The following is a 72,089-nucleotide window of genomic DNA, read 5'->3' on the forward strand; positions in this document are numbered from 1 at the left end:
GATTGATGTATGGTCTGTTCATGGCTTGCTGCAAGGAGATTTTATCCTGATTTGGATAGGTAGCAGCTAGACCTTCTCCAATAGCTCATGTTCTTTGGATGATGGATGTCTAAATGGCCTGTTTCTGTTTGAGATCCATGACATAATGCCAACTGGTTTTTTAGGTTTGGTTCTGGTTGCTGCAACCTTCATGTGCATTGCTTGTCATGGTGAGTTCAAGCCTAAATCATGTGTCTTATTTTGTCCAATTGGTTAATGTATGTGCAACATTTAATTGTGTGACCATGACACTTGGTATGGTGGATTCAGGACCTGTTTAGCAAGGTAGAGTTATGGTTGGAAATGCAACAAAGTCTAAGTCATGGCATGGTGGGCATGAAGTTGAAAGTGAGCCAAATTACTTAGAAATGAAGAAACAAGGCCAAACACATCAAAAATGACTCTTGGATGATGAATCAAGGCAAAAATGGGCTATATTAGGTCTTAGGTGGTCAAAAATGGATATGTTGACTTTGGTCAAAGTTGACTAAAAGTCAAATGTTGACCAAAAAGTCAATTGTTGCTCAAAGTCAACCCTTAGTGAAAGTTGTAAAAATGTGTATTTTTTCATGTAATGGCTAATGTGATGGATTATAATGGCTTAAAATGGATTGAAATTAGTTTTAAATGGATTGAAAATGGTTTTCTCTTTGTACCTGTATGCTTGATTTTGAAATGAAATGAACATGACATGACATGTAACATGGAATGATCACATTACATGGCACAATAACATAGCTACGAATTGATGAAATAAGACTAAGGCTTGAACATGAATCAATAGTCTTGACCACCATTTGGATTGTGATACAATAGGCTTTAGTGGTTTGAGTAGACAAGGCCATGAATGCACCAATAATAAGACATGGGTTGAATTCAATACCAATGACCAAATGAAAACAAACCAAGAGTGGCCCAAGTAATTGAGGTGATCATATGCAATGGCATGGATAGAGCTAATCATGGAATCTATGGAACCATAGGCTTGAGCCAAGACAAAAGGTTATGAGGGATAAGGATCAAGGTGAGCACCAATCATTCAATGGGTATAAGGTGGATGCAATTAGGGTTTTGGATGTCACCAGATGGAAATTCAAGCCACAAAGTCCATCAGGATCATTTCCTCCTTGATTAGAGTTATGGTGAGGCCTACTTCCCCAATCAAGCCTTTTGAATCCAACCAGATGCCTCATCAATAAGTCTTCCAATGTATGAGCCCTTGTCAGGGTTTTGATAGCCTAGACAACGCCCAAAGAAGCTTCAAGAGACCCTCTCATCATATCATCAAGGATTAGGGTTTTAGAGACCCCTGAAGATTGGTTAGATAGCACCTTGTTGAATCTATACCACCATCATCAAGAAATTAGGGCTTTACATCCCCTATACTTTGATGAAAGTCGAAGTCATACCTTTGAAATGATTCAACATACAAACCCTGGCTCCACAAGCCAAGAGTTTTGAATCTATGGTGATCCATTAATGGAATGAATGAGGCATATGAATGAATTTCTAATGTATGTAACTGGTCTCCAAGTAAAGTGGTTGGATGGAAATATGAAAAAGTGGAGGGCAAATTTTGGGATACAACAACCTTTAACATCATTTTTTTTTTATTCTATTTTATTTTCTAATTTTATTTTAATACTTGTGAAACTCCAAAAATTCCCCAAAAATTCATGAATATATCTTAGGATGTTATTTAATTTTATATATTTTTTATTTTATTTTTATAACTGTTTTGATATTTTATTTTAATTTTATCTTAAAATGTGTTTGGGTTGACCTAGTTTATGAATTATGGTTTGATTCTTGATGCTTCCCTTTGATTTTTAATCCCAATTTTTGTACACACTTAGGAACATGTATGTAAAACATTTTGGTATTAATTTTATGATTTAATAATTCATTTTGGGTCATGTTTGAACTTGTTCTTGATGCTTAACTTGTATGATCAATAATGGTTTATGATACTTGATATTTGATGCCATTTTGAACTTGTTCTTGAGCTAATCTTTTGGGCATTTTTAGGAACATATACTCTTAGGGTTTGAGTGTATATTTTAGTTCCTTTGGTATTAAATTGATGCATGTCTATTTTGTTTTTTTATGAGCCTCGATTGCTTGCTTACTTGTTAAGATACTTGTGGACAATTGTTGATTGTTTGAGTTACTCCTTGACCAATCTCTTAGGCCCATGTCAGGACACTTGTAACTGGCTAACTTCATGATGCTTTTTTAATTTTTAACCTATTTTTTGGAGCCTTCTAAACACTTCTCTTGTCTAATACAATGCATGCTTAATTTATGGGTTTTTGCTCACATTGTTTGATTGTTTAGAGGATGCATTTGTGCAAGCATTTAGGGTTTGTTGTTCTCTCTTGTTCTTGATTGAGATACCATGAGGTAGATCCCCTTTACTCTATTTTATAGGTCATTCCATGTTCTTTTGATTGTATCCATATTTGAGTGTCACTTCTAATATTTGCTTGCCCATTTTGTGATCTTTCCTTAAGCATACCTTGTGATATTGCTTCCTAATGCTTGAGTGATCTACATGATTAATGACACATGCCATTTGCTTATGAATTTTGGGCTTTGATACCTCATTCCATGTTCCATTCTCATTTTTGTTTAACATGATGTTTTGTCCCATTTGGAGGCATGTTTAGGTTTCACCATGTCCATCTTTTGCTCCCATCTTTGAGTATGGTTTGATATGTTACCTTGGTGATGATTACAGGTCTCTCATGTGTGATTATGCCATGTTTAAGCTATTGACCTCTCTTTTCTAATTGCCTAATTCTAGTCATCCATATTTGTTAGTAATAGTTGGCTTCTTTTATTGACTTGGATGAATGATTATTTCCTTTGATGCTTATGCTCTTGAACTCAATTATTGTTTGAATATTTGTATTCCATAGATACATGTTTAAGCTTATTATCTTATTCATCTTTGTATCTTATTTATTCACCATGTCCCTTCTTTTTTGTCTTTGCTTGTTAGCACCTAGATTAGAGGGCTAGTTTCCAATTAGGGTTGTTTGTGACCTTACCTTTGTGCAAGTTTGTGACATCTTTTTCCCAAGCGTGATTGATTGATGATGATGAGTTTATTATGCCTTAGTTGCTGACTTGTTTGTCTTCTTATCTCTTTCACTTTAATTAACTTTCTTATACCATGTTAAGTTAAGCACTCCACACTTATAGCCCTAGCTTGCTTAAGTGCTTACTTTCTTTTGGGCCTTCTAGTGTCAAAACATCTTGTGCATGACCCTCTGGGTTTTTGTTTAACATGTCTAAGTGCTTGCTTTGATGATAATTTGTTGCCCCGTGAATGTTTGATAACATGCTCATTTGGTTGGTTAATCTTTATTTGTGTGCTTTACTTCCTTACTTGTTCAACTAGGATAGTTTTTAGGTTGGAAGATGTTCTTATATTGTATGCTTTAACTCTTCCTCTTTGTGGTTTGATGTGTGATTGTTCAACTATCATCTTTCTTTCTACCTTGTTGCTTGCTTAGGTGTTCACCTAATTGCATTTTCTTTCTTCTTTGATGCTTGCTTGTTTAAGTAAGTATTGCTTTAGGTATCTTGTTTAAGTGCCTATGTGTGAGTAAGTGTTCACTTCTCATTTGATGTGTGATTGTTTAATTGCCATTTCTTCTATTATTTGCCTTGATGACATGAATACTACTTGTTTAAGTACTTTTTGTGTTACCTTTGGTCATGGGTTGTTACTTACATTGATGTTTACCTAATTACATGTTTATGTTATGTTTGCTTGCTTTCATTACATTGTTTAAGTATTTGATTGCTTGCTTGCTTTCTTCTTTTTCTTTCTACTTTCCTTGTGAGATTGCACGTACCCAATAGGATTCTTTAGTTCTTTATTGGTCAAGATTGAACTAAAGTAGACCCTAGTATTGGTATCCATGTATGGCAACATTAGGTAGAAGCTCCCTTGATCCTAACTTTAGGTCCACATTGCATGACAACAAGTAGGATTGAGATTCCCCCTTTTGTTAGTCTTTTCCTTTTTTACATACATTCTAAAACTAAAACTTTTTCTTAATCAAATTTCAAAAACACTCTAACACTATTGAAAACCTTTCATAATTAAGAGAGAAGTATACAGATACCCCCACCTTCTGAGGGACCATCTGATGTATTCTTTCAACAAAAATACTCAACAAATAAAAACTCATTTTGCCAGTTGGATTTTCTTATGAAAATTTTCAATACGGGTTGAACCCATAAAAAAACACCAACAAATCAAAGTTTTTTATAAGAACTACGGTGCACTGATTATTTTTTATGCGTAGGCATATGGTTGCAAAACCTAAGCGAGCGCAATAATAAAAATCTTTTCTTTTTATCTGTTAATAATTCATTCTCATGCATTCCCTTCACAACCTAGATTTAGACTTGACACATCCTTTGATTAGAACAACAAAATTGGATCCTGTAGAGTACTACAAATGTGAGGGGTGTCAATACCTTTCCCTTGCGTAACTGTCTCCCTTACCCATCTCTTGGTTGCGATACCATTAGGTTCATCCTTTTGTAGGTTTACTCAGTGTTTCCTTTCCCCTTCTTGGGATAAATAACATTGGTGGCGACTCTGTTTTGTGTGCGCGTTTCTCCGAGATGTGACAACAATTTAACAAAGTCAGTTTTTTCTGTTAGATGCAGTTATGGATTGAAACAGACAGTTAGGTTAATTGTGATGTTAGTGAGTTGAATTTGAAGTTAGTTAGCTTAAATCAGTTTAGAAGTTAGTTTGTTATGAGATGTTATGGGATGATTCGGTTAATGTCATGGAACAAAAATTAATTAGTTATGGTGAATTGAACTGAATTGGAAAATTGCAATTATGTTAAACTATTATGGTTGTTTAAAATTTTGTTGTTAACATGCTAATGTAGATTAATTGAGGTATTGATTGTTAGTAATTTGTTTATAAATGTTAGTCACGAGATTGTTAGTTAGTTAGATAAATGTTATGAAAGTTAGATAATTGGAGGATTGGTCGAGGATTTGACGCTAGTAAATGTCTATTTGAGAATGGTTAATGAGTTGTACCAGTTGGAGATTTTTTGCAAGTTAACCTTTGTAACTGACTTGTGGGTTAATTGTGATGTGGTTTATGGCTTGTAAATGACTTAGGGGTAGTTAGATGTTAGAGATTATAGGGACTGGTTTTTTGTGGGCTGGTGTATGGTTAAGTGTTGAATCATGATGAATTAGGTTGTGTGGATTTTTTAGAGCAGGGTGTTTACACAATTGCATAACATTGACCATTTTAGATTTATGAACTATCAATTTACTGCTATGTTTTTATTGTATGTGCAATGATTGGATATGATAGTATATGTTGCTAGGCCTTGGATTGTATTGTGAGTTGCCAAACTATCATGTATGTGTAATGAACTGTCATGATTTGGTTTATAGGTTGGCATGTAGGTTAAAGAGTGTTATAACATAATATACTTGGACATATGTATGCTGATGGTGTTGGTATGGTAGTATGAATTGTCATGATAGTAATGATTTATGTACATGTACATTGGTGCTGATGTGTTCTTGACAGTTATGATGCATATTATTGATGTGTGAATAACTTAGGTGAAGTTGTATTGGTATGCATTATTTGAATGGCCTGGCTTGTGAATAACATTATGTGAATGAATAATAATGTTGTCTAGGTTTTGTAGGGCTGATGCAAGCTTGGTATGATGAAGAATAAAATCTTGAGGCTTGGCATGGCTTAACATGGTTTGGCATGGCATTACATCATAATGGAATCTTGGTATGGAATTGAACATGAAGATGATGAAGACTTGGGGTCCCAAATGGAATATCATGAGGATGAAGAGAAAAAGTAACATTAGGGTTTTGTTTGACTTTGGTCAACAGTTTGAATAAAAGTCAATAGTTGATCAAAAGTCAAACTTAGGTCAAACTTATAATTTTTTATGTAATTTTCAAATGTGACCTCTTCTAATGTAATCTTGGATTTTGAATATGAATTTGGGCTTTAAATGTAACTTGTAGCTTAAGAAGTGCCATTTCCCTCCATTTTCACAAATTTGAATATTTGAATTTTGAATCCTTTTAACTTGAATTGTAATGCCTTAATCAAGAGAGCAATAGCCTTTCATGGTTGACTTTGTTGACCAAAAGTTAAACTTGTACAAATGGCTTCCAACTTCATAATCAAAGTGCCTTGACCAAAATTAGAGATTCCAAAGACTTATGCCAAGAAAAGTGAACATCCAAAGTTAGTTATGCCCAAAAATTCAAATGGAGCACAATGATCCCACAAGCTTCTTTCACCTGTGCACACTGTTGGTGTAAGCCCTAGAGGTCAATACTTTTGGTACTTGTATCGAATTATTTATTAATAATAAAAGGTTTTTTTCTTTATTACGTTTGTTTAGTAAAGTCCCTGGAATAGATAGTCCGTTTAATGTATTGAGTGTGACTTAATCATGAGAACACATTAAACATAAGGACACTATTCTTAAAGTATCAGTAGTCGAGCTTTAGTGTGAAGTGGGATAACATTAAAGCATTAAGACTATTATGTTTGTAGACTGATGATCACATCTCATGGATCATGGATAAAGAGTTATCAAGTCTTAAACATAGGTATGAATATTAAGAGTAATATTTATACCGGATTGACCCGCTATGAGAATACTATATAGAAAGTTATGAAAAGTGTCATAAGTTATTCTCATGGTGATAATGGTGTATACCACTCTTCGACCTGAAACCACTATGGACCCTAGATGTAGAGTCGAGTGCTTTATTGCTGATCAAACGTTGTCCGTAACTGGATAACCATAAAGACAGTTGATGGGTACTCCACGAAGCATGCTGAGGGACATGAGTGACCTAGATGGAATTTTCCCATCTTGCATAACAGGATAAATGTCTATGGGCCCAATATTGAACTGGACAAGGATGACACGGTTTATGCCTTGTGTTCAATATAGACATAAGGGCAAAAGGGTAATTATACACATAAGTATCATCACAGAAGGAATTGTCAGATCACATGACATTTTCGTGTCTTGGGTAGCAGTGATGTGTTGCTAGATACCGCTCACTGTTTATTATGTTAAATGCGTGATTTAATATAATTGCCAATGTCACGAAAACCTACAGAGTCACACACAAAGGACGGATTGATGAGAGATAGAGTAACTAAGGAATACCGTAAGGTACGGTGCCCTTAAGTGAATTATAGAACATCGTAAGGTACGGTGTACTTGAGTAGAATACGAAATATGGTAAGGTACCATGGGCTTAAGTGAATTTGGGCATATTATAAGATATGGGCCAAAATACACTTAAGTGGGCCTTTTAGCTTGAAGCCCACACAATTGGTTCTATAAATAGAACCCTTGTGCAGAAGCATAAATTGCGGTTGCATTCTTTTCGTTTTCACTCTCTCTCTCTCTCACTCAAAGCCTTCATTCGTACCAGCTAGCACTGAGATTGAAGGAACCCGTTCGTGTGGACTGAGTAGAGACGTTGTCATCGTTCAACGTTCGTGATCGCTCTGTGGATCTGCATCAAAGGTTTTGATTGTCACAAGAGATCTGCACCAAAGGTTTCAGTCGTCACAAGAGGTAAATATTCTATCACTGATCATGATCATTCGTAAGGATCTCTAAAGGAGAAAATTTTAATTTCCGCTGCGTTTTGGACCGCAATTCTCCTTCAGCACACGCCATGGAAACCCTAATCCACGAAGATTAATGACATCATTGGCATAATTCAATAAATAATAGGAGCCCTTTGAACCAATGATGTTACTTACAAGTGCAATGAATAATCTTATAATGAATGATTAAGACAAGAGTATGCGAATGAATCATTAAGCACGAGCCAGGTGAAAAAAGAAAAAGAGTGAGGCAAATTTAGGGGTATGACACTGTAGCGGGGTATTCGTTACCATTAGAGATATTGACTAAATCCAAGGTAAATCATACAAGTCGAGTCGCCACCGCACTTCTATTTATCCAAAGGAATGGTTAGGAAGCGAACAAAAACCTAAAAGTTTTATCGAATCAAAAACTAGTAAAAATGTCAGAGATTTGGGTAAGGGGGTTGGTTATGCAATGGGAAGGTATTAGGCACCCAAAGCATCCTAGGTACTCCTAGGGAGCCCTTTTCACATTTGTTGCAAAGGCTGTTGTTTTTTTTTTGAAAATTTATTTGTGCAAACATGATTGAAGGGATGAGAAAAGCGTGTATGTTTATCTAATGTACTACTTACTAAAAGAAGGGTCAAAAGAAAATGACTCGCACGGACGTCGCATCCACTGCATACGTATCTCATCTGAATCTGAGAATCAGAGTCTTCGTAGCTCGGCTACCTATGGGTTAAAGAGGAGTGTGCTCGCTAAGACATCGCGTCTTATGCCTACGTATCTCATATGGGATGAAAATCAGAGCAAAACGTAGTTCGACCACCTATGAGGTAAGGGTTGTGTTTTGGGGTGAACGACGTTACTACGCAATCTATCGGATGCTCGACCTTTGGAGACTTACTCGCCTGTAGTAGAAGGAGATAACGTGTTCTTAGGAGAAGAAAAATCAATGAGTTTGGGGTGTTTAGGGATGCTCATGCAAAAAGGCAGTCCTAGATGAAGGAACCGCGTTACCTTAAATGACATGCCACGAGAGGCTATACGAAACCTAAGAAATCGGTAACATGTGGGAAAAGTAAAGGGATCGAGAGATCTACCGTACGGATAAAGATCCGAAGTAACGACAATTAAAGAGATAAGAAACCCAGAGATCTCTCAAGCTAACACCATCAAAGAAAGTGAGTCAGTACAGGTAATCGGAATAAACCTCCAGGTGGTATCCCACAAATAAAGTGGAACACCAGGCAAGCCATCTCTGCAAGAGTCATATGAGCCCTCACAAAACAAAACTCAACAAACAGGTTAGAGAAACAAGATAGGGTAATCAAGAGTTGCCCCCAAATCAAAATGTAACCACATGAATCATGCCATTAAAATTCACAAAAGCTCACAAAAAGCAACCAAGGGTAGGAGGCCTAAACCTCTTGTCAAACACATGCATCAAAAGGGTATCAAATTCACCCATAACACCTCATACATTCAGAGCATTCAAATTGAAAGCATAAAGTAATGGGAATAAGGCAAACTTGATTGGAAAGACCGATGAAATTGAATTGCCCGGTTGGGTTTGCAAAGCAATCTGAGGGTTTATATGAGAGAGAATTGGTTATTTGCCGATGAGTTCCCTTCAGTCTCTGGAGGTTGCTCTGAACTCTGTTAGCTCTTCTCTCACTATCTTTTTCCTGCCAGGGTCATAGGAATAGAATTTCTTTTGTTTCACTGAAACTCTGAATTTATAACCTGATTTTTGTGGACCTGTGGGCTCAAATGAGAGAGACCCAAGTCCAAAAATTTTCTGTTATATTTTATTTATTTATTATTTTTATTATTTTTCATTTTTTTTTAAACACGTGGGCTTCGCCTAGTGAGCATGACAGTTCAAGAAGTTCCTCTGAGCGTAGGTGATTCTGGTGGCTTTTCTTGGGACTCGCTAAGCGACCCATTCTGCTCGCCTAGCGAGCATGACAGCTCATGAACAAACTTTTGCTCCTTCAAGATTAACGTTTTGACTGACGAATAGAGCCCATTTGAACCTGTTGGAAGTATCTCAAGCCATTCCCTTGTGTTGACTGATCATCTAAATAGAACCCACAAAGTGTCTTGGATGATACTCAAGCTTCAAACAAAAGATGTTAGTGACACATTTTTGTGCTTTTGGTTAGTAAACAAAAGTAAGAGAAACAATGATGTATAATTCAAGCATGCTTGGTGATCTCAAACCAATCACAAGGAGTCCCACCCAAAGGCAAAGGGAACCAAGATGCTAAAGATCCTTGAGGCAATGCAAATGCAATGTTATGATGCCATGAGGGATCTTAGGGTCAAAATTGGGGTCTTACAGACACCCTTATAGATATATTCCATCGGTTTTGTGGAAAACTAAGGTAACAAATTGTTAGCTTGACGCTACCAGGAACTATACTCACGGTTTTTACCATGTTCAAGATGAAAGTTTCGTCATAAAAAGTGTTATTTGTAGTATTGTCAAGACATTAAAGCCAATATCTTAAGCAACACCTAATATCAAACGCCATTCAATGCAATCACTGATGATCTTAGTCAAGCAATATATCTGATAATGATGTTTATCAAGAAGTCTTATCATACCTCATCAGATAGAAGTGAAGTCAAGTCACAGATAAAGTTCTGAATTATTGGTGAATCTAGTAAGAGATCTTAAAGCTTCAGAGTTCGTGAAAGAGAGAAAGTGTAAAAGTTTGCCTAATCCGTGTATGAGTGATCTTAGTCATGTAAAATATATTAGGGTCGTTCCTAAACTACTAAGATAATGCACACACTCACCTAAAAATATTTTTAACCTTTCTATTTGATAAAACTCCTTAAAACCCTTAGAGGAACCATCAAGGTGCTTATGGAATTGATAAAGGGTGTTCTTGAATATTTATGAGGCTTATATACACTGCCTAATTGATTAAGGCCCTTAGCCAATCGATTAGAGCAATGTTTAAAACTTTCTAATTTATTATTACACTCTTAATCGATTAGGACACTAGTCGTTCTAGAGTTTCCTTTTTGAAAATTAGGATTACCATTTTTACAAAGCATATAATCGGTTAGGTAATATACATAATCGATTATGCATATTAAAAAATCCATAAATAATTTTTACTTTTAAGACAACTTTCTCTCTTATAAATAAATGGTTCTCCTCTTCTTTAAATCACAAAATTCTTTATCTTTTCTTAAATTTTTGTTACATATATTAAAGAACTCAAATGAGTATAATGAATGTAGATGAGATTCCTCGAAACAAAATTTAGTATAAAAGAAGTAGTAAAAAAAATTAAAGGGTCGATTTTAAAAAAAACATCAATTAATAAATTTGCTAAAAACCATATATATATATATATATATATATATATATATATATATATATATATATATATATATATATATATATATATATATATATATATATATATATATATATATATATATATATATATATATATATATCATTTCTCAAAAATTCAGGATTTTTTACCTAATTAACCCACATTTTCGAAGAAATTCCCAAAATAACCCAGTTTTCAAAAAATTTCCCAATATACCCCACTTTTAGAGGGAGGCGCCAATTGGATTGGCGCCCCCTCTTAAAAATTGCAAGGAGGCGCCAATTGGATTGGCTAGGGCACCTGCCCTAGCCAATCCAATTGGCGCCTATGTGTAATTTTTAAGAGGGGGCGCCAATCCAATTGGCGCCTCCCTTAAAAAAGCCTCAAATGAAAAAACCTCCAACATGAAAGTTATGAGCAGTTGAAGTTGGACTTCTGAGTTTTTCAACTGCTATCTGACCTATAATGTTTTGTATTATTGCATGTGTTTCTTTTAGGAATATGTAATTTTGTCCAACATAACATTTGAAGTAGACATCTTAAATTTTCCAATGCACTTGGTCCCACCTCAAAATAATTAAAAATGAGTGAGTTAGGTCCCTGCGAACTTGACCCAAAATTAGGGTTTCTGTCAAAATGAGCTATAATGTTTTGAAATTAATGATGAGCTTCCAAGTTTCAAATGGATTTTTGATGAACATGAAAGTTGTTCATATGGCGACTGTTGTTAAAACTTGAATGGAGGCGCCAATTGGATTGGCTAGGGCAGGTGCCCTAGCCTAGGGTAGGTGCCCTAGCCAATCCAATTGGCGCCTATGTGTATGTTTTAAAAGGAGGCGCCAACTCAATTGCCGAGTCCCTCATAAAATGCCTTTTTTGTCTTATAAATAGATGCGTAGTGTGACCTATTGTTCCATAATTCATATAATCATTTGGCTATCATGTTTGGTGTTCATCGCCGATACGGTAAGGTGATTTATGCGAGAGACAAACCTCAATTGCTGATGCTGCTTTGGAACATCACCACGTTAGATCAACTGAAGAGGGAGCTGGTTCGATGGTTAGACGGGAAAATACCAGAAGGGGAAAAAATCAGAAGTATTGAGAGACTTGACAGTATCTTTGGTTGGGTGCGAATGAAGACTGATAAGGATGCTAGGGAAATGATGTTCGGTCGAGACGATATTAATTTGATTGTTGTAATCAGTTAGAATTATTTATGTTTTCAGATGTTTTGTACTGATGTTGGTTATGAAACTCGTTGTAACAAGAACTTAATGATATATAATGATTGATTGTTACAGAAATACAATGTTACAAAAAGCATAAGATCTAGATACAATGTTACAAATAGCTTAAGATCTAGATATCATGTTACAATAAGCTTAAGATCTAGATGATGCTCCTTGATTGGGACAGTTGTTTTTGTTGTGTCCTGGTTGACGACAGATACTACATAATCTTATCATTTTATCTGTGGAATCCATCTCTGTTCTTATACGTGTGCTGTTTGGCCTTCCTTTCTTCTTTCTACGCATCTCTTCATTGTGCCAAACAATATCTCCTTCATATGGAGGCCAGTAATCCTCCATTGGTAGTACTGAAAAGCTTTGACTATATACATTCATGATGGTGTTGGCCTTGTACACATCAGATAAATGGGTGTAAGCGTCTTGACGAGTATAAGCGCATGCTGCAATGACATGGGAGCAAGGTATGCGGAAGGCCTGAAATTTTCCACAATCGCACCAACTTCTGTGTAGTTTAACCGCGTAGGCTAAATTTGGTCTCCCCTCACTGTTGCCCATTGTTTCCTGGACGTTGAAATTTTGTCTATGACGGTCAAACACTGTTACAGCGTGTGTCGTAGCCTTGATGCTCTCCTCTTTCATGACCTTCATGCAACATTCACTGAATACTTGTCCGGACATTAACACTGCACTCCATCTTTCACCTCTGCTTGCGAACATAGAAGCCAACCTATAATAGGTTGATCTTACCAAGGCGGTTATCGGCAGGTTTCGAATTCCTTTGAAAACCCCGTTCATGCATTCCACAATGTTTGTTGTCATGTGGCCCCATCGACAACCACCGTCAAATGCTCTTGTCCACTGCTCTACTGGGATGTTATTTATCCATCTCCCCGCGTCTTCATTAGACAGTCGAATCTCATCACGATAATATTGAAAAGACGGTTAAGTTAAAGCATACCCAGCATTCACCACCTTCTTGCGAAGATTCTTATCTTTTATAGCACGCATGAAGTTTTGTGCAATGTGTCTGATACAGTAGACATGTGTAGAAGGAGGATCATGCCATCCGTTGTCATGGTTGTTGTAGGCACTTTCGATGGCAACATGTCTATAAGAAATCAGACATAGATTGGCTTGTGGAGCGACATGCGTTCTGAGATGTCGAAGAAAGAAACCCCATCCAGCAGCCGTTTCACCTTCAACAAGAGCAAAGGCAATGGGAAATACATTGTTGTTACCGTCTTGTGCAACTGCCATGAGCAACGTACCCTTGTCTTTTCCGTATAACCAAGTGCCATCAATTTGAAAGAGAGGTTTGCAGAAAGTGAAACCTTTGATGCACAGGTCAAATGCCCAAAAGAGACGGTGAAATATTCTATTACCTTTAGCACAAGTTCCGTCTGGCATCATTGCTGGCACTGTCTCCAGAATTGCCACAGTTCCTGGGACATAAGTTTTTAGTGCCCATAAAAACCGTGGTAATTCCTTGAATGAGTCCTCCCAGTTGCCGAAAACCTGCTCAACAGCCTTTGTCCTCGCAATCCATGCTTTCTTGTAAGATGGAGTATAATTATATGTTGTTCGGATATGGGATATAATTATACTCACCTTCACTGATGGGTCTTTATTTACCAATGGCAGAATGTCTCGACATATCAAAGCTGTGCTCAGTTTACGGTGATCTTGTTGAACGGTTGTTGCGACGCAACTGTGTGGTGGGTCTATTGAAGCGATCTCCCAAGAGTCATTTTTCTTCTTGTAAGATGCAACCAAACGAAACTTACAAAGCATGTTACGACATTCGATAACATACCTTCTAGAATCAGCGCGTTTCACCGTAAAGTCAGCAAAGTTGTTCATGTGGTATTTTTTGATTGCCAAGACACATTCCTCTTTGGTACGAAACATGTCTCCCACCTTTAATTCGCCTACTGGTCTCGGATACGGATTATAGAAGACACTGTCGGACATTTCATCGTCGTGAAGATCCATATTTGTCATATGTTAAGGAGGAATATAGGCATGAGTAGGAGGTATTGGTGGTGGTTGAGCCTCATCTTCATCGTCGTTATTCAGGATGTGATCAACCTGTATCTCAGTCTCCTCTTCTTCTTCATCAACAACGTCGACCTCTACTTCTGCTTCTGGGTTGAGTTCATCTGACCATTGTGCATCATCTGCAGCATCTCCACCAGCTGGATCCTGATCTGTTAGTTGAGACTGTTGAGACGGTATACATGGTTGTAGAGTAATGTACAACTCGATACAATCCATGCCTGAATGTTCATGACTAAGAAACATGCTTTCAACATCTTCATCGTCTCGTATCTTTAGGGGGAAAAACTTGCATTGACCATTCTCAAAAAATATAGGATTCTGATATGTCATCTTTGACACAATACCTGATGCTATAAAGGATTGTATTCTTTTTTTGAAATGCAAAAAGGTTGCATTTCTCTTCATCGTGAATCTAATGGTATCAGTGTTTCTAAAACAAAAACCATGAAGCTCAGACTCAAAAGTTTCACCGTTGCAGTGAACGTTGATACTGTATAATGATGAAGATGACATTTTGGAGATGAAAGCTATTTTGCAAGTGCAGATGAATGTGAGTGAAGATGAAAAGTAATTTGCAGATGATAAGTATTAATGTGAGTGAAGATGAATGTGAGTGAAGATGAAAAGTATTTTGGAGATGAAAAGTATTTTGCAAGTGCAGATGAATGTGATAGTAAGACACTTAAATAGATGGTATCAGTGTCTCACATTGAAGCTAGTCTGAGATACCGTGTCAAACATGCAAGTAATTTCAGAGATGAGGTGTCTGTCATGCAATACAGTGTGAGTTGATGTGTCAAGCATGCTAGCTAGTCAAGAGTTGATGTGTCTGTCATGCAAGACAGTGTGAGTTGATGTGTCAAGCATGCTAGCTAGTCAAGAGTTGATGTGTCTGTCATGAAAGACAGAAGTGAGTATTCAGCATGCAAGATACTAGAGAGCCACGTGTCTGAGATGATGTGTCAATCCTGCAAGACAGTGTGAGTTGATGTGTCAACCAGGCAAGCTATCAAGAAGGTAGTCATCAGCATGCAGGAGACAAGACAGACACGTGTCGGACACCTAAGATGGTCAAAGATGATGTGTCAATCATGCAAGCCATCCATAAGTGATTTGTTCAGCATGCAGGAGACAACAATGCCACGTGTCAGACATGCAGAAGGTGGCGCCAATTGGTTTGGCGCCTACCTTTAAGGCTTGTACATGGTCGCCAATTTGAATGGCGCCCCCATGTAGTCAGTCCTCGAAACCAAGCATTCAGAACTAGCCTTGCATGCATGTACCCTATGGTGTCGCCAATTTGAATGGCGCCCCCACTTTAATATTGCACATGGTCGCCAAATGAGGTGGAGACACCATGCAAACACAATTTTTCATGCACTCCTCCATTTGCCTATAAATTGATCCACTCCTTCAACAATTCTTCCACACCAACATTCTCACTACTTCATCTACATTTCTCACTACTTCATCTACATTACTTCTTTTACAATTTCATCTTCAACAAAATCTTCCATTTTCATCTACACCAACTCCCCAACAATATGTCTTTACTCACAATGGGCGAAGCACACAGAGGAACAGTTGCAAACATCGCGACATACGTAAGTTTTTTCTTATACTTCTTTTTTATGTTTCATCTCCACCAACCCCATTTTATTTTGAAATACTGACTTAGTCAAGTGTTACATTATTTCTATTATAGGAGGTCTCAAGGTTTCAAACTCGAGTCCACGAATTTGTCCCAATGGACCCGATGATTCAACCTTATGTTGAACTCGCCGGTTTTGGTCACCTTAGCAAAATTATGTCTTGGTCTATAGATAACAAGTTCATTCTAGCCTTATGCGAAAGATGGAGGCCAGAGACACACACATTTTGGTTTCCAACCGGTGAGTGTACCGTGACGTTAGAAGACGTCTACATGCTTTTAGGACTACGAATTGAAGGCAAAACTGTTAATGGTAAGACCAACTATGCAAATTCAATTTGCATGGAGCTTTTAAACACTGATTTGTTAGATGATAATGCTAGGGGACAAGGTATACTACTTTCACGCCTAAAGTCATATTATAATAGTTTTTATTTAGATGAGCATTCTACCGAAGATTCTCGAATCATCAAAACTAGGTGTTACATTATGTTGTTACTAGGATCCTTTTTATTTCCCGAAGGTAGTGGTTCTAGCATGCATATTATGTACTTACCTTTACTTAGACATATAGATAGAATAGGTAGTTATAGTTGGGGATCCGCATGTCTAGCCTATCTCTATAGTTCTTTGTGCAAAAACTCCCACAAAGATACTTCTACATTTTCTGGATGTGCTGTTTTGCTACAAGCATGGGGATGGTCAAGACTACCGTCTCTAGCACCGGTCAATAACAACCCCTTCACTTTTCCATATGCAAAAAAGTAAGTTGTTTAAATTGCTATATCTTTACTTCCTTCCTTACAGTTTATTACCCATAACTAATTTATTTTAACTTTTTGGTGTAGATGGTCGGCACGCGGTATGAATTACAGCAGATGTCCGAGACACTGTATTACTCAATATCGCAACCTGTTGGATCACCTTCGACCGGCAGACGTAAGCAAAATAATTTCATTATTTCTTCATATTATGTTGACTTTTTCTACATTCATTTAAATCCTATCGTCTTTAACATTTCAGTTCATTTGGCGTCCATACCTTAATATGGATCATGAGCATCAGATCAACCCTGAAGACGCAGTCGTATGGACAACATGCACACCGATAATACGGTTCACAACAGTGGAGCTGCACAACACCGATCGTGTGAAACTGCAGTTTGGTATGGTCCAGAATATCCCAGATCCCCCAGCTAGCCTAGGAGAATGGCATATGCGTAAAGTGAACGACCAATGGAACTACAACCCTTGGCAAACCTTCGCAAGATCAGAGTGTCGCAAGTGGAAGCACCGTCATGACCATGTCTTAACTGACGCAGTCATGCCAAATGAGGTAAAACCAAGTCGTACTTATATGGCTTGGTATAGATCAGTTGGATTTCAATTCATCGCCGATGATATGTACCTCTACGACCCACGCCAGACAAGTTACACACAAGAAGGATCAACATCTAACCCCCAACAACATTCTCAGCCCGGTTACTCACAACCACCTATCCGACAAACTTTCCGTTCCACAAACACACAAACATACAACCAAAACATGCCATTCACACAACCCCAAAACCAAGAACATCCCCCATACCACCACCAACAAATGGACCATCAACCTTCAACCGAACATCGCTTCGCACCCACACCATCACCCTACCAAAGTCGCCTTACCCAAAACACTAACCGCCCCATCACCTACCGTAGCCAAGAACCCCAAACATCACAATACTAAAACATCCCACAACCATATCTCTTCCAAACACCCCCAACAACCTTTCCAACCTTTCCTAGACCCATCATTGTCACCCATGTCCCCCTTCAACCGTCCCGGTCGCCCATCCATGAGTTAACCACACCCCAACTTCTCTGGCATGGGTCATGAGCTCAGCTACGCCGGTACACCATCATTGAATACTGAAGACTATGCTGAGTTGGCTGAATACCTCAACGGATCTTCTCCTGTAAGAGGTAATGACGCTCCTGGACCATCAGATGAACAAACACCGGTGCAGAATCGTCAACGTGGGTTAGGGCCAAGGGTTAGGGTAGCTAGGGTATGTGGGACCGGAGGTCGGTTAGGTGATCCCGATCATCACCATTAGGATTCTTTGTGTAAAATCCAAATTTTATTAATATCAATTCGTATTATGTCAAATTTATCTTTGTGTAAACTCCAAACATTAGGTTTCTTTCATAATTCTAAAATAAACACATATCATAATACAAAAATTTATAGGTCAGAAACCCTAATTCAAGGACTTGTCATTGTTATGTTGAAAGGCTTGAATTTGGTCCCTTTTGGCAAAATTCACATACACATATTTTGACAGAAACCCTAATTTTGGGTCAAGTTCGCAAGGACCTACCTCACTCATTTTTAATTATTTTGAGGTGGGACCAAGTGCATTGGAAAATTTAAGGTGTCTAATTCACTTGTTATGTTGGACAAAAATTCATAACTCTAACACAAACACATGCAATAATACAAAATATTATAGGTCAGATAATAGATAAAATGTCAAAGAGTCCAAGTTCAGGTGCCCATACCTTTCTCATAAAAATTGCAAATGATGCAAAACTTTAGTCCAAATTCATTATCTTAAAAAGATCTACAACTTTTATGTTGAAGGTTTTGTCATTTGAGGCTTTTATCATTCAAACTAAAGGGCTTGAAGTTGGTCCCTTTTGGCAAAATTCACATACACTTGTTTTGACATAAACCCTAATTTTGGGTCAAGTTCGCAAAGACCTAACTCACTCATTTTTAATTATTTTGAGGTGGGACCAATTGCATTGGAAAATTTGAGTTGTCTACTTCAAATGTTATGTTGGACAAAAATTCATATTCCTAAAAGAAACACATGCAATAATACAAAACATTATCGGTCACATAACAGTTAAAAAACTCAGAAGTCCAACTTCAACTGCCCATAACTTTCTCATAAAAAATACAAATGATGCAAAATTTATATCCAAATTCATTGTCTTGAAAAGATCTACAACTTTCATGTTGGAAGTTTTTTCATTTGAGGCTTTTTTAAGGGAGGCGCCAATTGGATTGGCGCCCCCTCTTAAAAATTGCAAGGAGGCGCCAATTGGATTGGCTAGGGCAGGTGCCCTAGCCAATCCAATTGGCGCCTCCTTGCAATTTTTAAGAGGGGGCGCCAATCCAATTGGCGCCTCCCTCTAAAAGTGGGGTATATTGGAAAAAAATTTGAAAACTGGATTATTTTGGGAATTTCTTCGAAAATGTGGGTTATCTCGGTAAATTTCTCAAAAATTCAATTGATATCCATACCTTTTTTTTATTAGTACTGTGGTAAGAAATTGAATAACTTGCGGCCGGTGTGTGAGGCAATGAACGAAGCATGAAGAATTGGATGAGCATGGTGGTGATGGGTGCAGTAACAAACTCTACATTTCTTCTATCTTCTCCACCCATTCTCAAAACCATTATCCCCTTTTCTCTCACCAAAACCTCTCCGTATCTCATTTCTCTCACCGCTCCCTCTCGCCGCTTCCTTTCCGCTTCTTCCCTTCCTTCGGTGGTCTCGGCTGACCACACCTTCAACTTCTCTGATTCCGGTCACTCTTCAATCCGCCTTTTTGAATTTATAAAACGCTTCTTCTACTTCATTTTTTCTTTTTATTTTAATTTATTAGCTTTTGTTTGACACAGGTGATGGAAACGGCGTTGCAGTTTCAAGGACGGGTCATAAAGTGCTTCTTAAAGGGATGAACTACTCTGAACTTGAAGTATGTTTGCTTTTTTGTGTTCTGTTACTCTTTGTGCTTTGAATTTATAGGCTATTTTATTTTCTTAAGAAATGTGTGTAGTGTATTCAATGTGTTCAAGTTGTGTATTGATGGAGATGTGTCCAACAACTTCAAATGAATAAGCCGTGTGTTGGTTCTGCATTGAAGAAAATTCATTTTAAATAAATTGATTTTGTAAAATTCATTCAGGCTGTAAGTGACTTGAAAGTAAAGTGATTGATGTTGGAATAAATTGATGCAAAAGTGAGTCGAATAGTAAATTTCAATGTAAAAATCACGTTTAGACTCAAACTACAAATCTTAGCTTCAAGTAGAATAAATTTTGGAAAGCATAATCAATTCTACTCAAGAGCAACCAAACACGTTAGAATCAACTCTAAGTGCTCCAAGCGTGAAACCAAACATTAAGTTATATTTCGATGTAGTATTTCCAAATGTATATTAAGGACATAGGTAGCATTTATCAATAAAAAATTGTTCTTACTTTTAATATATGTGTATTATTTCGGCCTGATTTATAAGTAAAAAGGAAAAATTTTAAGCTTATTAAGAATGATAGATAAGTGAATTTAATTTTTTTGATTTAATGTAATAGAGATAACATAATTACTAATATACTCTTAATTAAACTGTCATCTACTAATAATATCAAGTAATTAACGGAGGGATGGTTTTGGAATTAAAGCATTAAATGTGCCTTCACATTTGCTTATATTTAAGGCCAAAATAATTAGATGTCTTTTGCTTTTAAATAAGGTCGAAAGGAGTATATATTTAGTGCGTGGCAAGCCGCTCGGTACCCTAAAATGTGGTCTAGAGTTTGATACCTAATTCATATTTATAGAGATTCACCATTTGGTGAGGCAGTCCTGATTAGATCTTCGAATGAGTTAGTCTTTGTAGTTGTGCTCTACAAGATTTATGTCATGGGAAACCAAAAATATATTGTATACTTTTACATGTTAATAGAAGTGATGGTTTTAAGTTAGTCATGAGGATTTGGTCATATTTAATTTCATTTCTAGGATTTTATGTTGAATATATTGTTTTTTTCCTTCGGTTTCATGTTGAATATCTCATGATCAAAATAAAATATAAAGTTGTGTATTTGATTTCCACTTGCTGACTTCTATTTTTGTGGCCAATGATACAGAAATGGGTTCAATCACATGGATACAGACCAGGGCAGGCTATGATGTTATGGAAGCGTATGTATGGGAACAATATTTGGGCGCATCATACTGATGAGTTGGAAGGTAATTTTTTCTTCATCTTCTCCTTCATGTATTCGAGACTAGGCAAAAACTATTGCTTTTGTATTACCTGTATCTAGCAGTGTTTAATCGTTATGTAATGTTAATGAACTAGTTCTTCAGATCCTTCTCCTGAGTATATTGAACAATTGGTTATGAACTTTGAACTTTGAACTGTGTAACTTAAATTGACTAATAAGTCCTGTACTTTTATTTATTAATTCTGTCTTTTGATTTAGGCTTGAACAAAGATTTCAAGAAGATGTTGAGTGAAAATGCAGATTTCAAGGCACTTGCTGTGAAAGAAATTCACACGGCCTCTGATGGAACTAGGAAGGTTGAAATTATCCTTCTCTATTGTTTTTTCAGTTCTCATTATATATTTTGAATCTCTTAGCCCACTTGGTAATGCATGCAACCTTCGCGGTTACTTGATGATATTTAGGCTTTTAGCTTCTTGCTTGCTTGCTTGTGTTTAGTTGCATTTCTGGAAAATCTTCTTGTTGACTGTTTAAACTCACAGGATATTGCAGATATTATTCACATTGGATGATGGGCTGGTCATAGAAACAGTTGTCATACCTTGTGATACCGGAAGGACTACCGTGTGTGTTTCCAGTCAAGTTGGATGTGCCATGAATTGTCAATTTTGCTATACTGGAAGGCAAGCCTTGTTTCTGTCTGTAATGATTAATTCAGTGGCTACTCCACCATCTTAACTTTTGCTGCAAGTTTTTCATACAATGTAATTTTTTGCAGAATGGGTCTTAAGAGACATCTTACTGCCGCAGAAATAGTTGAGCAGGCCGTTTTTGCCAGACGGCTATTCACAAGTGAAGTTGGTTCCATCACCAATGTTGTGTTTATGGTAGATCAACAATTGCATTGATAATTCTAAAGATTATTGTATATCAACTTCTACTTTATTCATAGAAAAATGAAAAATATGTCAGATTGCTCCGTGGGAAGCCTGGCCTAGGCTAGGCCAAACTTTTCAATCGATAAACTAGGTTTAAACTTCTTTAAATGCATATTTCCCTAAAGGGGCTAACTTAGGTCATTCAAGAAGTCTTTTAGGTCACCCATCCTAGTACAACTCTCGCCCAAACTCGCATAATTGCGGAGTTTTGATAGGAACCAATGCATTAATGCTTGTATGATCGCACAATTTAACTATATATAACTAAATAGTAAAATAATATTATTTCACCGTGACAGTTCTTATCTTAGATTTTTATTATAAAGTGTTATTGCAAGCTAATAATTGCTATACTTTAATTTTAGGGCATGGGGGAACCTCTTCATAACATTGATAATGTCATTAAAGCTGCAGATATTATGGTGGATGATCAAGGGCTTCATTTCAGTCCTCGCAAGGTCACTGTTTCAACCAGCGGGCTTGTTCCGCAGCTCAGACGTTTCCTTAACGAATCCAACTGCACGTTAGCTGTTAGTTTGAATGCAACTACTGATGAGGTAAAAATTACTTTTTTGTTGCTATCTATTTGGTAGAGCACCCATAGAAGTAGTCTTGAAAAGCCAAGAATAGTAATAAACAAAGGATTGGCCACACTGAAATCTATTATGTCAGGTAAGAAACTGGATCATGCCTATAAATCGAAAATATAAACTGGATTTGCTTCTTGAGACGCTTCGGGAGGAGCTTTGCTTGAAACACAAATATAAGGTTCTATTTGAGTATGTGATGCTTGAAGGAATTAATGACAGGTTAGGAAAACTTCTTTCACTTTATTGATTGTGTTGAATAAATGATTTTACAATTTTTTCCCAGTGTTCTTTTGTCATGTTTCCAAAGCAATTATGTTTTAGTTGGGAACTGCATACTTTTCCTCTGTTGAAGAAGGCTTTCATTCATTGTTGTAGTTGATTTAGTACTTTGTACAGTTTATGTGTAAAAATAAGTATTTTCGGCTCTAATTTTTATAATGCAGCAATGAAGATGCAAAGAGGCTTATCGAGCTCGTAAAGGGCATCCCTTGCAAGATCAATCTCATCTCATTCAATCCGCATAGTGGATCCTTCTTCAGACCAACTAAAGACGAAAGAATGATTGAGTTCAGAAATATGCTAGCTGAGGCAGGATGCCTAGTCCTTTTAAGACCCAGTAGAGGCGATGATCGGATGGCTGCGTGTGGTCAGCTAGGCAGCCCTGGCACCATTCAAGCTCCGATGCTCCGTGTTCCTAAGCAATTCCAAACGGCAGTACTCGGGACATTAGACTGAAAACGGTAGAGAATGAAGTGTCAATGTTTGCAGCATGTTGAAAATACTGGAGCTGAGAGGTAAACAAGCATATATGTTTGTTTCCATATTGCATCTCTCCACTTTACAATTAGTTGATTTATTTTATAAATTTGAAGGATTTTTTAAGTTAGTGGATTTTTACATGTTATCACGAGAAAGGAGCATTAGGTTTAATTAATATTTATATTACTAGGTTATACTTGAAGAAATATTGGGAAAACTTATGGGTAATTTTAATAATTTATTTGGCCATAATGAGAATAAAAGTGAGTGACAAACATGGGTATTATTAAATTAATAGTATCTTTTATAAGATATATAGCTGATAAAATAGATGGATTAAATAATTTTGAATGAATTTAATTGAAATATACTGACAGTGTAAAAGGATTTTAGTCCGTCAGTTAATCCTAAACGTTGGATATTGAAATAAGTTTGACTTTTATTTTAAAAATCTATAAAGTAATGCAAACGGGTGATGGTGATGAATCGACCGTGTAAATCTTTTTACTTTGACAGTGTATAATAATTAATCCCATTTTGAATTTGCATTTTAATGGATGGATGGATTAAAGTGATGAACATGTTGATCAAATGTTATCTTCGCTTGAAATATATGCCACAATGATGTTCAAATTGGTGTACGTCATGTTTGGGAGATTTCTTTGTGCCACCCCAATAAAATCGGACACCCTCCATTGCGTATGAAAAGACAACATTGTTCTTGTAAAATTATTTCACTCATTTTTTAAATTTATAGGATTCACGTGTATTTTTTAAGATTTTGGGGCAATATCGAAAATTTTAAAACAACTATCGAAAATTTCGAAAACAATATATTTTTTTAATGTAAATATCAAAATTTCAAAGATATTGTACATAAAATTTTGGAATTTCCAATATTAATTCTAATAATTTTGTAAAAAAAATTCAAAACTTTGGATACAAAATCGCATTTGGTTTCTGGTATGGATAAAAATTTTATTTTATTCTAGAAATTACGGCCATTTAAAATTGTTGGTAAAATCTTTAACGTTTAAAATTTCAAACAAATAATACTATAGAAAATTTCTTTGAAATTTTCGATTTCAATTTGTAAATTTCAAATGCCTGGAATTATTTGTATCATACTAGAAATTTGTCTATACTGAAAATTTTATTTTTGTCTATAGAATATTTCAAACTTAAATTTCATTCAAATTTTAATTAGGGATAATATGAAAGTAGAGGGTATAAGGTTTAATAGGAGGTATCAAATTAAATACTCTTTGATCATTACATGATATAGACCGTGTCTTATGACCCACCCAAAGGAGGAATGGGTTCACAAGTGACAAGCCCAAAAAAGGACGGTTAGACGCCAGACTCAAAAGAACAATTATGAAAGGATTTCCTCTTTAGGAGGAGAGAGAAAAAGAAGTAAACACTAATAAATACTACCTCCGTTCCTATTTGTAAGAGACAAACATAAGAAATCACACAAACCAAGGAATATTTTTTTTAATTAATTTTTCTGAAAAATAAACTTGTACTTCCAAAAATACCCCTAAGTTAAACATTTAGTAGTATTAATGTTATAATTAAGCCAAATGTTGATATAATAAAAATTGGTCAGCATTTATTCTATCCAAAAATAATTACAACAAAAAAATTGGCTTTCCACATTCTCATCGTGAAAAATTAGATGCAAATTAAATTTCCCTCTATTTTTTTTATACATCTTCCCACCAAATTTTAAAATCAATGGAAACTGAATAGGTTTGGCTTTAGATACCCATTATGTGTATGGGGAATATACATAGCACGTTCTTTTCAAAACATTAATGCCCAATGAATAATAAATATTGCATTTTGTTTACTAAGGGTATAAATGAGATTTCTCAATTAATAAAATTTAATTTTATAATGTGTCTCTTATAAAAAGGACCAAAAGAAAGTTACAATTTTTCTCTTACAAATAGGAACGGAGGTAGTATAATAGATGAATTAAAGTACAAAAGGACAATTATGAAAGGATTTCTTATGAAAAAAGGATAGAGAAAAATGAGTAAATACTAATAAATATAGCAAATGATTTAAAGTATCACAGAATTTTTTGGTGAATTGGTGGAAGGAAGAAACAAAAAATTTATGCTTATGTTATAATCGCTTATTTTATGCATGCATTATCTATAAATCATTTCTTGTGTTTTCATTACTACATCATCAATAACATCATTAGAGTATAATCCTTTTGAGAGATAAAAATCAAAAGAGATTGTAAACCACCATTTCTTCTGTTGGTGAGAATAATAATAATAATAATATTTGTATTCTCATTCATTTTTACAAAGAAGTTATTATTGTTACTATTGTAATTATGGTGTGAGAAAATAGTGATCCTGGAATAATCATCTGATAGTCTTGTATTAGGTGTTTTAAGTTTATCTTTTCCAATAAGTGGTATTAGAGTTTTCCTCACCCCACATTTTAACTTCTATTATTAACAATGGACGAGTCAACCTTGACGGGATCATCAATGATGATTAAGTTAACCTCTTCGAATTACTCCATTTGGAAGCCAAGAATGGAAGACATACTTTATTGCAAGGATTTGTATCAACCTTTGTAAGATAAAGGGACGAAGCCAGCCAACAAGTCAGATGATTAGTGGAATGTGATGAATAGGAAAATCGTTGGACAAATTCGATAATGGATAAATCAATGTGGCTTTCATCATGTTGCGTAAGAAACAGTTGCGTACACATTATGGACGAAACTAGAAACATTGTACGAGAGAAAGACATCCCAGAATAAAGCCTCTACTATTCGGCGATTAGTAAACCTCAAGTATAAAGAAATCCGAAGTGTTTTTAAAAGATTGATAAATCAACTCACCAATATGAAGATGGTGCTTGAAGATGAATTGCAAACATTGATATCATTGAGTTCCTTGCCATAAAATTGGGATACACTTGTGGTTTCATTGAGTAACTCAGCACCACAAGGTGTTTTAACATTTGACATAGTAAAAGATAGCATGTTCAATAAAGAATCCTGACGGAAGGAACAAGGAATGTCGTTAGAGTCTGAGGCACTTGTCAAAGAGTATCGTGGAAGAAGTATCCACAGGAAGTTCAATAATAGAGACAAGTCAAGAGGCAAGTCTAGAGATAAGTTCAATAGAAGATCGCGGGCAAGAAAAAACGTTGAATGTTTTTACTGTCACGAGAAAGGTCACATGAAGAGAATGTACGAAGCTCAAAAGAGAGGAATAAGAAAATGGTGATGCGAGTAACATAGCTGCTACCATTTTTCAAGGCAATGAAGTAATCTTTGTTTGTGATGATGATCATGTTAATTTGACATCACAAGAAACATGTTGGGTCGTGGATTCCGGTGCATCATTCCATGTACCATCACGAAGGGATTTCTTTTCCTCTTATACCATAGGTGAATTTGGTCATGTGAGGATGGGAAATGATAATACATCCAAAATCATGGGGAAATGAGATATTTGTCTATAAATAAACACCGGTTGTCACTTAACATTGAAAGATGTAAGACATATTCTTGACACGCATCTCAATTTAATATCCACCGGACTACTAGACGAAGAAGGTTATACTAGTGTATTTGGAGATAGGAAATGGAAGCTAACAAAAAGTTCCTTGGTAGCAGCTCGAGGCACGAAAGTAAGCACTCTTTATGTGATAGAAGTCAAAGTCAAGAATTGGTGTGTCAATGCTCTCGGAGAAGACTCTTTGGTCAACCTATGACGTAAATGGCTCAAACATATGAGTGAGAAGGGATTTTAAGTTCTTGCCAAAAAAGGTACTTTGGCAGGTGTGAAGGGATTGAAAATGTCTCTTAAGCCATGTACACATTGCTTGGCTGGAAAGCAACATAGAGCTTCATTTCAATATAAGGCCCCACATAGAAAACTAAATGTTTTGGATTTGGTGCATTCTGATGTTTGTGGTCCAATGACCACTAGTATTCTTGGAGGTGCAAGATATTTTGTTACCTTTATTGATGACCACTTTATAAAGGTATGGGTGTATGCCCTCAAAGTAAAAGACCGAGAGTTTGTAGTATTCAAACAGTTTCATGCTAGTGTTGAACGAGAAACTGGCAAGAAGTTAAAATGTGCTCGCACTGATAATGGAAGAGAATTCATAGAAGCTTTCAAACATTACTGTATGAGTAATGGAATCTGACATGAAAGATTTGTTTCAAAGACATCTCCGCATAACGGAGTAGTTGAGAGAATGAATAGAACTATTGTTGAAAGAGTGAGACACTATTATCTCATGCCAAGACACCAAAGAGTTTTTGGGGTGAGGCTCTGATGACTGCAGTTGATTTAATCAACTTATCCCCCTTAGTTTCATTGAATGGTATGTTCCAAATAGATTTTGGACAGGTAAAGATATATCCTACAATCACTTGAAGGTGTTCGATTGTAGAGCCTTTGTTCATGTTCCAAAAGATGAGAGATCAAAATTTGACTCAAAGTCAAAGGAGTGCATTTGGGATATGGAAATGAATCCGGGTACATGTTATGGGATCCTGTAGAGAAGAAGATTATTAGAAGCAGAGATGTTGTCTTCTTTGAAGACCAGAATATTGAAGATATTCAGAAGGGAGTCAAGCTTGTTATTTCTAGAGAACATCAGATCAACTTAGATCAAATTCCTGCTCTAGAGAATTATGGGGGAGATGAAATTGAAGATATTGGAGAAGCAGAAAATGAACCTCCAATCGATAATGGTCCAACTGAAGAAGTAACAGATGGTAATAGAAGTGGCGGTGATAATTAAGATATGATTGAAGACTCTGAAAATGACGAACAAGTTCCCCAATTAAGAAGGTCATCTAGGATACCTAAACCGCAAACCAAATATCCTGCAACATAACATATGTTACTCACTGAAGGGGGAGAACCAGAGTCTTATGAAGAAGCTTTGATGGATAACCACAAAGAAGAGTGGTTGAAAACCATGCAAGAAGAAATGCAATCCTTGCATGATAATCTGACGTATAAGTTGGTAGTTTTACCTAAAGGTAAAAGAGCACTCAAAACCAAATGGGTGTACAAGTTAAAGTCTGAGGATAATAACTCATGACCTATATACAAGGCAAGATTAGTCGTGAAAGGCTTTAGTCAAAAGAAAGGCATTGACTTTGAAGAGATTTTTTCACCCGTGGTTAAGATCTCATCAATCTGGGTAGTGCTTGGTTTGGCTGGAAGTTTGGATCTAGATGTGGAACAACTAGATGTGAAGACTACATTTCTTCATGGTGATTTAGAAGAAGAAATTTACATGGAGCAACCATGGGGATTCAAAGTCAAAGGCAAAGAAAACTTGGTATGCAACTAAAATAGAGTTTATACAAACTTAAACAAGCACCACGTCAATGGTAAAAGAAGTTTGATTCCTTCATGATTGATCATGGATACCGAAGAACTAATTCTGATTATTGTGTGTTTGTGAAGATATTTGATAATGCTAAGTTCATCATATTACTCTTGTATGTTAATGATATGTTGATTGTAGGACAAAATAGTGAAAAGATCGACAAGTTGAAGGATGAAATGAAGAAGTATTTTGCTATGAAAGATTTGGGACTGTCAAAACATATTTTAGTTATGTCCATCTGTCGTGATCGGAAGGAACATAAGTTGTGGTTGTCATAAGAAAAATTATCGAGAAGGTGTTAGAGTGTTTTCACATGGAAAGCAGTATCCGACAACTGAAATTGAAAAGCAGGAGATGAACAAGGTGTCATATGCCTTAATTGTTGGAAGCCTGATGTATGCGATGGTATGTACACGAGCAGATATAACACACACAATTGGTGTTGTTAGTAGATTCTTTGCAAATCCAGGAAAAAGACCATTGGAATGTTGTGAAGTGGATCTTGCGATATCTTAGAGGAACTTCCAAGATGAGTTTATGCTTTGGAAGTAGAAAACCTGAACTGATTGCCTACACAAATGCAGATATGGCGGGAGATATTGATTCTAGGAAATCAACTTCTGGATTCTTGATTACATTTTTAAGGGGAGATGTATCGTGGTAGCCTAAGCTACAAAAGTGTGTTGCTTTGTATACTACATAGGAAAAATTTGTTGCAATAACAGAAGCTTTGCAAAGAAATGTTATGGATGAAGCGGTTCTTGAATGAATTAGGACAAGAACAACAAAAGTACGTCGTGCATTATGATAATCAAAGTGCAACCCACTTAAGCAAGAATTCAAGTTTTTACTCAAGGTCAAAACATATCAATGTGAGGTATCACTGGATACGTGATATGTTGGATTCCAAGCAACTACAACTTGAGAAAATTCATACTGATGATAATAGCTTAGATATGATGACCAAGTCATTACCTAAGGACAAGTACAAGTTCTGCAGAAGAGTTGATGGACTGTTGGAGCCCTCCACCTAAATCGAAAGGGGGAGATTGAAAGGATTTCCTCTTTAGGAGGAGAGAGAGAAAGAAGGAGTAAACACTAATAAATATAGCAAATGAATTAAAGTACGAGAGGATTTTTTGGTGAATTGGTGGAATGAAGAAAGAGAAAATTTATGCTTATGTTATAGCTGCTTATTGTATGTATGCATTCCCTATAAATCCTTTCTTTTGTTTTCATTACTACATCATCAATAACAACATCAGAGTATAATCCTTTTGACAGATAAAAACCAAAAGAGATTGTAAACCACCATTTGTGTTTGTGAGAATAATAATAATAATATTTGTATTCTCACTCATTTTTATAAAGAAGTTATTATTATTACTATTGTTATTATAGTGTGGGAAAAGAGTGATCTTGAAATAATCATCTGTTAGCCTTGTATTAGGTATTTTAAGTTTATCTTTCCCAACAAGTGTATCCCAATTGTCTGACTAAGAACTTAATAATAACAATGCTTTCAATTCATCTTCAAGCACCATCTTCATATTGGTGAGTTGATTTATCAATCTTTGAAAATCTCTCAAGTGTTCGGAAACACTTCGGGTTTCTCTATACTTGAGGTTCACCAATCGCCGAATAGTAGAGGCTTTATTCTGGGTTGTGTTTCTCTCGTACAATGTTTTTCGTCCATAATGTGTACGCAACCGTTTCTTGCACAACATGATAGAAGACACTTTGATCTATCCATTGTCGAATTTGTCCAACGATTTTCCTATTCATCACATTCTAATCATCATCTGACTTGTCGGCTAGCTTCGTCCCTTTATCTTGCAAAGGTTGATACAAATCCTTGTAATAAAGCATGTATTCCATTCTTAGCTTCCAAATGGAGTAATTCGAAGAGGTTAACTTAACCATCGTCGATGATCCCGTCGAGGTTGACTCGTCCATTGTTAATAATAGAAGTTAAAATGTGTGGTGAGTCGAAGCTCTGATACCACTTGTTGGAAAAGATAAACTTAAAATACCTAATACAAAGCTAACATATGATTATTCCAGGATCACTATTTTCCCACACTATAATAACAATAGTAATAATAATAACTTCTTTGTAAAAATGAATGAGAATACAATTATTATTATTATTATTATTATTATTATTATTATTATTATTCTCACCAAGACAAATGGTGGTTTACACTCTCTTTTGGTTTTTATCTCTCAAAAGGATTATACTTTGGCGATGTTATTGATGTTTTAGTAATGAAAACACAAGGAATGATTTATAGTAAATGCATGCATACAATAAGAGGTTATAACATAAGCAAAAAAATTATCTTTCTTCCTTCCACCAATTCACCAAAAAATCCTCTCGTACTTTAATTCATTTACTGTATTTATTAGTGTTTACTCCTTCTTTCTCTCTCTCCTCCTAAAGAGGAAATCCTTTCAATCTCCCCTTCCGATTTAGGTGAGGGGCTCCAACAGTCCAACAACTTTTCTGCAGAACTTGTATTTGTCCTTAGGTAAGGACTTGGTCATCATATCTGAGCTATTATCATCAGTATGAATTTTTTCAAGTTGTAGTTGCTTGGAATCCAACATATCACGTATCCAGTGATATCTCACATCGATATGTTTTGACTTTGAGTGAAAACTTGTATTCTTGCTTAAGTGGATTGCATTTTGACTATCACATGCACGACGTACTTTTGTTGTTATTGTCCTAATTCATTCAAGAACCGCTTCATCCATAACATTTATTTGCAAGATTTTGTTATTGCAATGAATTTTTCCTTTGTAGTTGACAAAGCAACGCACTTTTGTAGCTTAGACCGCCACGATACAACTCCCCTTGAAAATGTAATAAAGAATCCATAAGTTGATTTCCTAGAATCAATATCTCCCGTCATATTTGCATATGTGTAGCCAATTAGTTCAGGTTTTCTACTTCCAAAGCATAAACTCATTTTAGAAGTTCCTCTAAGATATCACAAGATCCATTTCACAACATTCCAATATTTTTTCCTGGATTGGCAACACCAATTGAATGTGTTATATCTGCTCGTGTATATACCATTGCATACATCAAGCTTCCAACAACTGAGGCATGTGGCACCTTGTTCATTTCCTGCTTTTCAATTTCAATTGTCAGACTCTGGTTTGAACTAAGACTAAAGTGACTAGCAAGTGGAATAGCAACTAGCTTTGCGCTTTCCATGTGAAAACGCTCTAACACCTTCTCGATATATTTTTCCTGTAACAACCACAACTTGTGTTCCTTTCGATCAAGATAGATGGGCATACCAAGAACATGTTTTGGTGGTCCCAAATCTTTCATAGCAAAATACTTCTTCATTTCATCCTTCAACTTGTCGATCTTTTCACTATTTTGTCCTACAATCAACATATCATCAACATACAAGAGTAATATGATGAACTCACCATCATCAAATTTATTCACAAACACACAATGATCAGAATTAGTTCTTCCGTATCCATGATCAATCATGAAGGAATCAAACTTCTTGTACCATTGATGTGGTACCAATTTAAGTCTGTATAAACTCTATTTTAGTTGACATACCAAGTTTTCTTTGCCTTTGACTTTGAATCCCTCTGGTTGCTCCATGTAAATTTCTTCTTCTAAATTACCATGAAGAAATGTAGTCTTCACATCTAGTTGTTCCACATCTAGATCCAAACTTGCAGCCAAACCAAGTACTACCTGGATTGATGACATCTTAACCACGGGTGAAAACATCTCTTCAAAGTCAATGTATTTATTTTGATTAAAGCATTTCACGACTAATCTTGCCTTGTATCTGGGTCGTGAGTTATTATCCTCAGTCTTTAACTTGTACACCCATTTGTTTTTTAGTGCTCTTTTACCTTTAGGTAAAACTACCAACTTATACGCCAGGTTCTCATGCAAGGATTGCATTTCTTCTTTCATGGCTTTCAACCACTCTTCTTTGTGGTTATCCATCAAAGCTTCTTCATAAGACTTTGGTTCTCCCCCGTTATTGAGTAACAAAAATTATGTTGCAGGATATTTGGTTTGCGATTTGGGTATCCTATATGACCTTAATTGGGGAACTTGTTCTTCATTCTCAGAGTCTTCATTATCACCGCCACTTCTATTACCATATGTTACTTATTCAGTTGGACCATTATCGATTAGAGGTTCATTTTTTTCTTCTCCAATATCTTCTATTTCATCTCCCCCGTAATTCTCTAGACGAGGAATTGGATCCAAATTGATCGGATGTTCTCTATAAATAACAGGCCTGACTTCCTTCTGAATATCTTTAATATTCTGATCTTTACAGAAGACAACGTATATGCTTCTAATAATCTTCTTCTCTACAGGATCCCATAACATGTACTTGAATTCTTCAACTTTGAGTCAGGTTTTGATCTCTCATCTTTTGGAACATGAACATACACTCTACAATCAAACATTTTCAAGTGATTGTAGGATACATCCTTACTTGTCCAAAATCTATTTGGAACATCACCATTCAATGGAGTTGATGGGGAATAAGTTGATTAAATCAATTGCAGTCAATAGAGCCTCACCCCAAAAACTCTTTGGTAACTTTGCATGAGATAACATTGTTCTCACTCTTTCACCAATAGTTTTATTCATTCTCTCAACTACTCCATTATGCTAAGGTGTCTTCAGAACATATTTTTCATGTTGGATTTCATTACTCATACAATAATGTTTGAAAGCTCATATAAATTCTCCTCCATTGTCAGTGCGAACACATTTTAACTTCTTGCCAGTTTCTCGTTCAACAATAACATGAAACTGTTTGAATACTACAAACACCTGATCTTTTGTTTTGAGGGCATACACCCATACCTTTCTAGAATGGTCATCAATAAAGGTAACAAAATATCTTGCACCTCCAAGAACACTAGTGGTCATTGGACCACAAACATTAGAATGCACCAAATCTAAAATATTTAGTTTTCTATGTGGGGCCTTATATTGAAATGAAGCGTCTATGTGGGGCCTTCACACCTGCCAAAGTACCTCATTTGGCAAGAACTTGAAGTCCATTCTCACTCATATGTCTGAGCCGTTTATGCCATAGCTCGACCAAGGAGTCTTCTTCGAGAGCATTCATGCACATTATTGACTTTGGCTTCTATCACATAAAAAATGCTTACTTTCTTGCCTCGGGCTACTACCAATGAACTTTTTGTTAACTTCAATTTCCTATCTCCAAATACATTAGTATAGTCTTACGAGATATAAAATTATATATAAGTTCGCCTATAAGAAGAGTAGGAATGCTTGTATTAAATATCACTTCTTTAAAGGACTTGGTTCAACTCGAATTAAGGGGAGAGAATCGAATAGGATCTGCAACAACACTAGGGGTTAATTGGTGGTGATCATTTGTTCTCCTGTATTAACTTTGCAACGTGTTAATAAAAACATCTCAATTCTAGATTTAGAATTGAGGGCAGACGTACCCTAAGCAAGGACGATAGGGGATCTGCCTCAACAAATCCGGTCTTGTTCTCTCTCCCTCTTATCTCTTTAAATTCTGCATTAATTACGTTTTGTGTGAAATTAATAGTAAAATCAATATCGCTTAATTGGTGTGCATAGTAACTGTTCGATAAATTGGTGCAATCACTTTGATTGCAACTGAATAAAATTTTGCACATTCAATTTGAGTGAAATTGAAACTTGGTGTGGAGTGCTCACCAAGTGTTCGATAAAATTAATCTCACACAAATCTAGTAACATTTTACTTGCTCTCTTATTGTGTTAACGCATTATTAGAGGTAACGATATCAAGGATTGTGGTAGTTAATCGATTGATTTAGATAGTGGTTGATTATCTCTATCGTAGTTATTTCATTCGGTTTCACGCATATCTGATCTTTCCATTAACGGATCATTTAGACGAATATAATCTAGGGTGCTTCCGCAACCGTTGAAAACATTTTTAAAAAGAGCTAAATTTCAAAAACTGATTTATTCAACCCCCCCTTCTAGATCGGTACTATCGTCTAACACATAGTATTTTATGATATTCATCTTTTAAAATTGTGTATGGTTTTAATCAACTCACACCTCTTGATTTATTCTCATTGTCTAATACTTCTCTTTTGAAACATAAGAATGGAGAATCTGAAGATGACTTTGTAAAGAAATTATATGAGAAAGTTAAATATATATTGAAAAGAAAAATGAAAGTTATTTTAAGAATGCAAATAAGGGCGGGAAGAAAATAATGTTTAAACTTGAAGAATGGGTTTGAGTCCAAATGAGGAAGGAAAAGCTTTTCTTGCAAAGGAAGTCCAAATTATAGTCAATCGGAGATGGTCCATTTAAGTACTTTCTAATATAAATGGTAATTTTTGGTGAGTATGGTGTAAGTGTCCCTTTCAAAATTGATAATGACACTAAGAAAATGATATTTGAACTTAGAGAATAGGTTTAAGTCAAGATGAGGAAGGAAAGGTCTTCCTTGCAAAGGAAGTCCAAGCTATAACCAATGAGAGATGGTCCAAGTGCTTTCTAATATAAATGAATTCTTACTATATAGAACTTCCAAGTGAGCATGTAAGTGTCAGTTTCAATGCTGATGACTAATCTCTTTTTGATATAGGTGATAATAAGCTCAATTTAAGGTCAAATTCTCTTCAAAATGGAACGTGTTAGGGGAGCTAATTGTGTCATGACTCAATTCATAACCAAACAAGTGAAAGAAATGGGTCAATTATGAGGGAATAGGTCAGGACTTGTCATTTTGACCTAAACTCTGCATTATTTTAATATTCTTAATTAATCAATGTTGTAATAAAATGTGTTTGGATAGAACTTGTTCAATTTTGGTATAATTCAAGATCCACACTCTTCAATATATATATATATATATATATATATATATATATATATATATTCCCCACATTTCAATAAGGGACCATCTAGCCTCAATTAATTATTGATAGAAGAATTGGCTGAATTTATAGCATTTTTTAAATTATTATTTCAAAATCAACGAGCTAATCATGAACAAAGAATTAAATTGAATTTTATTAAACAAATACATTGTGTGATTTTGAGAATTTTGCTTTTTTTTAATTTTTGATTGGACAATGTTTTTATCTTATTAAGAAAAAAAATTGTGGTGATATTCAATTTGTTTATCATCCTTTCTAATTGAGGAAGAGTATGGTTTCTCTTTTCAATCATTTCCATCAATTTTTTTCTTAATCTTATCATAATAAATAACAAATTTCATAAATTTACCCAAGTATGAACTTTAAATTGATATTCAGAGCAAGATTTATATAGAACCATTCCTTAGTGCAAATTTTAATTTCTTCTTTTTATTGTTTGTGATTAATCGTTTATATTAAAAGAGGAAAAATATATTCAAATTATGTTAAAGCTTATAATTATTCAGAGTTTTTTATTTACTATCATATTTTAGTTTTTTGTGTTAACTTTTTTTGTGATAGTTTTTCCCCATTATTTTCCTCTTTTTTTTTCAATTTTAGTCTTTCGAGTATTTACTGTTTAATTTTTTTTGTGACATTGAATTTGATTTCTACAAATAACAATTGAGTGGGAAAAAAAACAAGAGTATCTATTATAAAGAAAAAGTTAATAATAATGATAAACAAAAAGAATTATCAATTTATTTTTTATAAATATTATTAATTTCAGATGACTATAATAACCTTCGTTCAATAGAAGAAACCTATTGATTATTATTTGAAGCTCTGACATCTCAAATAAGATGAGAGATCAAATAAATGATATACATCTGATAATTGACCGATTATAAAATCTACAAAACTAATATTGCTGAGAAGTAAAGATAAAATAAAAATTTATTAAAAAGAGAGAGAGAATGTAGAACTAAAAAAAAATTGAGTGGTATAAAAGAGTGATTTTTCAAAAGGTGGAAAGTACTAGTAATACGATATTGAGATACTATCCAAACCGAGTTGGAAAGTACTAGTAGTTAGATATTGAGAAACAAACCTCTTTTAAGATGTACTCTCATCTTGTTGATAATATTTTTCTAATTCAAAAAGAATATTCTCTCATGTTGGTAAGTTTTTTCTAGTGAAACTAAGTTTTTACAAAATCACAGGATAATAGGAACTTACCACACCACCACAGGGATGTTAACAGCGCGAGTATATGCGCATCATGTTTTCCATCCTCATTATTTTCTCCATCTCTGTCCTTAATCCCTATTATGAGAAAATATTTTTTTCTCATCTCCATCTCCATAGGAATCTATGAAGAATCGAAGATTCATAGAAATCAAATCTTAAAAAAAAAACTTATATTTTAGATCAAAACTTCGACACTAATATTTTATAATTTTTTCTTTTTTTTTCAAAAAATATATATTTATATTTTTCTTTTTTAAAAAATAAAAACACATTTTGTATCAATAACAAAATAATACAAAAATATTTACAATTACAAAAATATAATCACTAATTTACTAATTAAATAAAAAATAAATTAATAATTAAAATATAATTAAGTTAAAGAGTAATTATCAAAAATACAATGATCAAAGAAAAATGATTGTTGTGATGATACGATGAAAACAGGTAACATGGGAACGAAGAAGACAGAAAATTGAAAAAAGAAGAGAGGGCATGAACTATTTACAATATAACGAATGCACATAAGAATTTGGTATTTAATCATTAAAAAAAATCCACGAATAACTCTTCATTTAATAATATATTAATTATTTTTAATAAAAATATATATAAAATTATATAATTATATATATTAAAATTAAATAATATGATCGAAATCGCAGGGTTGAGGATACTTCCCTATTTTCCACCCCTTATAGACAGCATTGAAAATAAAATAAAATAATCAACAAATAACTCTTCATTTATTAATATATTAATTATTTTTAATAAAAAAAGCATGTAAAATTATATATTATAAATATTAAAATTAAATAATATGTTCAGAGTCGGAGAATGTGTAAAGTAAAGAATACTACCCCATTTTCCGCCCGTGTCATCAGAGAAAATTTTTACACCATCTCCAAAGTAGAGAATCTGCAAAGGAATTTGGAATTTCACACAAATAATCCCCACAGATATCCAGGATAATAGATGCAAATTGGCATCCCCACATCAACCCCATTTTAGCCCGTGTTAACCTGGTGGAGTGAGCTGAACCAAATTCCTGGTCGAGTGTTATATAATGTTTATTTTACGACAGTTCATGAAATGCAGAAACCAAATACCATTATGCCACTGTGTGTGTTATAAAATTGGGTGACAGCAGGGTGCTCTGACTGTTAACAAACCATATAAAAACTTAAATAACATGTTGAAATTAAGGCAACTAAAATTGAAGATTATAAAAAAAAAGTTTTTTAAAGTACAATTCTCGCATATTCACTTTAAACCCTATAATATTTAGTCGTCAGTTCTGTGCTGTTTCCTATTCCTAACCCATAAAAAATGGTCAGAAACTAGATAAGTTTGACCCTTATTTGGTCATAAAATGTCATCCACCTTATCTGGTATAGCAGGCTATTTGGCTATTTAAAAAGACCATAGGAAACATCCTATCCAAAACTACCGGCTGAGCCGGTGTCTGTACACCGTAAAAAGTACCAAAATCAACTATATAGACTATCAACAGATAGTTCATTCAATCATGAGAGAATCACAACTCGTGATGCCATCTTTGATTGAAGAGTCCTTGGCAGTCTCATCGCATTCGGTTGCAGCGCCAGCAGATGAAGAGGAAGAGTCCTTGGCAGTCTCATTGCATTCGATTGCATCGCCAGCAGATGAAGGGGATGACTCATTGATACCATCAGGCTTGACTGAACTGTGTAGTTCTGCTACAAGCAACTTGTGGATTTTCGCTCTCAAACTGGATGCTTCTTCAGGTTTGAACCATTTCTTGCTAAACTGTAAATTGACAAGTCAAAATCAATAATATCCATTATTTGAAATGATATTGGGCTATTTGTTTTAGTTTTTTTTTATTTAAAAAAATTTTACAAAGAATTTTAAAAATCATTTTTGTTATAACTTTTTTTTAAATTTTTGAAATAATTTGTATTATTACCATTGCTAAATTTTTCTTTTTCAGTCGATCGGGTGCCTCTTCCATGAAACGCCTAATGAAGTACAGCACAAAAAGACCACAGTCATACTCATTCTTCTGTTGGGGAACCTGGAGCAAAAACACAAAATGTGACATTCTGTTACGGAAACCACACAATTTTGAAACTTCAGGGGAAAAAATCATTATACTCACTGAAACAACTATCTAAAAACTTTGCTGCTTTCTTTCCTAGTATCTATTTTTCTGAGCACGAAAGGAGTGGAAAGGGTTTTGAAATCTACTGCACAATTACAAGACTTGCAAAATTGTTGAAAGGTAACCTAGTTAGTCAATGAGGGAATTAGTTAATTGGTTAGTTAGTCGGTGATTTAGAGAGATTAGTTAAGGGAAACAGAACATGTTGTCTCTAAATAAAAAAGAAGGCATAGAGAGGGGATTATCTTGTCATTTGAAATAGTTAGGGCCTTCTGGGAATTTGGGAGGATGGCAAAACCTCTAATGATGTCAGTTCATTGTTTTGTATTCAAGGGAAATCTTCCCTATTTCCACTAATGAGATACCAGTTTCTACCAGTAGTATAAAAATGCTAGCATCAAATTTAAGAAAAAATAGTACTGTTGTTGAGATGATGAAAATGCTAGCATCAAATTTTAAGAAACAAACTTCAGTGTACTAGACTCACAGTCAACATGCTGAAAATCTGAAACAAAATTCCATTGTCATGAAGGTTTTGTTAAAAGTCTAGGGTTGGAAGAGCTTTTTCTTGAAGCTGGCAGAAATTTTGTGGTTGGCTGTTCACCACGAAGGTTCAAAAGATGGATTTCACTCCATCAAATGTGATTCACTCAGCAACTATTTCATTATGAACAGAAACAATCTGTAAGTGTAGGAATCTGTGGCATATACTAAAAGGTCATTCATTTTAAGAACAAATGGTGAAATTGGAAACATCATCTTCCAAGAACAAACATGATTAGGTATCAAACTATCAACAGTACATGACTCTAGATTTATAACCCAGAAATTTACCTTCATGATTACAGTTTCAATTGTACTAGAAAGAGACTTCCATATTCTGTCTGCAATCGGAACATCTGAGGACGCGCATTCCTTACTCAAATAGTTCCTTTCTTTTATCAAATAGCTACAGCGCATTATTTGACATCATTAATTTATATGTTTAAACCAAATATAAATGTCTATAAACAGTCATCAAAATATGGCAAGATAAAACTAACAAAGCAAAGTTATAAGAATTAGACTGGGATCAACCTAGTCAAATGTCTAGGCTACAGGCCTAGTGGTCCAGCTCAAAGTCAATCAGTTAAAACAAACAACAAACCAACATATTAAAATAGGGGCTTTACCAAGTTCAAATCATATCTTTACCAGGCTAATCAGGTTTAGTTGAAAAATTGTCAAACACTTCAGATATATTGAATATGTTAAATAGATATTATATTTTAGTATCTTAGTTTGTCTCCTAGGATAAGTTGCTTGGTTATTATCGTGATTTGTTTTTAGTTTCCCTTTTTGTCTAGATTACAGAGTCTTGTATCCTTATAAATTACAAGGGTTAGAGATTCGTCTATTGTATCAAGTTAGTATCAAATTAATTAATATTTCTAAATCCCATAACTTCAGCATGTTATCTAGAGCTTGGTTAGATCCTCTGTGATGAATACCTGTTGAGTTCATTTACATCATCCCAATACCTCCAACGAAAACATGGCATGAGATCTGAGTCTCCTGCACATTGACAGAGAGAGTCAATTTCAAAAATCAATCATGGCCTTTGCCATGTGAGATGACGTCCGGTAAGCTTTTTGGCGCCATTTTCACTTGTGTTACGCCACTGCAGTCTGGATCTATTTCCAACCTCGATTTGTGGTTTTGAGACACGGAAAGCTAATCGGTTGCATCAACAACCCTTTTCCAACGTGTGTGTCTCACCCATTGACCCATAATGGCTTCCTCTAACACTACAAATTCTCCTAAGGCCTCTCCAGCTTATTTTAAAGATTTTATCTAATGGCTTCTATTCCCACCGACAATCATTTCTTTCGTGACATCTTTTCCCGCCGATGATTATTCAGCATGTAACTTTTGTTGATTTGACTCACTACTCACTAGCCCAACACTTTGTCCCAGATGTACTTGTTCTGTCTTCGTCCCAAAATAACGCTGTTCTGGTTCCTTAAATGTGTGAGGTGTTGCTATTGCGGTCCCTGAATGTATATGTATCGAAATTGCAAACACATTTTCAAGTGTCCCTTTAATTAGTCATTTTGGTCTTCAAATGTGTTTTGGCGTTTTGCATTAGTTAATTAGTCCATACAGTTACAAACAAAAGAGATACTTAGGGATGTGTTTGCAATTTAGATATATTAAGGGACTATGATGACAGGTGCCTCACACATTCAGGAACCAAAATGATTGTTTACTCTAAAAAAAATTAGTAAAAGAATAGTAGTTCTTAAGCAGATGTTTGCAACATCATTTCAAAATGAAAAATTATAAAAAAAAAAACTGATAACTATGACAAACAATTACTTTCAATAATAGTTCTAACGATATACTCCCTCCGTCCCATAATGAGTGACCCAGTTGGTCATTTCACACCGTTTAAGAAAACTGAATAAATGAGAGAGAATAATATTTTTAATAAACTACCCTTATCATATATTGAAAATGATGAAAGTAATATTAACTATAGGGTAAAATTGGAAAAAGTGCATTAAAATGGATCATTTATTTTGGGACACTCTTTTATTCCAAATGGATCACTCATTGTGGGACGGAGAGAGTATTACTTTAAATGACAAATAATTTATAGTAGAGGGAGTAACAAACAACTCTCTAGTCTCACCTTTTAATGTTTTCAAAAACTGATCGACTAGAGTGAAGCCCCAAAGAGTCCAAATGAAGTATTATTGGTCCTGATTCATCTTCTTTGTCTGGGAAACAAATAATGCTCAAGCTCCAATGAAGACTGGCCACGCAAAACAACACAAGAAATAAATCCATATATCAGTAGAGGTTGTGAGCATTTAATTTATATATAAAAAACAATGATCCTTCTGTCAAATGCCAATATTGGGCAGGAAGTGCATAGTAGAAATAAAAGCGCATACAAATAAGTATAAAAGTTTATATTTAAGCAACCAATATGCTTAATTAATTCATCTAGCCAGCCAGCTTTTCTGTACTCAGTATTCTTCGAAGAGTAAAATTAAAAACAAAAGTATATGCACCAACAAGGAGAAAAGAAATATCCAAAGATAAAATAAAAATAAAACAATAAAGCATTTCAATCTTCATAGCATCCACAAGAAGCCCCCATTGTGATGCTTGGGGCTGAAGAGAGTGGTGGGCACTGAATACTGGTGTAAAAGAAGAAGCACCGAGGATAAGCCCCTGCAGGCTTGTAGGAGGAGGTACACCTAATTGGACCAATTTAAGTTGAACAAGAGAAATCCGAGACTAGGCATATATGCAAATGTAAAGTTGTTGAACAAGAGAAATCCGAGACTATGCATGTATGCAAATGTAAAGTTGAGAAAAACTTAAGAATCTGGAAGGGAAGGGAAGGGAAGGGAGAGTTTATAATATGAACTCCCTTCAGAATCTTTAAGAAAGAGGTAAAGGTATGGGGATATCTTGAAAACCCTCCAAACCCATCTTCTAATGTTTTTTCAGTTCCCAAATGGGAAGGTTTACCCTCCTTCCCCCTCCCTCTTCTCCTCCCCTCCTTCCTTCCCATCCTAACTTCCAAACAGATTCTAAAAGAATTAATTGGAACTACTATACCAACAAGATGCACCAAGAACTCCAAAGTTAAGCGGGTTTGACATGGAGAAATAACCCTCCTTCCCTCTCCCTCTTCTCTTCCTTTCCTTCCTTCCCATCCTAACTCCCAAATGGTGAGGATTACCCTACCTTCCAAACAAGGTGAGAGATAACCCTCCTTCTCCCTCCCTCCCTCTTCTCTTCCTCTCCTTCCTTCCCATCCTAACTTCCAAACACATTCTTATTGGAAAATAGGGTTTACTATTCTATTTTATTCTTCAACAATAACTTGTATAGGAGAATTACAACATAATTCTCTCCTTAATATTACGAGAATATTATTATAATAGAAAATAGGATAAAAATAAAAATAACTATAACAGTAACCACACTGTTACTCCAACACCCTCCTCGAGTTGGGGCGTAGATATCTATCATGTCCAACTTGCCTACAAAATGCTCAAATGTAGGTTTGGCCAAGCTTTTGGCGAGGATGTCTACAGTTTGTTGGCTAGAGGTGACGAATGGTAGACATATGAGAGCGGCATCTAATTTCTCTTTTATGAAATGATGATCTATCTCAATGTGATTGATCCTGTCATGTTGAACTAGATTATGAAATGTGTTAATGGTTGTTTTACTGTCAAAGTATAATTTCAGCAGAAGTTCAAATTTTACTTTAAGTTCTTGTATGACCATGTGTATCCATAGTCCTTCACAAATACCTTGAGCCATAATTCTAAATTAGTTTTCCAAATATTGATAATGCAAAAGCTTTTTGAACCTTCAAGATCACGGACTTACTACCTTATTCATTCTAGGCTTTCAGTCAAAAAGTCTTGAACATTCAAAAATCTTTTGCATTATCAATAACAGGAAAACTAACGGTCTATGCTTGCAATAATGGAACAATCCTATTATATATCCCATGTCCCTGGAATATGCTGCTAGTATACTATACTCAAAGGCCAAAAAGTTATATGAAGAAAATAACATTGATTACTGATAGAACAGAGGAAAGGTAGAATAGAATGGAGGAAATTATTTTATTAATGAATATGAAAATAACAAAGAAGTTCCAGAGCTACTGCTCCTCAGTTAGAGAAAACAATTCTCTCACTGCCCAAACCCTAATATGAAAAACAGAAAATAATTGCATGCTTAGCTACTGCCCCATACACTCCTATTTATATGGGGAATAATAACTAACTCCTATTTATTTGGAAATACTAACAAATTAACTAAGACTCCTATTTATTTGGAGAATACTAATTAACTGGGCCTTTCTTATTCTTTCTCACATATACCCTCCACTGTTTAGGCCCAAAATTATCTTTGTTAACTAACACATCCCCATCATCACTTGTGGGGTCCGATTCATTCCTATCATCACCCCCACCTACAACATTAGCCTTGTCCTCAAGGCGCAGATCAGGGAATTGACTCTTCAATAACAGTTCCTCTTCCCAGGTAGCATCTCCAACATCCATCCCTTCCCATTGAATCAACCATTCTCTCTTGTGCTGTCCACCATCGAACTTATCCCTCCATGACAAAACCTTGGCCGGAGTAATGTCCCCTTTTTCTGACTCTAAACTGATAGGTAGCTGAGTAGTAGTCGTAGTAGTATAGTTTCCCTCCGCTTTCTTCAATTGCGACACGTGAAAGGTAGGATGTATTTTAGATGTTGGTGGTAACTTTAACTTATAAGCTACTTGTCCTATCTTCTTCATGATTTGATAAGGTCCGAAAAATCTAGGGGCCAGTTTTTGATGGATTCTTTGCACAAGCGAGTTTTGTCGATGAGGACGTAATTTGAGGAAAACCCAATCACCAACCTCAAATTGCACATCCTTGCGTCTCTTGTCAGCTTGGTATTTCATGTGCTCCTGGGCTTTGAGTAAATTAGTTTTCAATTGACGCAACGCCTCATCTCTGTCCCTTAACTCCTGCGCTACAGCTTCTACTCTGGTTTCGCCCTCTAAAAAATGCACCAACACTGGAGGCTTTCTGCCATACACCACCTCAAAAGGAGAGAACCCTGTAGACACATGAAATGTGGTATTGTACCACAGTTCTGCCCACGGAATCCAGTGAGCCCATGTCTTAGGTTGATCTGCAATAAAACAACGTAGATAGGCCTCTAAGCAACGATTAATCACTTCTGTTTGGCCATCCGTTTGTGGGTGGTATGCCGAGGACATTTTAAGCACCGTGCCAACTAACTTGAACAACTCTTTCCAAAAGATACTCACAAACAAGGGGTCACGATCACTAAGAATAGACTCCGGAATTCCATGTAATCTAACCACTTCCTTCACAAAAATAGCAGCTATTGAGCGAGCAGTAAATGGATGTTTAAGAGGAATGAAATGGCTGTATTTGGAGAGACGGTCCACAACAACCAATATAGCTTCAAATCCATTACTTTTTGGCAAACAAGTAATGAAATCCATAGATATCTCACTCCATACCAAAACCGGAATAGGAAGAGGTTGTAGTAATCCATTAGGAGTAGTTGCCGCATATTTTTGTCGTTGACAAGTATCACAAGCTTTCACAAAATCTTGCACCCTCCGCATCATCCCTTGCCAATATAAAGTTCCTGCCATTCTCCTATAAGTGCGTAGGTAGCCGGAGTGACCCCCACTCGGAGACGAATGAAAATCTTTGAGTAACTCCTCAATAAGTGGTGAGCTAGCAGGTATTACTAACCTATTTTTATAGAATAATATGCCGCCTTTTAAAGCAAAACCAGGTTTAGCATTAGGATCCTTTTGAATAGCCTCCACAATATTTTTAAGTAAAGGATCATTTGATACTTCTTGTTGCAGTTGGCTGCTCTGCTGCCAAATAGGGTAGGATTTAATAGTTTGCAACTCTGCGTCCTCGTGTTGTCTAGATAAAGCATCAGCCACCTTATTTTCCACTCCCACCTTATACACCACCTCGAAGTCAAAACCCAACAACTTAGCCATCCATTCTTGCTGATTTGTCGTAGTAATCCGTTGTTGCAACAAGTGTTTTAGGCTCTTTTGATCAGAATAAACCACAAACCTCCTTCCTAACAAATAATGTCTCCAGTGCTGAATAGCTAACACTAAAGCCATTAACTCCTTATCATAGGCAGATTTGGATAACCTCGATGATGCAAATGCCTTGCTAAAATATGCAATGGGATGTTTTGATTGCAACAGCACTGCACCAACTCCTTTTCCTGAGGCATCACATTCAATTTCAAATGGAACCTTGAAATTAGGCAGGGCTAAAACTGGGGCAGTTGTAACAGCTACTTTTAATTTCTCAAAAGCTTCAGCCGCTGCCGCATTCCAGCTAAAACCATCCTTCTTTGTCAATTCTGTCAAGGGTTTAGCAATTTTTCCATAGTTGGCTATAAACTTTCTGTAATAACCAGTTAACCCCAAAAACCCTCGCACTCCTTTAACATTCTTAGGAATCGGCCATTGTAACACACTGCTAACCTTGGCAGGATCAACAGCAACCCCTGCTTTGGAAATGACATGGCCCAAATATTCCACTTGGTGCTGACCGAAGGTACATTTCTTCCGGTTTGCCACAAACTGATGCTGCTTCAGAATATTAAGAACCACCTCCAAGTGTTGCAAATGATCAGCCCAACTCCTACTGTATACAAGGATATCATCAAAAAAAACCAGGACAAACTTCCTTAGAAAGGGCTTGAAAATTGCATTCATCACCGATTGAAAGGTTGCGGGAGCATTGGTGAGGCCAAACGGCATTACCAAAAACTCATAGTGACCCTCATGAGTCCGAAAAGCCGTTTTATGAATATCCTCTTCCTTCATACGGATTTGATGATAACCAGATTTAAGATCGAGCTTAGAGAAATAACTACAACCATGTAACTCATCTAACAATTCATCTACAACAGGAATAGGGTACTTGTCTTGAATTGTTACCTTGTTGAGTGCCCGATAATCTACACACATCCGCCAAGATTGATCCTTCTTCTTGACCAAAATGACGGGACTAGAGAAAGCGCTGGTGCTGTTTCTCACCACCCCTTGTTGCATTAGGCTCTGAATTTGTTTTTCAATTTCATCCTTGTGTAAATGAGGATATCTATAAGGCCGCACACTTACCGGACCAGCACCATGTAAAAGTTCAATTGAATGGCTAGTGTTTCTTGCCGGAGGAAGACCCTGAATTTCTTTAAACACAATAACAAAACGATCCAACAGTCCTCCCAACTCCTTAGTCTGATGATCAGAGACACGTGACAGCGGTGATCCTAACACCTCCATCAAGGTAGGCCATTCACAGCCTGCTATCATTCGAGAAGGAGTGATGATGCTTTGGAATGTAGCCATCGTATCATCTACAGCTTGACCAAGTAATTTCACCTTACTGCCCTTATGGTTGAACACCATAGACATTTCTTTCCAATCCATGATCACCTTCCCCAAAGTTTCCAGCCACACAACTCCCAAAATCAAATCCACACCTCCTAACTCCAGTACATAAGCATCAAAACAAATCTGCGCCGCTCCCACGTTCAGCTGAATTCCATTGCATCTACCCTTAGTTAGGACACGGTGACCATCTCCTAACTTAACACCCAAGGGATTAGAAGGCACCATAGGCAATCCGAGGGTTTCCACCACTTTAGGGGATATGAAATTATGTGTGGCTCCACTGCCAATAAGAACCAGAATAGATGCACCTTGTAAACATCCCTCCAATTTCATCGTCCGGACCTGGTTTAGATTAGTGGATACACCAAACAGTCCCATAGTTTTACATTCTACTTCCTCTTGTGTGAGCTCTTCTTCCGACTCAGCCTCTAACACGACAATCTCTCCTTCATCGTTGACAATTTCACCATCCCCCAAGATAATCAATCGTAACTGTTTTGTTGCACATTGATGGAGAGGATCCCATCGTTCGTTGCAACGAAAACAGAGTCCTTTCGCACGACGCTCATTAACCTCTGCACTTGGTAGATGGCGGACACCACGAGAATGACGGCGCAAATTGTCACCTAAATTTGGGCGAGAAGATGTTGTAGAATTAGTAGGGCGCGTTGACCCGGTTTGAGATCCTAAACCCGAACCAGTCCGCGTTTTGCCCAAATAGTTATTTGTCTGGGTCTGAATTGCAGATCCCTTTCCTTCCCCTTCGCGAAAAGCCCAATTAGATTTTTGAGATTTTGTCCAAGAGCCATGACCCGGTTTGTAACGTGAACCAGATCCATGACCTGAATTTTCAGCAAATTCACGTTCCACATCACGTGCCAATTGCATCGCCACATACCGGTTGTGCGGCTTGAATGTTCTTACCCGAGAACGGATGTCGTGACGTAAACCACCAATAAAATAGCCCAGAAATTGTTGTTCTGGTAACCTTCCACACTGAGATGAACACAATTCAAATTCGGCGATGTAATCCTCCACCGTCTCCGATTGCTTCAAATCCTTGAGTTCTTCGAAGGGGTTCTCCAAACGCCCTCCTCCAAATCTTGCCATCATTGCTTCACAGAGGTTCTCCCATGACAATTCCTCTGTTGAATCACGCCATAGGTTAAACCAATGGATAGTAGGGCCTTCCATACTTAACTTTGTCAACTGAATACGAACATCCTGAGAGATTCTTTGGACTTCAAAGTATGTCTCAGCACGAGTGATCCACGCCACCGGATCGTCGCCGGTAAATGCTGGCAACTCCACCTTCTTTGCGGACAAACGAAACTCATCCAACGGTGAGGTAACCGTTGTACCGCTTGACTGAGGTGATTCACGGTTCACCATCGCCCGTTGAATCTCCGCCGCAATGAAAGTACGCAAATCCTCAATACTAGTTTCGACACGTCCCAAACGTTCCTCAACTGCAGTAATTCTCTCTGCCATTCTGGTTTGCATGAACACAGCAGGTCGGACCAATTGATAGAACAGAGGAAAGGTAGAATAGAATGGAGGAAATTATTTTATTAATGAATATGAAAATAACAAAGAAGTTCCAGAGCTACTGCTCCTCAGTTAGAGAAAACAATTCTCTCACTGCCCAAACCCTAATATGAAAAACAGAAAATAATTGCATGCTTAGCTACTGCCCCATACACTCCTATTTATATGGGGAATAATAACTAACTCCTATTTATTTGGAAATACTAACAAATTAACTAAGACTCCTATTTATTTGGAGAATACTAATTAACTGGGCCTTTCTTATTCTTTCTCACATATACCCTCCACTGTTTAGGCCCAAAATTATCTTTGTTAACTAACACATCCCCATCATCACTTGTGGGGTCCGATTCATTCCTATCAATTACCATGCCATATTTCTTGAACAAATCTGGCCACAAAGTGTTTTGGGTTAGTTGCTGTTAAGAAATGTGGTAGGGTCTAACTCAACCCTACAAAACCGATTGGTAGAGTGAGGACTGCCCCCACTTATAAACACATGTTCAGGCCATATATTTTCCGATGTGGGACTCTTAACACCCCCCCCCCTCACGTTCAGGACTAAACAATTGGAGCGTGAAAATAAATGGTGGGTGACCCGATAGCGGAAACCATAATAGGTGACCCCCTGGATCTTAAACGAGACTCTGATACCATGTTAAGAAATGTGGTTGGGCCTAACTCAACCCTACAAAACCGGTTGGTAGAGTGAGGATTACCCCCACTTATAAACACATGTTCATGCCATATATCATCCGATGTGGAACTCTTAACAGTTTCAAATTCCTCATGCATATGGGATAGCAAGAATCTATGTTGTGAAAACATGCATGATCCATCTCTTGCATGCACTGCTAAATCCATCTCTTGCATGCACTGCTAAAGGTTGTTTGGGAGAGATTTCTTTTGCAAGATGCTCTACTAGTGGTACAATTAGGCTATGGGATATTTCTTTGCAGTCTGATTTGATTTGTCAAAAAAAGCCGCGGAACAGCTTAACAATGAGTTATTGGATTCTTCATGTTTAGTAAGTGTTGAGACTTTTGAACACGATGCGGTTAAAGTAGATCTTACCGGTCAGGAATTTCAATCACTTGCCGTTAGTTCAGAGATGGAAAGTATCTTGTTGCTGGTGATTGCAAAGGAAAGCTTCATATATTCAACCTTCAAACATCTTATTATTCATGATTGCCGGTGATGGTTGTGTTTTTATATGGAAAATGTCCACTTCATTGTCTTCTAAAATATTGAAAAAAAATAATCCACTGTCTTCAAGAAGAATCCTTAGTCAACCTCTTGCTTGTAGCCATATACCATTAGGATGTCTATTCATTAAAGAAAGAGAGCATAAGTGGGAAAGGAATGCTTAACCCAAAAAGTTCAAAGGAGATCTTATCTTTAGTGATCATAGCCCTATCTTGTGTTGAACTCGAAGAATCTTCAAAAACATCGTCTCAAATACTTTTTGCATCTCTAGGGTCAAAAATGCATCCATACCATTAGTGCAAACATTGCGCCAATGGTTGTCCAAATCAGTGTTGGTTAAAGTACCGCTAGGCCCTAAAGTACCCTAAAGTGCATTGAGTGTTCAAAGTTTCTGTTGAGAATGTGTGGTTGAGCCTAGCTCAACCCTACAAAATTGGTTGGTAGAGTGAGGAATGACCCCACTTATAGACACATGTTCAGACCATATATTATCCGATGTGGGACTCTTAACACACCCCCTCACACTCAGGACTGGACATTTGGAGCGTGGAAATAAATGGTGGGTGGCCCGATAGCGGAAACCATAGTAGGTGGCCCACCGGATCTTAAACGAGGCTCTGATACCATATTGAGAATGTGTGGTTGAGCCTAACTCAACCCTACAAAACCGGTTGGTAGAGTGAGGAGTGCCCCGACTTATAGACACATGTTTAGACCATATATTGTCCGATGTGGGACTCTTAACAGTTTCTAACGATAAAGAAGCATGATCAAATGATATTTGAACTTATGGGGATAAATTAGAATATGCCTCTGATGAAATGAATGGTGGGTGGCCCGATAGCGGAAACCATAGTAGGTGGCCCACCGGATCTTAAACGAGGCTCTGATACCATATTGAGAATGTGTGGTTGAGCCTAACTCAACCCTACAAAACCGGTTGGTAGAGTGAGGAGTGCCCCCACTTATAGACACATGTTTAGACCATATATTGTCCGATGTGGGACTCTTAACAGTTTCTAACGATAAAGAAGCATGATCAAATGATATTTGAACTTATGGGGATAAATTAGAATATGCCTCTGATGAAATGTTTACATCAGTGCAGTGACTCACTTTTGCTTGCGCCTATTTGGGAAGTCTTGAAATAATATATTAATACTTTTGGAGTTAAGCACTCCATTTCCACTTTTGCTCCCTTTCATTAATGAACAAACACCCCAGTGTAACGCTGACACTCTTCTTTGCACGATGATATGTGGCTACATGCAGGAGATTGACCAGGGATTCTTGAAGGCAGTGGATTACTTTTTCCCATTATTTTCTCCAATATTTTAGAAGAGTGGGCAATTTCCATACAAAAACACAATTATCACCATCCACTTAAACGATATGCTTGCAATCAGACAAAAAGATGACACTTATAACATCTTTGATAGAAGTCACAGCAGCAGAATGGTCATCAACGTTGCCTATAAGATCAAAATTTCTGCACACCCATACACTCCGAGTCATCAAAATGACTCGAAATATCGACCGGCGAGGTAGTAAGAGCCTGCTGCCAATGATTATGGCAGCCCACGGATAAGCAACTGCTGTCTCTGTTTTTTTTTCTGTTAAACCCAAGAATGATGATAGGTTTATTGGCAGCAAGAAGAAAAGTTGTGCTGACAGCAGCAAGAAGAAGGCGTTTCTTTCTTTTGGTTAAACCCTAATAATCAACTCATCCCATTATAGAAAATAGGGTTTACTATTCTATTTTATTCATCAGCAATAGCTGATATATATAGGAGAACTACAACTTAATTCTCTCCTTAATTATAGAAGAATATTATTATAATAGAAAATAGGATAATAATAAAAATAATCATGACAGTAACCACAGGGTTACTCCAACAATTCTAAAAGAATTGATTGGAACTACTATACCAACAAGATGCACCTACATTTAGAGAGCTTGTGACTTAAGAACTCTAAAGTTAGGCGTGGTTGACTTGGAGCGGTTCTAGGATGAATGACCTAGGAAGCATGTGTGTGAGGAAAACACAAGCTAAGAAGACTTGTGATGGTTTATAGAGACATTCATCAATTCGAAAAGCAACATGGTCTTTACAACTAGTATCAAAGAGGTACCTCACCCATGAAAACGTGGTTCAATGACAATTCTCATTTGGAAGCTAATGAACATGCAACATCAGGGGTAGAAAAGGGTGACAGGTGCTCGCAGTTGTAAAATATGAAACACAGATAAGGAACGGCACTGGAAGACTTAGGAACACATAAATGAAATGATTTCATATTAGAGAGAGAAAGATTCTATGGCTATATGAACAAGATACATCTTTTCAAGAGTCCATAACTAACGAACAAGATACATCTCTTCAAATGATGACCCTTTTCTATAAATGTGATATTATTTTTTTCTTCAGATAATAACTGAATTTAAAAAAATTAAAAATAAAAACACCAAAATAACTTTCCACCATTTACGAAAATTAATATCTACAACAGAAGCTTCAGTGCTACGAAGAAAACTTACTCCTGGTGTATTGGAATCAAAACATATGCCTTCTGAAAAATATTTACACCCTTCCACCACCTTCTGAACTTTGCAAATATTGTGTCTCTGTTGTTACTATCCTAGATATTGCAATGGGAAATGAATTAGAGCTTAAATCAAATAAAGTACAAAGAGAAGTAAATGTGAGAGGCACAAAAATTAGGGTCCGTTTGTTTTAACTTTAAAAAAAATAGATTTTTTCTGTATTTTTAAAAACGATTTTTATAAAAATATTTTTTTTAATATTAAAAGTTTTTTAAATTCACTTTTTATAAATTAAAAGACTATTTTTGACATCATATAACATAAATATACATTTTATTGAAGATTAAAACATAGTCAAAATCACTTTTTTTTCAAAAAGATGTATCTCAAAATTGATTTTTACGAAAAGCTATTTGAAATAGATTCAAATTTAAGTGATTTTTGAAATTTTGTTATCCAAAAAAAGTTATAATAAAATATTGAAATACCTAAAATAACGTTTTAAGAATAACTACCAATTTTTTACTTGAAGTTTTCTTTTTAAAATTCTTGGTAAAAAATTTTAAACAAAAATATGTAACACTATAAAAACCATCTCCAACAACTAAAACATTTTCAAACTGAATCAAAAACACATCTATTAGGTTAGATAAAAGAGTTGCAGGAGCTCTTCCTACTAATAAGGCTTTAAAGCTTTACTATAGAATGAAATATTAATCAAAATAGGGATTAACTTTGTCTTTAGGTTTAGTAGTTAGGCCTCTATGAATTTAGTATTTTTGTTTTTGTTTTTCTGTTTTAATTTATTAGTTTAGTTGTTTTCTGTTAGTTTGCCTTCATCCTTATTTAAAAATAGGATGGGATTAGTTTAGGACAGTTGTAGCTTCTTTTTTTTTCTTTCTGTTTTAATTTATTAGTTTAGTTGTTTTCTGTTAGTTTGTATTGCTGCTTTCATCCTTATATAAAAATAGGATGGGATTAGTTTAGAACAGTTTTTGAATAATTGATTCCAAAACTGGAAATTCCGGTGTGAGGGGAGATAGTGCTCCCTCGTATAATCTTTATCTTCCTTGATCAATAAAACATCAGGGGACGCATTATCCTCTTTCTGGTTGAAAAGCAAAAACGGCGGTTGTCCTAAATACCGACACACTGCACGAAAAAACATCTTTTATCCCACTTTATTTAGATTCCGTATGCACTAATATTTTAACTACTTTCAGTTATACTACGTCATCAAATTTCTAATTACTAAATCTATTCTCATAACATCTTTTATCCCACTTTTTTAGATTCGTTATGCACTGTTTCACAGGCCTTATATTCTGTAAAGCAGAAAGGGCATTTGTCCTAAATACCTACGGCTACACACAGCACAAAAAACAACAAACAGAAAATTCCAAAAATGATTATACATATGTTAAAAATAAATACTAGTTTCTAGTGCAAAAGGAGAAGTTATTGGGTAAATTTTAATCTCAAAATAAACCTTCAAATTACCAAACAAAATACACATCTAGTAAAACAGAGAAAGACAGAACAGTCAACAAGTCATTAAATCATAGTCCCTCCGTTCCTTTATAAGTGTCATTTTTTAGAAAAAAAATTATTTCTTTTTAAGTGTCATTTCAAAGTTCAATGTAGAGTTAATTGTAGTATTGTCAAAATTACCCCTAATCATTTATTATAAAGAGAGAAAAAGATTAAATAAATTACTAAAAAGTTAAGGGTATTGTAGGAAAAAACATAATAATTGTTTAAAAAGTATCAACAATTATTAGTTATCTTGATATGTGTAAAAAGTCAAAAAAACGACACTTAAAAAGGAACGGAGGGAGTAATAATTAAGAGCTTGCTTCCCCAGAAAACAATCTCCATCATGCACAATATGATTACAGCTATGAACTTGCAGGAAGATGATTAAGTACCTTGCAGGAAACAGCTTCTTTAAGTTTCTTGTAGAAATATGTGTTGAAAAAATGGTAGTCTGATATTGTAGGAGATACTTGCTGCTTTAAATATCTAGCCAATACAAAATGTCATACATAAAAAGCTCAAGAACTAAGCAGGCAAAACATGTCCAAGTATGATTATTATTCTGCAGATAATTAAAATTTTCAGCATCACTGGTTTAAAAGGGACTATAAAAGTGATAACATAAATAGTTCAGTAGATAATAACAGTATAAGGAAGTGAATGGTTAAATAATATTGAAGTTCTATTCAGAAAAGGATCAAGATACACATTTGATCTATTAAACAACCAAGCTCAAGCCCGGATTTATTCTCTCGATCATTTAAGTGAAAGCTCAAGCTCTCTAGACTTCGGAATAAATGCTCGCAAAACTGTGTGTGTGTGTGTGTAGAAAGAGTTATAATTTTAATATGAAAAAAGGGTATTGATGATACTACATTTATTCCTATCTGTAAGACCCCCAGTAAAAAAAATTGTCTCTTTACAAGACCCTTCCAAATTACAAGATGTATTAATTAAGTTTTCACAAACATGCCCCTTATTAAATGAGGGAATTAAAAGATCAGTCCTTTGGCATTTCTCTCTTGAATAACTGAAGGATGATTTTGAAAAGAGAATGGACATTGTCGACAAATTAAACGTAAAAAAAAAAATTCTTAATTCTTGTGTTTTGGTATAGAGTGCATATAGAGACGGAGGTGGTAATATGTTTTTATTTATATTTCTATCTATTAAGGATTTGAAATTCAATGGTATATCACCAGCCATGATTTATGAGAAAATATGACAACGTCATTTTATCTCTAACCCCTTCTAGTGGAAAATGACGTTGGTAGTGGTGGTGGTACAAAAACATGTTCTATGAGTTTGAGGGTAACAAGAGAAGGCAACCAAATATTGTGTTTCTGTCTTCATTGCAAAATAAAAATACTCAAAGGAACCTGCAAGGGGAAGACAGAGAAGGGGCGAAATAGACTTACCGAATGTAAAAGTTCATGATAGTTGATGTTAAGTAACCTTCAGGAGCAAGGCATTCCATGTCGTTGTAACAAACTTCAACACACTCAGGATCATCTCTGAGCATCATAAAGCAAAGTTAAAAGGTCAAGCAACACAGACTATGCATAGAAAACTATGGTTGAAGGACAATGTTCTAATATTTAATCTTCTGAAGTACCTTGAAGGAAAATAGATCTTAGCATCTTTCAAGCTGAAAAGAAACACAAATCAAATAACACTAAAAACTTCATTGGCAGATTCATAAACCCTAAATAGATGCACAAATCAAATCAAATTCCCTTACTATTCAGGAGCTTTGTTTTCTGTTTTCTCTAAAACATGAGGATCGTCGCTGTCGTCACTGTCGTCATCATCGAGAACAATGGGCTGACCCTGTTTAGAACATGTCATATATAACATATCACTTGTAAGTAAATAAGGAAGCTAGAAAGATGTGCCATATCACATTATCAACAAACTACTAATCAGCTTGGGACTTGAATAACTAACAACTACCAAACTCTAAGCTATGCAAACACACCTTCCTGGACCTTGAACCATCTGATTGAACTGCCTGAAATGCACCCTTACTACCAGAAGAGAAAAGAGAAAACAAGAATATAACATTATCAACAATGTAATCAATAATCTAAACATTATCCTTTCTACTTAGCTAGAGCTAAAACTAACAACAAACTCTGTCTGTCACCGTCTTCAGCTTAAGGAGAGAAGGGTGAAAAACATGAATTTTTCAATGATTTACTATAGCTAATTATGGTGAAGCGGCAATGTTGAAGATAAAGAATACCTTTGAACACAACCACAGTAGAACAGGAGTGAGAACAGAATTGTAATAAATAATACATTAATACTTTACATCTGATTGAGAAAATTGTAGATGCACTGATTCAAAGATAAATTTTGTCAAAAAAATATATATGTTTTCGTCTCTTTACTTTTTTTTGCCCGCGTATGGGGGTTGTGGGGGTTTAGTATGCATTCATCTCTTTTATATAGAAAATATTTAAAGGAAAAGAAAAGTCTTAATTTAATTATGCTGACACAGCAAAACACATATTCATAAATTCACTGGAAGTGGGAGGGCTGAAACATAAAGTTAGAAGATAAATATCCCTTTCTGCTTTTGAATTTTCACTGTGTACAGCCAATAACCAGAAATCCCACCCTCAGATATAAAAGGCTACACAGCCTTATGAACTAAGGAACCCCAACAGGACTGGGATATAAATCTAACATGTAAATAGGCAATCAAAATTGCACTGACATTGACGAGTGACTAAATGAGTTTTCTGAAAAACAAGTGTCAAGTGAATGAACAATGGAAAAGTGACTAAATGAGGTAAATATTTCAATGACAAAATCACACAATAATGTTATTCAAAACAATGGGAATGAAAAACCATAAAAAAATTTATGAAAATCATACAATGGCAAACACCCATTAATTTTATGAAAAGGAAATAGGCAAGATATTATATGTAAAAGTCAATCAGCAAAAGCAAATGGAACAAAAACAGTAAAATAACCAATACCTAAATCAACCAAAAGGAATGAACCAAAAACCATAAAAAAAGATACATTTTTCTCTTACTCTTTTGATAAGTGTCTTGATAGATTCCTTGTAATTGTCTGTACCGATAAGGTAGAATTGGCTCGGCACCTTTTATCACTATCACTAAAAGTATCACGTTTTGAAAGTTTGCTCGAGAATTGAAATGGCAACGGTCTTAAAGATGATCGACGCCTCTTTCTTTTTTTAGGTTCTCTGTTGTGTCGTACTACCTGGCTGTTGCAATGCTTGAAATGTGGCATCTCGTTGCTAAATGAATCATCAGTTGTACAACTAGCCTGCTTCATAAATTGAAGTCAGATACATTATATCAGGCAAGATAGAAAGTAAAATACAGTATTTAACGAATGATGCAAAGGACCTTACATTATCTTCCATTTTCTTTATAAAACAAGATGCAAAAGAGGATTTTGACTGTGGACGAGATGGCAAACTCTCTTCTCTAGAGTTATTAGACATACCTACAAAAGCGTTAAGCTTCTTATTATACAACAAACAAGCAATTAAATCAACCCCGCAGCCTGCTTTACAGATATATCACACTAAAAATCAGGTTTCCAATGTGATATTCATAATCTAGAAGTAAAAAAATCCTCTTTTATCTAAGAAAGTATTAGAGTTTAACCTAACTCATCCTTACAAAACAAGTTTGTAAGGCGAGGGGTGTCACTCTATATAAACTCTTTTCAAGCTCTATGTCTAACAAACGTGGGACTTTGGGATTTTTTTCAAGCTTTGATACCATATTAGAGTTTGACTTTATTCATCCTTATAAAACCAGATTGTAAGATGAGGGTGTCACTTTATATAAACTTTTTTCAAGCTCTATGTCTAACCAATATGGAACTTGGAATCTTCACAATAGAAAGAACAAAAAATATATGTGGGAAACTGTGTCCAAGATATTTTCACCTTTTGTTACCAAAGAGCCACTAATAGATAAAATGAGATGAAACAACAATTTCAAAAGCTAATTCATAGGTGAAGACACGTGAGTGATTTTATCTCATGAGCTAGCTTGGATAAACCTTTTCAAGAAACATTAAAGGGAAAATATAATTTGAAATTATCTTGCAATGTTTGTAAATCTTATAGTAGACAAGATTCTTAGCATATGTGAAGTAATTTTAATACACTTTCTACGATAAACCATATAGGGTAATTGTGAATAGTTTATTTAGAATTATTTCATGACAAAACATTCATATAAATATTTGGAGAAGCTAATAAAATCAATTATGCATATGCTTGTAAGTTGTTTACTAGTTAACTACCAAAATGGCTTATAAAAAAGCTTATGTGGAACTTAACCCTGTCCCCTCTTCAATTCCTATCAATCTCAAATTTTACTTTTACAATGAAAACAAATGTTGAGAATTCAAATAGCTTATTGAACTTTAGGCTTTGTTTGGGAGGTTAGTAGGGGAGGGAGGAGTTTGGGGAAAAGGAAGGAGAGAAAGATAGACTCTCAACTTGAATGAGGGTGTACTTTTTCCCATAATACAAAATCCAAGTAATATGGTGGAACTCAAAAATGTATTTGAGGAAGATTTTGGAGAGATCAGAAAAATTAGTCAAATCCTTTTCATCCTTTTATAATACTCTCAAGATAAAATAAAAAATATTAATCATAAGCATTTCCTTCTCATTTTCTACAAAACATTATCTCTGTTAAGGTGAGAGATTTATCTTGCAGTAACAAAATACAAAAGTATTCTTCCCAACATAGGGGACTTGCGTACATTTTTTCTGAAAATATTTCTGAAGGGAGTGGGGTGAAAATACTTGAGTAATTTTATTTTTTTAGTACTATAAAGAGAAATAGTGGATTTGAAAATTGTTCAAAAATCAAAACCCTCCAAAGTCCTCCTCAATGCATTTTTTTAGTTTCCCATATCAAAGGAATTTAGCCCAATAGAGAAAAATAAAATTTCAAACATGGTGAAGGGACACTACCCTTTACTTTTTCCTTTATCCCCAAAGTCTTCGTCCCTTTCTCTCAAAACTCCCAAACAAACCTTGAGTGTTTGTCACATAAACCTTCATTTGATAAACACTTAGCTCTATTTGGTTGTGGGAAAGGTAAAGGGAGAGTATTCCCCCACCTTACATAGATGTTACTCTTTCTTCTTTGGACAAAAACTATCCCATACGGAGGAGGAGCTCAAAATTTGTATTGAAGAAGGGTTTTGAATCAATTTTCAAATCCTTCTCACCTCTTTATAATACTCTCAAACCAAAGAAAATATTACCCATACATATTCTTCTACCATCCTCTACAAAAACACACTTCCAAATGAAGTGCAGTATTTACCTTCCTCTTGTCCCTTTAAATCCCTCCCGGTCTTTTCCATCCTAACTCTCAAAGAAAGCCTTGAAATTTTTTATTCAAAAGCACCAAGTGTGACTTTCAGGCGGTGTTTTCAAATAACAGCTTTGGAAGCACCATAGCGCTATAGCATAACGGCATTTGAACAAATTGCTACTGTTCTACAATACACAGTTAGTATGAACTGTTATACTATTGTCAAATAGTGGCTATACCATTGCTCTCCATATAATCCTATCATTATCAAGTCAAACAAACAAAATCACATGTACTCTAAACTCAAGCCATTATAGGTAGCACTACACAATTTCATGCTTTCAGTACCAAACCCTCACCAACAGAACTTGAGCTGGCAGTAGCTTGTCCTTGCTTCTGCTCCTCATGAACTTTCTGTTCTACATAGAAAACCAAATGACAAACAAACAAACAAACAAACATGACATTAGCAACCAAACAAGTCCTGTAAAATCAATCATCACAGAAACGCACCAATAGAATCGAATTATAAAAACAAGTAAAGTAAATTACAAGAAAAACAAAAATTTCTAAAACCAGTGCAAAAATAAAACAAAAACGCTGAATTGGCATATGAAAGACCAGAACCTGAGGACGGGGGTTCATTTTCCGTTTACGAAACTCCTCTTCATATAACTCGATGGCAGCGCGAAGTTTGCTTCCCCCGTCCGGCAATTTTTTACCGGCGGTTTCAAGAAGCTTCTTCTTTCTCCGAATATCGTCCTCGAGCTCATAATCTTTGAGACTGTCCAGGTCAACGTAAGGCTGAGGTTTCTGATCGGGAGCCTTCACTACGAGTTCCGCCGCCGGCGTATCATGGAGTGTGTCCCAGTCAAGAGAAAGAGGGAGTTTCTGTGGTTGTTGATGTTCCTCCATGCACTCGGATTGAGGAAAACGGTTAGGTTTATGTGTATGAGTATGATTACGTGTATGTGCGGGACTGTGTGAGTGTAAGAAAGTGTGCGTTCCGAATTCACAAGCCCTAGAAAGTGAATGTGTGTAAATTGGAGAAACGGAAATCAAAATGGAGGCAGTGCCGCGTAATCTGCGCGCTAATTGCGATTTGTTTGCTGCACTGTGTTAAGAGCCATCCTCTGCCTCCACCTCCGTCTCTAAGGTTTCATCTCTGCTCACACAGTACAATTTTATGATGTAAGTTAGGGATGACAATGGTATTCACCCGTTTAAAAACTATTTTTTTTTAATAAAAATCTTTTACTTATTAAAAAAAAAAGTTAAAGCCGAAGTTTGTTTTAGGTTTCGTACTTGCATATGTTTTGATATATTTAAAAAATTAAAAAAAAAATATTTTTTTATATTTAAATTAATAATTTTATTTTTTTTATTTCCTATAATTTTTAAATAAATAAACAAAATCTATTGAAATTTTATTATATTTGATTAACTTATAAACCGTAATTATAATTTTTATAATTAAGTAACAAAATTTGAAGTAATACTAATTTTAAATTTATTTATTTTTCTCAAAAATATTTAATACATAATAAAATTTATTAAATAAAATCTATGCAATGCAATTAAAAGGTATAATAAAAAATAAAAACTATTTAATATGATATTAAATAAGTAACTATTTTGTAATAAAGAACTTACTCTAATATAAACTATCTTAATTTTTTTTCACATAAATATATAGATATGGTATAAGTGAATTCATCAATTTTAATTAAAAACTATTTAATATTGTTATTAAATCATACATTTTAATTAAAAAGAAACTAATTAATATTGTTGATTAAATCACTTATTTGTTGTTGTGATTTTTTTTAATTTGTGTGTTGTTATTTTTTATGATGTTTCTTAATACCATTTTAAATATATTTTTTCCTTTTAAATTTTATAAATTTTGATAGTTTTGTCGTATCATAACCTCACAGAACATAAAAAAAAACATTATTCTTTATGTATTAAATTGTTATAATTATAAAAAAAACAATCTTTTTAAGATATAAAATCATGTACTAAATTATCATAATTAAATTTATTTACTGTTTATTTTTCATTGATAGACAATATATTATTTAATCTTAAATAAGATTTTGTTGATTTTAATTTTGACATAATTAATAGAATGATAATATTATTATATAAGTAATATTTGAATATTATATATATATATATATATATATATAGAGAGAGAGAGAGAGAGAGTGTTTTAGTGGTGCCATAATATTAAAAATATTATTATTGAAAAATTACTATTTGAATTTTCATTATTGGTCTAAGATATCACAAGATCAATTTAAATTTTGATTCATTTTTAATTTTGTTATTATAATATGTTTTTATGTGTTGATCGTAGATTGGATGTTTGGATCGATTTGTATTATTTTTGGATTTGTTTCTACTTTTTAATTCTATTATAGTTTTTCTTATGAAGACAAACTTATCTGGAGTGTTAATTTCGAAAAAGATAATGTGGTTATCAAAAAGGGAAAATATTCAAGAAGAAGTGTTTAAGAAATCAAGGATGAATTACTTATATTCAGGATTCGAGATTGAATCTTTGATCAAGGTATTTCAAGTAACAATTAATTCATCTCATTTGTTTTTAAGTTTCACATACACTTTCATTACATGGCATTTCAAAGTGGAAAAAAAAATCAAATTTTCCACAAATGTAATCAGATAGCATAATATGTCAACCAATTGCATTTTATTTTTGTCTTTAATATTTTTGAATTTTCAACATAGTGGAATCGGTTACACAGTTGTGCTAACCGATTACACCTTATCTTTATTGCAGTTTTTTAATGTTACAAAGAGTGTAACCAATTGACATATTTATGCAACTGATTACTCATGTAACATTTTTTGAAAAATTCTAATTTTTCGCATACCTTTTCATTCCATTGATTCATTATACCTTTTCCGAATAATTGTCAATTGAATCATGATAATTTTTAAGCATTGTCATTTCTTTGTAGATGTATTATTGTATCTCGAAAAATGCAATCATTCGCGAGGCGCTTGCATCTCGAAAAACGTGATCCTTCGCGAGGCGCTCGCATGCTCGTGGAAAAAAATGTTCGAACCTAGTCGCCACCAAACTTTATTTATTCCAAAAGAGAAAAGGAAAAATATATAAAAAAATCTTAAAACAAAAAGAAAATGTTTGTCACAACCAAATTCGAATTCAGGAGTCGATTATGCAAGGAGAAAGTATTAGCACCTTTCACGTTCGTTGTAATCAGCATGAACCTCTTAGTTAGATTTGTGATAAAGTGTTAGTGTGACGTTAATTATTTTCTTCTACTTATTGAACGAGAAAAAGAAAGAAAGGAAAATATTTTTTATTAAAGGGGTGTCTGACAAGATTTCTCAATCATTCTCCCACGTATCTTCAAGTGTTATGGAGAACTCAATGTTACGTAGTTCTACTAAAAGAAAATTTTACTGAGTTGATTGCTTTTAAGAGTGATCCTTTAGACATATCGAGTGACTAAACTTTTACTTGTTGCTCGCTCTTGGAAGCGAAAGTCTTTGTTTGTTTCACATCGATATGGATAAAGCATACTCGTTTCTGAAAATGTTTTCGAAGTTGTGCAAGGGCGGAAAACAAGTTTGATTGATTAAGTTGCTTTTATCATGAAGATTCGATTTTTGTGAAAGGTGAGTAAACATTTGAACAGAGGAATACACCAAACGCGCGTTTACTTGGGGTATGCATGGATGTGGTCCCATTGTCCCCTTATTCCAAGTTTGTTTAACACATTTTTGATTAAAAGAACTAATAATCATTTTAAATGAACGCTCGATCATCAAGAGGTCTGAAGAGATGTCAATCTTTTGGTCCTTTGTCTTTCAACTTTTATTACAAAAAAGGTTTGCATCAACGACTTGATGTTGGATAAAGTGTTGTAAGTTGATTATAAAAGAGTTTGGATTATGGGAGAAATATTCGACTTTTCATTAATTTGGGAAAAAGACTTGACGTTGGATCGAGTGTTTATTTTTTGCTCTTTTCTAAAAGTTGTTGACTTCAGTCTTTGAATTAACAATCAACTAACATAATAACAATTAAAGGAAAACGGTAAACTTGTTACACTTTTATGGGGACGGGGGTTTAATTTGTCGAATGGGGATACAGTATAACAATGAATAATACAAAGCTTAATAATCAACTGTAAATAACAAAATCTCATTGTAAGAATGCCCAAGAGAAAGCCAAAGAACCAAAAATAAAATAAAAAATTGAATTACATAATTTAACACTATGTTAAGCAATCGTAAAATGGTTTATGTAGGAATCACCTTATCTGAGGTCGGTCAACAAAACTATGTGTTTAAACAATTTTTGAAGTTAAATTGAATTTTTAACTCCAAAATTACAATACACCTGTGAAAAATAGATGATTTAAGCAACATTTTGAAAGGTAAAAGAAACGAAAATTAAAAATAAAGAATTCAGAGCTATGTTAAGCAATCACCCTATCTGAGTTTGGTCAACAAAATTTTAGGCGCTTAAACAGTTTCTAAAGTTAAATTGAATTTTTAACTCCGAAACTGCAATGCAAAATAAATCGAATATTTTCTTTTTAACAATTTAAAATAATCAATTTAATTAATAAATAGTAATAACAAAAATAATCAACAAAAAAAATAATAATAATAATAATAAATAGACGATAATAATCAAATATTAATAAAAAGAATCAACAAAAAATAAATAATAATAATAATAGTAATAATAAACATGATAATAATAATTTAATTAATAAATAAACCATTAGTGTATAAAATTGTTCTCTAAGAAACAATGCATTGTTATCATCAAAACTAAAGGTCAGATACATAACCAAATCGTATTCTAACACCAGACTCTAAAGCTTCTGAAGCCAAGAAGTGGACTCTGAAGAGTTATGCCTCTAAAGAAGTGAAGTCTGAAGAAAGTCAACCTCTGAAAGCATAAATCTCTTCAACCGAGGAAACTTTGGCAGACTTAGAGACTTTTTTATCACATGAAGACTTAAGGAAAAATCTTTTCATAGATGCTTAGGCTTTAACGAGTAATTCCTATTACAAAAAGGTGTTTGCTTGTTGTGTCTAATCAAGTACAAAGGTTATCCAAGATTTTGGTCAAAGTCTTCAACATTTCTTTTCTTCCTCTCTATATAAAGAAAAGAAGATCAGAAGAAGAAGACTATCAAGCTTCAATACAACAATACACTACACCAGAAGACTCTGAACATTGACATTTAAGAGAAGTTACTCTGTCAAAATTGTTAGACTTAGAACATCTTAATATTTGTATATTTTAGAAGTTCTTAAGTCTTAGAGTCTTTCTAAGTTGTATTCTATCTACACCTCTAATTGTATATCAAGTGTAGTTGTTTCCCAAATCTCTTAGCAATTTGTTATAGAGTCAAAAGTCTCTTGCTTTAGTGCTTGAGCATTTGAAGTCTCTTACTTCTGTGTTTGAGCAAAGAAGTATCTCGTTTATGTACTTGAGCATATAAGTCTCTTACTTGTGGGTTTGAGCAAAGGAAGTATCTTGCTGGTGTTCTTGAGCATAAAAATCTCTTACTTATGAGTTTGAGAGAAAGGAAGTCTCTTGCTTGTGTGCTTGAGCATTGGAAGTCTTTTGCTTGGTGCTTGAGCATTTGTAATCAAATTTGGTTATAGTAGAAATCCCTTGGAAGTACTAAGGGAATGGACTACTCTCAAGTTGTGAGAGGAAACAGGATAGCCGATTGTGTCTCTTGCTTTACTTTACTTGCTTTTGAACTATATTCCACTGCTTTTACCTTTGAGGTAAATTCTATTGCAAAATCTGATAAAGATATTCAAGAGTTCAGACTATAGGTGACTCTGATTCACACTCTGGAGCAAGTGTTATGATTCTAATTAAGATTAGTCATAATTTAACCCCCCCCCCCCCCCTCTTGTGTTTTTCTCACCTTAAATATGGACATCTTGCAGATAATCAGAAGTAGAGTTTGGTTGTTGTGAGTGGAAGATAGCTTTTTGGTGCTCAACTTTATTTATTTTATCGTTATCATTTTAGTCGGTTAAATGCTCTTATCTGTAACATTAGGAACGCATTGTTTTTATTATGTTTTGAGTTAATGTTGAATTATATGGTTTAAAGCCTAAAACTTTATTTGTGGAATTTGATTTTGGAGTTTTATTATGTTAATTATGCTGCATTTTTTTAATGTTTTCAAAAGTTTTTGGATTCTTGTATAATGACACCTTAAATTTTCAATTAAATCATTTTATATAACTTTCGGGGTTTAGGGTGTTACACCATCAATCCTCCATATTACAGATTTACCCGCAAGCCCATGATCCAAGATAATGCATAGAACCCTTGTTGAAGTAACTATAAAAGGAACTTTTAAAGAAATGAAAGAGTTTAGACATTTTTAGAGAGAAATGGTAAGAGAAAAACAAGTTAAGAAATTGATATGAACAAAGTCGGGATTATTCTTATCATCCTTCAAGTGTACGATATCAGTACCTGGCTGACAAAAGTCATCTCTTTGTGACCAACCCTTGCAAGAAGACGAAAAAGTTACTCTTAGGTTGTTGTTTATTTTTCATTATCTGTTTAAGAATGATTAGCTTAGGAACCAATATTGTTGTATGTATTAACCTTACTATGAGCTAAACCTTTTTATGTTGAGCAACGATAAGTTAGTATAATATAGCCTTGTTAATGATTTGTTTTATCATGTGTTAAAATGTTATAAATCTGCTTCTTTGACTGATCAACTTGAGAAAAAATACAAGCTTGTTGTTGTGATAGATCCAGTAACAAGTGGATTTCATGATAAAAATGATTGAAAGTATTAGGATAGAGATATTCACTAGATTCTCTACTTTAGAGATAAATAGCTACAATCATAAAGGAAAATCATAATAAACTTAGACATGCATTAAGGTTACAAGCGAGGCTTAGATATTTGTCCCCTTTCTTTAGTGTATATGCTTATAATGCTTTAGAGATACACCTTTAGATCACTTTACGACCTCTCATGGCATGACATAACATATCATGTCCACATGAATGACAAGTTATATTAATGGACCATTTCCCAACATGCTCTTTATTATTAAACTCATTTACTTTATTAACATTGTTGTTACTAACTGAATATGTGACAACCATAAACTATTTTTATCTAGCTCATGCTCATTTACAAAAGATAGTTCTTTACAAAATCATTCTAATTTACTTTTCATTCCATGTGGGTTCGACATCCTTACTATTTTATCACTTGCTACTTAAAACATATAAGTATACTTGAATGTAACCAGGTTGAACTTTCCCCCAGATCTTAGTGAGATCCGGACAGAGGCGTGTCGGGTGAGATCGAACCCATGATCTTGCTCGGCTGAGGGAGTCATGGACCCTTACCGATCCCAAAATCACAAATTCAAACTTGGGTCTGAGAGCATGCCTCAGTCGGCTTCCCCTAACGTTTCATGTTGATACCCCAGTCGATCAGGGTGTTCCCAAACAGAATCTTGATTTGAGGCTTCCATTGACGTCGTTCAAAGGCGGCTCGGATTTTGATGTAACTTTTTGCTCGACATTCAGTGGATCCAACGACACAAATATGAGATTTCAGCTTTATGAAAACTTTGATTCCTTCGCCAAAGATCTCTTTGGATCTAATAACTAAGAGTCAGACGTGGAATCATGGAAATAGTAGGAATTGGAAGTCGATTCCCACAGACGACGCCATTGTTCTGTTGCGGACCAGAAATGATGATGATTATGGAAATTGTAGTGGAATAGAGTTTCTGATGTGCTACCTTGCCGTGAAACCATGGATCAGAGGTTGCGATCATGATGCTTCTTGAACCATAGGTATCAGTGTTGATGTGATGTTATTAACGGTGTTGTTGTATCCAATAGGGTGGACCTATGAGGGGTACCTGCATAGTTAGCACTCCAATATCCAATTCAATATTGGGTTCAAGATTGAAGGTAGTGAGAGTGGAGATTATATATTGTGTACTTTTGAAGTATGCTAGACGATAGACCTTAAGTTATTGGGAATTTGGCCAGCGAGGAGTAATGGATCCAAGACTTTGGTCGACGCAAACCAGAGGATTCCGGATGATGGTCGGCATAGAACGGCTGGTCCCGGGTCTTTTCATGATACATAACACATTTGAATTCTAATATTGATAAGAATCAACAATCAAAGTTTGAATGTGATTATTATATAGCCAATATAAGTTCTTCATTTCTCAAAAAAATTAGTGTGAGTTGTTTCACCATAGTGTTTGCTGACTATCATCATAGTGATTGGTGATTGTGAAAAAAGTTCTTTGAGTCGGGATGATTCAAAGTCCACCATAGGGTTTGGTGTTTATTTTGTAAACAAGAGAGTGATGTGCTTTCTTGGTTGGTTGATAAGTGTTTCTTTAGAGTGCTTTGTGTGAGACTTGTAAATAGTATTTGATCATAGTGTAAAATCCTCTAAGGAAATATAGGGATTAGATGTACCCTTAAACTAGTAAGGGGAACTAGTATAGATCCATGTTTTTTTTATTTATGCACTTTAAATTATGAATTTTACATTATTCCTAAGTAATATTTATATCATTTCTTCCTATACTTTAACAAGTTAAGAAACTCTGCGCAAATTGGAGAAAAATTATGCAACCCTAATTCACCCCCTCTTAGATTGTATCTCATAGTTACAAGAATAAAGCAAAGCTTGACAAATATTTGTGTAAGTTTTCTGAATTTATTTGTCTTCATTTATGTTTATATATTTATACCCTTACTTTTAAATATTCATTTTATGTAGAGAGAATGAACCTTTTATCGTTGTCAGAGAAGAAGGCGTACTTGGAGAAGGCCAAAGAAAGAAAAGGCGAGGCCAGATCTGAATGTCAATAGTGTAATTCATTTTGGATGTTGATATGTGCCTAAGGAATATGAAGTCGGCGGGCAAGAGCAGAGTCATTCACATAGATTATATCTCTAATGTGAGACATCCTTATTCCTGTGAAATTAGATCTCTGCCTAAGACCAAAAAGCATAAGGTTGACTTTTGAGGGTCCATATTAATTTGAAGGTGGATGTTTCCATAAACTTGGAAAAGAGGGCTCCCCTAGACGAAGGAATGACAGGTTATTCTCAAGGCATCTATGTTACAAATCCTTATGTAACCCAAGATGTGTCTTCATTTTAGGACAAGAGTTTGATGATATCAACTTCATTTGTGACCATCTTGAGGAGGTGGAGGTTGGCGTTACTACTAAGAGAGCACTACAATCTGACTTTGAGGAGTTCCGTTTGGAGTCCATACTCTCGTATGATCATGACTTAGAGAAGGAAAAGGAGAAAGTTCACTTCTTGCACACTAATATTGACCCGAGCGAGCTTGGTTTGTTCAAGGTAATTCAAGACGGGAAGTTGGTGTAAGAGGATGAAGAGGAATTCACCTCGTGTTCTAGATAGGAGGGGACACCCATTCCTAATAAAGAGACCACACCAACATGCGAGGAAGAGACCGGGTCCATCCTGAAGCGGTGCGAAAAATACAGAGTCTCCACCGGATTTTATTTATTCCAAAGGAAAGGGAAAATAGCGATAAAACCCCAAATGAGAGAAACGGTCTCGCAACCAAGAGCGGATTCGGAAGTCAGTTATGCAAGGGGAAGGTATTAGCACCCCTCACATCCATGGTACTCCATGGGAACCACTTGCTCGTATCAAATGCGTATGGATGTTTATTTAACTGTAAGTTGCTTGCTATCGGGAATGGGATGAGAGAATGAAATGAGAGAGAAAATAAGTTTTAAGTTAGTGCGTTCGCCAAAGATTTGGGCCCTTGTACCTACGTATCCTCATACGTGCAATAAGGAAGTCAGAGCTTCGTAGTTCGGCTAAAAAATGGATTATTTCTTTGGTTGTTTTTTACTAAACAATATTAACGTTTGCGCGCTACTGTTCACTTGCTTGTATACTCTATCGTGGGAGCGGAAATTATTTGCTTGTTTGCGGTAAAGTGGATACGCTTGATTCACACTCTAGCCGTTAAACATTACTTGCTCGCACATGGAGGCTTAAGCTTCGTCAAGGTAGAACGGAAGTAACACGTCCTTATTGAAAGGTTTTGAAGAGAAGGCCATAAGGCAAAAGATGATTTGATTTGTTGGGATTGATTTTATGCATGGAGACAAGCATCAGACCCTTGGCTAGATACAGTCAACGGTCCAATAAATCGGGAGTTGAAAGGACAATGTTGTCATAACCACTCTTTTTCATCCAAAAAAGACATTTGAATTGTGAAAAGAGTTTGGCAAGTCTAATCATTGGAACTTAGAGGGCGACAAGTATCTGACCCTTGACTAAGTACGGTCAATAATCAGAGTACTTGGGAACTCAGAGGACCATGGAGTCCTAACTACTCTTTTTATCCCTCATAGAACCTAGATCTAACTTGTTTGAATTATTAGATGTTTTAAGGGGGAAAGTCAAGTGTCAGGTCCTCAGGCTAGGTACGATCGATGACCCAAGTACTTGAATGTTATATACAAACATGTACACCACATTTCACATTCCAATTTGTTATGAAAATGTTTTAAAAAAGGAACTTGATGTTGGGTCGAGCATTTGAATTTATTATGAAAAATAGTGAGTTAATAATGGAGGTGAGAGATAGAATGAGGTTGAGAAGAGAATGAAGAAGAGATAATAGAATGGGATTGAGAGAAGAACAGAGAAGAGATATGAATAATGGGTCATGGCATGAATGGAGAATGCTTGACGTTGGATCAGACATTCACGTTGCAATAGTGTGAGTTTTATTTGGAAAACAACTTGACGTTGAATCAATTACCTTTTATTTCTTTTGAAATGCTTTGTTTATCGTTTTGTATTTTATCTTGGTTATTGTTGCCACGAAAAATCTCTAAAGGATGTTGAAAGCATAGTTAGCGATAAAGTCCTGTGAGTTTGGGGGTTGTACCCCATCAAGGGATGAAGAGGTGTCTGAGGCAGATAAGAGTGAGAAAAACACAAGTCAAGGGTTAAAGTTGACAGGAGAACGTGTTTTGGCCGACAGGCCATTCTGTCGATTAAGGTGAAGTCAGACTTAAAGAATTTTTCCTTTTTTGCCAAAGGCGTAGAAGACAGCGTCGTCCTAGCAACTGGGCGGGAGAAATTTGAAATTTGAATAGCCAGCGGTTACAAGAAGAATAAAGAGCGCCAAAATTTGGAGCAGTTGGAAAAACATGAGAGCAGCGGTTTGGCAGATCGTGTGACATAACATCTGTTGGTTTCTAGGAGTTTTAGCTTAGGAGCAGTTCCTTTAGTTTAGTATAAATAGAAGATCCCACGAGGGGCTCAGGGTGTTCACTTTGTACTGAAAATCACTTGTAAGAAAACTTCCCATTCCCAACACGAGGAAGCAAGAGTTTTTTAGAGTGCTATGTATGTGAATCACCGCATTTATTTCAATGCAACTTCCTTACTTTTCAATTGTTCCCGTTGAACATTTTATCTTAATTTCATTTACTTTTGAGTTATCATTTTACGTTGTCGTTTACGCTGTCGACATTAATTCTATTACGATAATAGAGTTTACCAAAAGCGTCTTCGTCGTATACCTCTTTTGAATGTTATAGCGTTGTCGGTCACGAGTCACCTATAGGCTGTAACATTGTCTAAACCGTTCGTGTGGAAAAACCCTACGCTTGTTTGACACTTTGTTAGGAACCGTTCCTCACAAAGTCATTATGTCGAGTTGGACAAGCTTCACTTGCACTAGCACATGTCCTGGGATCAACTGGTCGATCCTGCAAGTAACCCTTTGTTTTGAAGACTAGGGAGGACCAGCGGTTGTTTACCAATTTCCACAGTAAACAAAATGGCACGCCCAGTGGGACGGTGCTAGAGCAGTTGCGAAATTGCATGAAACTTAGAAGTGGCAAACTGTATAGTAAGCCACAAAATATTGTGAAAATGTCATAAATTAACACGGATGAAGTGCCACGATGAACTTTATCCACTACGGAAACAGTAATCTCACAGGTTTCCGCTTTGCCACCGATGACAGGTGCAACCCTAACCATGTCGACTACGGGTGGGGTTGGAACATCAATTCCTCAGCCTCCACCGGGGGGTTCAGGATCAATGATAACGACGTTCAGACCTTATGTGCCTTGCTTTGGCACCACAAATCCTCTTTATGGAATGTCGTATTCTTTAATGCCAGGATATCAGTCGACATTCAGTGCAACACTGTTTTCAGATACAAATCCTCCCTTGCAAGGATCGACGCAAGGGGGCAACATGAGGAATAATACTCAGAACAGAACCATGCCGCTGTCGAACACTTCAGTAGCGGTGTTGAGACAGCAAATGGACGATAGTAACCATGAATTGGTTAACATGTTGACCAACCAGATGGGCACAATCTTTAATCCACTAATACAAGAATCTGCTGAAACAAATAGGCAGGTGCCGAACCAATTGACACGCTTGTGCAATTTTCTGGGGGCACCGGCTCGACAGATGACGCAAATGATTAGCTCGACAGATGGAGATAGGGGCAGCGGAGGAGGAGACAGTCCACGAAGGACAAATCATTAGACCCCTTCAAAATCAAGGTGTCGAATAAGGAGTCGCGGGACGTAATCAGATGGTAATGGTTAACCGACACCAGGATGCTGATCAAATTGTCGATCAACATCGACAAGAATACTTAGCAGTGGAAAATAATTTGACAACTATTATCGAAAGGATTATGGCTAGAAATGGAATGGGTGCTACATTGCAAAGGCCATTATACGCCTCTCTGTTAGCTGAGTTTATTCTCCAAGCCGAGGCGCCCAGGGGGATGAAAGTGCCTAAGTACACTAAATTTGGGGG

The 72,089-nt window shown here is 35.4% G+C and overlaps 2 protein-coding genes across 8 annotated transcripts; one reads left to right on the forward strand and one right to left on the reverse strand.

Annotated features, from left to right (window-relative positions):
* The first annotated feature begins 19,309 nt into the window (after positions 1 to 19,309).
* LOC127075096 (uncharacterized) lies at positions 19,310 to 35,576 on the forward strand. Of its 2 annotated transcripts, XR_007786205.1 has the most exons (10): positions 19,310 to 19,602; positions 19,697 to 19,773; positions 20,948 to 21,050; positions 21,287 to 21,384; positions 21,581 to 21,711; positions 21,807 to 21,915; positions 22,332 to 22,523; positions 22,639 to 22,775; positions 23,000 to 23,350; positions 35,359 to 35,576. XR_007786205.1 is itself a non-coding variant. In XM_051016542.1 (9 exons), the coding sequence occupies exons 1-9, from the start codon at positions 19,386 to 19,388 to the stop codon at positions 23,289 to 23,291; spliced, it is 1,356 nt and encodes a 451-aa protein (XP_050872499.1). In that variant the 5' UTR covers positions 19,310 to 19,385; the 3' UTR covers positions 23,292 to 23,610. The 2 variants fall into 2 exon arrangements, 1 of the variants encoding a protein (XP_050872499.1); XM_051016542.1 differs by lacking the exon at positions 35,359 to 35,576 and having other exon boundaries at positions 23,000 to 23,610.
* Positions 35,577 to 38,078: 2,502 nt separating this feature from the next.
* LOC127075097 (ubiquitin-like-specific protease 1D) lies at positions 38,079 to 60,412 on the reverse strand. Of its 6 annotated transcripts, none has more exons than XM_051016544.1 (14): positions 59,813 to 60,412; positions 59,545 to 59,599; positions 57,247 to 57,341; positions 56,902 to 57,158; positions 55,831 to 55,879; positions 55,594 to 55,682; positions 55,468 to 55,500; positions 55,271 to 55,366; positions 54,245 to 54,338; positions 52,311 to 52,411; positions 41,701 to 41,823; positions 39,861 to 39,975; positions 38,832 to 38,939; positions 38,079 to 38,671 (listed from the first exon to the last, which is right to left on the reverse strand). In XM_051016544.1, the coding sequence occupies exons 1-14, from the start codon at positions 60,098 to 60,100 to the stop codon at positions 38,402 to 38,404; spliced, it is 1,773 nt and encodes a 590-aa protein (XP_050872501.1). In that variant the 5' UTR covers positions 60,101 to 60,412; the 3' UTR covers positions 38,079 to 38,401. The 6 variants fall into 6 exon arrangements, with proteins under 6 accessions (XP_050872501.1, XP_050872500.1, XP_050872505.1 ...); XM_051016543.1 differs by having other exon boundaries at positions 56,902 to 57,161; XM_051016548.1 differs by having other exon boundaries at positions 59,545 to 59,604; positions 59,813 to 59,950.
* Positions 60,413 to 72,089: the final 11,677 nt, after the last annotated feature.

This window comes from Lathyrus oleraceus, chromosome 4 (genome assembly GCF_024323335.1).
Source record: "Lathyrus oleraceus cultivar Zhongwan6 chromosome 4, CAAS_Psat_ZW6_1.0, whole genome shotgun sequence".
Lineage (NCBI taxonomy): Eukaryota > Viridiplantae > Streptophyta > Magnoliopsida > Fabales > Fabaceae > Lathyrus > Lathyrus oleraceus.

Excerpts from the sequence above, each read along its gene's own strand:
- LOC127075097 (XM_051016543.1), bottom strand. The coding sequence starts at position 60,100 with ATGGAGGAACATCAACAACCACAGAAACTCCCTCTTTCTCTTGACTGG. Across the intron at positions 55,501-55,593 it reads GAAAACAAAGCTCCTGAATA|CTTGAAAGATGCTAAGATCT; the intron begins GTAAGGGAATTT and ends GTTTCTTTTCAG. Across the intron at positions 39,976-41,700 it reads GTTTTTGAAAACATTAAAAG|CTATTTGATAAAAGAAAGGA; the intron begins GTGAGACTAGAG and ends AATGCGCTGTAG.
- LOC127075096 (XM_051016542.1), top strand. The coding sequence starts at position 19,386 with ATGAAGAATTGGATGAGCATGGTGGTGATGGGTGCAGTAACAAACTCT. Across the intron at positions 19,774-20,947 it reads TGAACTACTCTGAACTTGAA|AAATGGGTTCAATCACATGG; the intron begins GTATGTTTGCTT and ends CCAATGATACAG. Across the intron at positions 21,916-22,331 it reads TCACCAATGTTGTGTTTATG|GGCATGGGGGAACCTCTTCA; the intron begins GTAGATCAACAA and ends CTTTAATTTTAG.